Genomic DNA, 72089 nt, shown 5'->3' with positions numbered 1-72089 from the left:
ACAAAGGATCATAAGAGACTACTATCAGTAATTACATGCCAATAAAATGGACAACCTGGAAGAAATGGACAAATTCTTAGAAAAGGACAACTTTCCAAAACTGAACAAGGAAGAAATAGAAAACCTTAACAGACCCATTACAAGCACGGAAATTGAAACTGTAATCAGATATCTTCTGGCAAACAAAAGCCCAGGTCCAGATGGCTTCACAGCTGAATTCTACCAAAAATGTAGAGAAGAGCTAACACCTATCCTACTCAAACTCTTCCAGAAAATTGCAGAGGAAGGTAAACTTCCAAACTCATTCTATGAGGCCACCATCACCCTAATACCAAAACCTGACAAAGATGCCACAAAAAAAGAAAACTACAGGTCAATATCACTGATGAACATAGATGCAAATATCGTTAACAAAATTTTAGCAATCAGAAACTAACAGCACATTAAAAAGATCATACACCATGACCAAGTGGGCTTTATACCAGGGATGCAAGAATTCTTCAATATCCTCAAATCAATCAATGTAATACACCACATTAACAAATTGAAAAATAAAAGCCATATGATTGTCTCAATAGATGCAGAGAAAGCCTTTGACAAAATTCAACATCCATTTATGATAAGAACTCTCCAGAAAGCAGGAATAGAAGGAACATACCTCAACATAATAAAAGCTATAAATGACAAACCCACAGCAAACATTATCCTCAAAGGTGAAAAATTGAAAGCATTTCCCCTAAAGTCAGGAACAAGACAAGGGTGCCCACTTTCACCATTACTATTCAACATAGTTTTGGAAGTTTTGGCCACAGCAATCAGAGCAGAAAAAGAAATAAAAGGAATACAAATTGGAAAAGAAGAAGTAAATCTCTCACTGTTTGCAGATGACATGATCCTCTACATAGAAAACCCTAAAGACCCCACCAGAAAATTACTAAAGGTATTCAATGACTATAGTAAAGTTGCAGGATATAAAATCAACACACAGAAATCCCTTGCATTCCTATACACTAATAATGAGAAAATAGAAAAAGCAATTAAGGAAACAATTCCATTCACCATTGCAACGAAAAGAATAAAATACTTAGGAATATATCTACCTAAAGAAACTAAAGACCTATATATAGAAAACTATAAAACACTGGTGAAAGAAATCAAAAAGCACACTAGTAAATGGAGAAATATACCATGTTCATGGATAGGAAGAATCAATATAGTGAAAATGAGTATACTACCCAAAGCAATTCATAGATTCAGTTCAATCCCTATCAAGCTACCAATGGTATTTTTCACAGAGCTAGAACAAATAATTTCACAACTTGTATGGGAATACAAAAAAACTCAAATAGCCAAAGCAATCTTGAGAAGAAGAATGGAACTGGAGGAATCAACCTGTCTGACTTCAGACTCTACTACAAAGCCACAGTCATGAAGACAGTCTGGTTCTGGCACAAAGACAGAAGTATAGATCAATGGAACTAAATAGAAAGCCCAGATATAAATCCACGCACCTATGGACACCTTATCTTTGACAAAGGAGGCAAGAATATACAATGGATTAAAGATAATCTCTTTAACAAGTGGTTCTGGGAAAATTGATTAACCACTTGTAAAAGAATGAAACTACAACACTTTCTAACACCATACACAAAAATAAACTCAAAAAGGATTAAAGATCTAAACATAAGACCAGAAACTAAAAAACCCCTAGAGGAGAACATAGGCAAAATACTCTCCAACATACATCACAGCAGGATGCTCTATGACCCACCTCTCAGAATATTGGAAATATAAGCAAAAATAAACAAATTGGACCTAATTAAACTTAAAAGCTTCTGAACCACAAGGTAAGCTTTAAGCAAGGTGAAAAGACAGCCTTCAGAATGGGAAAAATAATAGCAAATGAAGCAACTGACAACAAATTAATCTCAAATATATACATGCAACTCCTGCAGCTCAATTCCAAAAAAATAAACGATCCAGTCAAAAAATGCGTCAAAGAACTAAACAGACATTTCTCCAAAGAAGACATACAGATGGCTAACAAACTCACGAAAAGATGCTCAACACCACTCATTCTCAGAGAAATGCAAATCAAAACCACAATGAGGTACCATTTCATGCCAGTCGGAATGACTGCTATCAAAAGTCTACAAGCCATAAATGCTGGACAGGGTGTGGAGAAAAGGGAACCCTCTTATCCTGTCGGTGGGAATGAAAACTAGTACAGCCACTATGGAGAAGAGTGTGGAAATTCCTTTAAAAAACTGGAAATAGAACTGCCTTTTGACCCAGCAATCCCACTTCTGGGCATACACACCAAGAAAACCAGAATTGAAAGAGACATGTGTACCCCAATGTTCATCACAGCACTGTTTATAATAGCCAGGACATGGAAGCACCTAGATGTCCATCAGCAGATGAATGGATAAGAAAGCTGTGGTACATATACACAATGGAGTATTACACAGCCATTAAAAAGAATACATTTGAATCAGTTCTTAGAAAGCTGGTAATGATAACCCAGTATGCAAGACAGCAAAAGAGACACAGATGTATAGAACAGTCTTTTGGACTCTGTGGGAGAGGGAGAGGGTGGGATGATTTGGGAGAATGGCATTGAAACTTGTATAATATCATATATGATACAAATCACCAGTCCAGGTTCGATGCATGATACTACTGGATACTTGGGGCTGGTGCACTGAGACAACCCAGTGGGATGGTACGGGGAGGGAGGAGTGAGGGGGTTCAGGATGGGGAACATGTGTATACCTGTGGTGGATTCATGTTGATGTATGGCAAAACCAATACAATATTGTAATGTAATTAACCTCCAATTAAAATAAATAAATTTATATTAAAAAATATAAACACAATAAAGGTTGGAAACAGTAAATACATAATAGGAGAAGAAGAGATATAGAAGAGATGGAAAGATTACACAGAAGAACTGTACGAAAAAAGGTCTTCATGACCCATATAACCACAATGGTGTCGTCACTCACCCAGAGCCAGACATTCTGGAGTGTGAAGTCAAGTGAGCCTTAGGAAGTACTACTGTCAATAAAGCTAGTGGAGGCCATGGAATTCCAGCAGAATTATTTAAAACCCTAAAAGATGATGCTATCAAAGTGCTGTACTCAATATGTCATCAAATTTGGAAAACCCAGCAGTGGTCACAGGACTGGAAAAGGCCAATCCTCATCCAAATTCCCAAGAAGGGCAGTACTAAAAAATGTTCAAACCACAGGACAATTGCACTCATCTCCCATGCTCATAATGTTATGTTCAAAATCATCCATGGTAGGCTTCAGCATTACATGAACTGAGAAACTCCGGATGTCCAAGCTCAGTTTAGAAAAAGGCAGAAGAACCAGAGATCAAATTGACAACATGCATTGGATCATAGAGAAAATATAGGAATTCCAGAGAAACATCTACCTCTGTTTTATTGAGTACACTAAAACCTTTGACTGTATGTATCATAACCAACTCTTAAAGAGATGGGAATACAAGACCATCTTACCTATCTCCTGAGAAACCTGCATGCAGCTCAAGAAGCAACATTTAGAGCCTTGTATGGAACAACTGACTTGTATGGTTCCAACAACTTGTATGGTTCAGGGCTGAGAAAGGAGTTCGATAAGGCTGTTTATGTTCACCCTTTTTATTTAACTTATACGCAGAGCACATCATGAGAAATGTCAGGCTGGTTGAGTTACAAACTGAAATCGAGATTGATGGGAGAAATATCAACAACCTCAGGTATATGATACCATTCTAACAGCAGACAGTGAAGAGGAACTAAAGAATTATATTACATTGTATGAATATATCAAATTTATTTGGTCCATTCACTTGTTGAAAAACATTTATTTCCACTTTGGAGGCTATTATAAAGAAGTTGTTATTAATATTCTCATTGAAGTATTTTATGGATCAATTTAGTTCAGTTCAGCTCATTCATGTTTGATTCTTTGCAACCCCATGGACAGCAGCATACCACTCTTCCCTGTCCATCACCAACTCCCAGAGCTTGCTCAAACTCATGTCCATCGAGTCAATGATGCCATCCAACCATTACATCTTCTGTTGCCCCTTCTCCTCCTGCCTTCAGTCTTTCCCAGCATCAGTCAGTGAGTCACTTCTTCACATCAAGTGGCCAAAATGTTGGACCGTCAGCCTTAGCATCAGTCCTTCCAATGAATATTCAGGACTGATCTCCTTTAGGATTGACTGGTTTCATATCCTTGCTGTCCAAGGGACTTACAAGAGTCTTCTTCAACACCACAACACTTTTTGTGGATCTATGTTTTCATTTCTCTTAGATAAATACCTAGAGTACAACTGCTGGGGAATTTTATGCATATACTTTTATAAGAAACTGCCCTTCTGTACTTCTACCAGTCATATATGAAAGCTCACTTTACTGTATATCTTCACCAACATTTGATATTGTCAATCTCCTATGTATTATTCATTCTTTGGGGGTGAAATAATATCTCACCCTGTGTGCGTGTGTTTTTTTTTTTTTTTTAATAATTTTATTCATTTATTTATTTTTGGATGAGCTAGGTCTTCAGTCTTTGTATGGGCTTTCTCTAGTTGTGGCGAGTGGTGGTTACTATTTGTTGTGGTATGCAAGCTTCTCATTATGGTGGCTTTTCTGTTGCAGAGCACATTCTGTAGGTGTGCAGGCTTCAGTAGTTGCACCTCTTGGCTTGGTTGCTGCAGCTCACCAGATCCAGAGCATAGACTCAGTAGTTGTAGTGCACAGGCTTAGTTGCTCTGCAGCATGTGGAATCTTCCCAGATCAGGGATTGAACCCATGTCCCGGGCATTGGCAAGTGAATTCTTACCCACTGCACTATCAGGGAAATTCCCACTGTGATTTTAACTTGCATTTCCTAATGGCTAAGGATATTCCATATGCTTCCATATGCTTTTTGACTGTACCTTTTGGGAAGTGTCTGTCCAAATTTTTTGCCCACTTGCCAATTGGGCGATTAGCATTTTAATTGTTGATTTGTAGGAGTCCTTTACACATTCTGGTTTGAGGCCTTTGTCTGATATATCTATAATAAACATTCTTATTTAAAAGTGGTATATATATATATATATATACACACACACACAATAGAATATTACTCAGTCTTAACAAGGATAAAATAACACCAGTTGCAGCTACAAAGATGGAAGAAGAGATTATCATAATAAGCAAAATAAATATGAAAAAGAAAGACAAACACCATATGATATCACTTATATGTGGACTCTAACATATGACTCAAATGAACTCATCTACAAAATAGAAATAGCCTCACAAGCATAGAGAACATATTTGTGGTTGTTAAGGGGTGAGGGTAGGAGAGTTGGATTGAGAGTTTGGGACTAGAAAAATGCAAGCTATTATATTTGACTATATGGACCTTTGGGGAAAACTGAGTGTTGTTCTGATGGGTGGGGCCATGCTCAGTAAATCTTTAATCCAATTTTCTGTTGATGAGTTCCTTCCCTGTTGTTTGGCCTGAGGCCAAACTATGGTAGGGGTAATGAAGATAATGGTGACCTCCTTCAAACGGATTTGTGTATTCAGTGCCCTGACCCTGCAGCAGGCCACTGTCAACCTACACCTCTGCTGAAGACTACTGGACACTCACAGGTAAGTCTGGCTCAGTCTCTTGTAGGGACTCTGTTTCTCTCTCCTGGCTCTTGGTGCATGCAGGGGTTTGTTTCTGCCATCAAAGAGTCTCTTTACCCAGTCCTGTGTAAGTTCTGTAACCAAATCCCACTGGCCTCCAAAGTCAAATTTCCTTGGGGTTCTCCATTCCTTTGTCAGATCCCCAGGTTGGGAAATCCGTTGTGGGTCCTAGAACTTTCTTAACAGTGTGAGAATTTCTTTGGTATAATTGTTCTCCAGTTTGTGGGTCATCTGCTTGGTGGCTCTGTGGTGGGACTAATGGTAACATCCTCCAAGAGGGCTTATGCCACATGCTACATGATCCAGGTCTGATGCAATCAGAGCCCCTGACCCCACGACAGGCCACTGCTGACCTGTGTTAGTGTCTCCATAGGAGACATTCAAACACTCAAAAGCAAGTCTGGCTCTGTCTTTGTGGGGTCTCTGGGTCCTAGTGTGCAAAAGGTTTTGACCAACCTAGACAGCATATTAAAAAACAGAGCCATTACTTTGCCAACAAAGGTCTATCTAGTCAAAACTATGTTTTTTCCTGGAGTCATGTATGGATGTGAGAGTTGGACTGTGAAGAAAGCTGAGTGCCGAAGAATTGATGCTTTTGAACTGTGATGCTGCAGAAGACTCTTGAGAGTTATTATTGGCCTATAATTTATTTTTGGTGATATCTTTGTCTGGGTTTGGTATCAGTGTTATGGTGGCCTAAAGAATGAGTTTGGGAGTTTTCCTTCCTCTGCAATTTTTTGAACGAGCTTGAGCAGGATAGATGTTAACTCTTCTGTAAACTTTTGGTAAAACTCACCTGTGAAGCCATCTGGCCCTGGGTTTTTCTTTGTTGGAAAATTATTTGATCACATTTTTTATTTCAGTCATTGTGGTTAGCTTATATTTTCTATTTCTTCCTTGCTCAGTATTGGAAGGTTGTGTTTTCCTAAAAACTTGTCCATTTCTTCCAGATTGTCCATTTGATTGGCAAAGAGTTGCCCATAGGAGTCTAATATGATCCTTTGTATTTCTACACTGTCTATTGTAACTTCCCCTTTCTGATTTCATCAAGAGTGGAAAAGAAGGAGTAAAACGCTTATTGTTTGCAGATGACACAATAGTATACATGCAAAATCCTAAAGTTGCCACCAGAAAAATTACCAGAGATAATCAATGAATATAAATAAGTTTCAGTATATAAATGTAATACACGGAAATCACATGCATTCCTATACATTAACAATGAAAAATCAGAAAGAGAAATTAAAGAAACAATCCCATTCACCATTGCAACAAAAATAATAAAATACTTAGGAATAAACCTATCTAAAGATGCAAAAGACTTGTATATAGAAAACTATAAGACACTGATGAAAGAAATCAAAGATTACACAAACAGATTGAGAGATATACCATGTTCTTGGATTGGAATAATCAATATAGTGAAAATGACTATACTACCCAAAGCAATCTACAGATTTGGTTCAATCTCTATCAAACTACCAATGGTATTTTTCACAGAATGGAAACAAAAAATTTCACAATTTGTAGAGAAACACAAAAGACCCAGAAAAGCCAAAACAATCTTAAGAAAGAAAAACGGAACTGGAGGAATCAATCTTCCTAACTTTAGACTATACTACAAAGCTACAGTAATCAAGACTGTATGGTACTGGCATAAATACAGAAACGTAGGCCAGAAGGCAATGGCAACCCACTCTGGTACTCTTGCCTCGAAAATCCCATGGACAGAGGAGCCTGGTAGGCTGCAGTCCATGGGGTCGCCAAGAGTCAGGCATGACTGAGTGACTTCACTTTCACTTTTCACTTTCATGCATTGGAGAAGGAAACGGCATCCCACTCCAGTGTTCTTGCCTGGAGAATCCCAGGGACAGGGGAGCCTGGCGGGCTACTGTCTATGGGGTCGCACAGAGTCGGATATGACTGAAGTGACTTAGCAGCAGCAGCAGACCAATGGAAAATGTAGAAATCACAGATAAAAATCCGTGTACTTATGGGCAATTGATCACAGACAAAGGAATCAAGAATATACAATGGAGTAATGAAAGTCTCTTCAATAAGTAATGCTTGGAAAATTGGGCAACTACATGTAAAAAAATGAAACTAGAACACTTCTAAACACCACACACCAAAAAAAAAATCTCAAAATGGATTAAAGACTTAAATGTAAAATCAGAAACTATAAAGCTCTTAGAGGAAAACATAGGTAGAACACTCTTAGATGGAAATCACATCAAAATACCCTTTGACCAACCTCCTCGAGTAATTAAAAAACAAAAATTTAAATGGGACCTATTTAAATTTAAAACTTTTACATAACAAAGGAAAGAATAAAAAAGATTAAAAGATAACCCTTAGAATGGGAGAAGATAATTGCAAATGAAGCAATGTTAAAAGATTAGTTTATATATATCACCATATTAGAGCTCAATACCAGAAAAACAAAGAGCCCAATTAAAAATTGAGGAGAAGACCTAAACAGACGTTCTCTAGAAAAGACACACAGGTGGCCAATAAACACATGGAAAGATGCTCAGTATCAGTAACTATCAGAGATATGCAAATCAAAACTACAATAAAGTATCAGCTCATACCATTAAGAATGGCCATCTTCTAAATAATCTACAGGGAACCAAGTTTTAGTTTTATTGATCTTTGCTATAGTCTCCTTCATTTCTTTTTCATTTATCTCTGCTGCTTTTTTAATGATTTCTTTCCTTCTACTAACTTTGGGGTTTTTTTAATCTTCTTTTTCCAGTTGCATTAGGTGTAAAGTTAAGTTGCTTATTTGATGCTTCTCTTGTTTCTTGAGGCAGGTTTGCATTACTATGAACTTCCCCTCTTAGCTCTACTTTTACAGAGTCCCAAAGGTTTTGTATTGTCGTGTTTTCATTGTCATTTGTTTATTTTCATATTTGGATTTCTCTTTTTATTTCTTCAGTCATCTGATTGTTATTCCAAAGCCCTCATATGTTTGGGTTCTTTATAGTTTCCCCCCCTGTGGTTGATATCTAATCTTATAGCATTGTGGTCAGAAAAGATGCTTGAAATGATTTAAATTTTTTAAAATTTACCAAGGCTAGATTTGTGGCCCAGGATGTGATCTACCCTGGAGACTGCTCCATGTGCTTTTGAGAAAAAAAGGTAAAATCGTTGTTTTGGGGTGATATGCCTTTAGATATCAATTTGATCTAACTGGTTCAATGTATTGTTTAAAGCTTATGTTTCTTTGCTAATTTTCTGTCTGGATGATTTGTCCACTGTGTGAATGGGGTATTAAAGTCCCCCACTAATATTGTGTTATTGTCAATTTCCCCTTTGATAGTTTTTAATATTTCCCTTATGTATTCAGGTGCTACTAGGTTGGGTGCACATATATTTTACAGTTGTTATATTCTCTTCTCTGATTGTTCTCTTGATCATTATGCAGTGTCCCTCTTCATGTCTTCTAATAGTTTTGTTTTGAAACCTAACAATCTATTATCCAGAATCATCAAGCAAAACAGGGAGAAGTCTCAAATCAAAAAAAAAAAAAAAAAAATTAAAATTAAAATGGAGAAATTACAGCAAACAACACAGAAATACAAATGATCATAAAAGACTACTATAAGAAACTATACGACAATAAAACAGAAAACTTGGAAGAAATGGACCAATTTTTAGAAAAGTATAACCTTCCAAAACTGAATCACAAAGAAATAGAAAATCTTAAGGACAAAATGCACAGCCCATCTCGGTCTGTGCCCCTGCAGAGCATCCGAGAACCTGAACGACTTAGACCTGAAATGTGCATGAAATGCAGGATTCACTGGGGATAGTGCCCTTGCAGAGCACCCTGGAGCCTGAACAGTGTGGACCAAGGAAGTACACACAGCCTTGGGTGGTGGCAAACTGTGTGATTCATCCACTGTTAGCACTCTTCACACAAGCCAGTGGTATTTGTTTGCAATGTCCCTCCCTCCCCACAACACAACTGAACAAATGAGCCTAAATCAGTGGCCACCTTCATCCCCTTGTGTCAGGGTGGAAATTAGACACTGAAGAGACTTGCAAACAGAGGAAACCAAAATAAACAAAGAGGGAACTGCTCTGGAAGTGAAAGATGCAAAAGATTAAAACCTTGCAGTGATTTCTGAGACTGTGCATTTGAGGGGCACTGATAGAGCTTGAGAAAATTACAAGCTGGAACAAGGGACTATGTGACACTGAATTCACCCCACACTGCCCACGACAGTTCTAGGGAAGTTCCTAGATATATTTTTACTATTATCACTTTATAATTTTTTTAAAAAAATTAGTTCCTTATTACTCCTTTAGCTTTTATTTTTATAGCTTACTGTTACCTTTCAAAAAAATCTATTTCTAAAACAAATACCAGGGGGCAGTACTAAGATGGTGGAGGAATATGACTGGGAGACCACTTTCTCCCACAAAAATTAATTGAAAAACCACTAGAATGCTGAGCAAATTCCGCAAAACAACTTCTGAACACTGGCAGAGGAGACCAGGCACCCAGAAAGGCAGCCCATTGTCTTCAAAAGGAGGTAGGACAAAATATAAAAGATAAAATGAGAGACAAAAGAGTTAGGGATGGAGACCCATCCTGGGGAGGGAGTCATGAAAGAGGAGAAGTTTCCAAACACCAGGAAACCCTCTCTCCAGTGGGTCTCTAGGGAGTTTTGGGATCACATAGGGCAACATAACCTGGAGGAAAAATAAATAAATAAAACCCACAAATTACGTGCCCAACCGGAACTCCCAATGGAGAAGTAGCCCAGAAGTTCTTGTTGGCCACCTGCAATCAGGGGCTGAACAGGCAGGCATGGACTGCATTGCTTAGGGTACGGACCAGGCCTGAATGCCCTGAGGACAATCTGAGGGATCTAACATGAGATAGCAACCCAAACTGTGGGATAGCCAGAGAGAGAGAGAAGAAAAAGAAAGAGAGCTTTCCCACAAAAAGCTCTAATCTAAGGCTCTTCCAGGCCCACTCACAGAACAAGGGACTGAGCAAATACCAGAGGAGAGCTAGCTGGCTGCAGACTGGCCCATCCCATGCTAGAGGCAGAGAGGCAGGCAGGCGATAGCCAGAGCCGGAAAGGGGCAATCTCGGCCCCAGAGACAGCATTCACTACCAAACTGAGAGCAGGCTCCCAGTTACTAACCAAGTCTTCCTGAGATCCTGGATCGTTGACATCCACCAGGAGGGTCACAGCCAGAGATCAGCTCCCCAAAGGAGACACACAGCACACCTGAGATGGCACTCTTGCTGCCCACCCAGGAAACCAAGCGACTGGGACCGAGGAGGTGATAAGATGCACCACCCATTCTCTGGGGAGAATGTGCCTGCTAAGCACCTGGTTGCCTGAGTGGCTCAAACATGGGAAGGGCACAAAACACAGGCCCAACAGAGTTTGTGCCTTTGTGGAGTACCCGAGAACCTGAAACTTAGCGGCTTAGACCTGGGAAGTGCACGCAACCCAGGTCCTGCTTTAGACAGTTCCCCTGAAGTGAAACCTGGACCCTGAGCAGTGTAGAATGGGAAAGCATATGCACTGTGAGCAGGGGAAAGCCTAGTGTGGCCCAGATACTGCAAGCACTCCCCACATGCTCCAATGATATTTGTTTGCTGTGTTTTCCCTCCCCAAAGCACAACTAAACAAGTGAGCCTAAATAAGCGACCACTTTCACCCACTTGTGTCAGGGTGGAAATTAGACACTGAAGAGACATGCAAACAGAAAAAGCCAAAATAAACAGAGGGAACTGCTTTGGAAGTGACAGATGCAACAAATTAAAACCCTGTAGTTAGCAGGGCCTATAGACCTTGAGAAGAAGTATAAGGTGGAACAAGGAACTATCTGAAACTGAACTGATCCCACACTGCCAGCAAAAGCTCCAGAGATATTCCTAGATATACTTCACTATTATCACTTTTTATATTTTTTTAAAATATTTTTAACTCTTTTATTATTCCTTTAATTTTCCTTTTATAATGTACTATTACCTTGCCAAAAAAAACCCTAATTTTAAAGTAAATTTCATATATATTTGTTATAATTTTTGTGATTATGTTTTGTTTTTTTAATATAGTATTTCTGAGAGTCTAATCTCTAGATTTTTAATCTCTGCTTTTTCACATTTGTTGTCAATTTTGTACCTTTAAGAATCCAATCTTCAGTACCCATTTTTACTTAGGAGTGTGATTACTGGTTTGATTGCCCTCTCCCCCTTTTGACTTTCCTCTTTCTTCCTCATGTCACCTCTATCTCTTCCCTCCCCCTTCTCTTCTTTACCCAACTCTGTGAATCTCTTTGGGCATTCTGGGCTGTGGAAAACACTTTGGGAACTGCTTACTGGCTAGATTGCTCTCTCCCCTTTTGATTTCCCCTCTTCTCCTCCTGGTAACCTCTATCTCCCTCCTCCCTCTTCTCTTCTCCATGTAACTCTGCAAACCTCTCTGGATGCCCCTCACTGTGGAAAATCTTTTCTCCATTAACCTAGATGTTTTATCATCGGTGCAGTATGGATGGAGAAGTCTTGAGGCTACTGTAAGAATAAGACTGAAAACCAGAGGCAGGAGGCTTAAATCCAAAACTCAAGAACACTAGAAAATTCATGACTCCAGGGAACATTAATCAACAAGAGCTCATCCAAAAGCCTCCATACCTACACTGAAACCAAGCTCCACCCAAGAGTGAACAAGTTCCAGGGCAAAACATATCGTGCTAATTCTCCAGCAATCCAGGAACATAGCCCTGAGCATTAACATACAGGCTGCTCAAAGTTACACCAAACCCATAGACATCTCAAAACTCACTACTGGACACTTCATTATACTCCAGAGAGAAGAGATCCAGCTCCACCCACCAGAACACTGACACAAGCCCCCCTAACCAGGAAACCTTGACAAGCCACTTGTCCAACCCCACACACAGGGAGGAACCTCCACAAAAAGAGGAACCACAAACTTCCAGCATTCAGAAAAGCCATGCCAAACACAGTAATCTAGACCAAGTTAAAAGGCAGAGAAATATTTAGCAGGTAAAGGAACATGATAAATGCCCACCAAACCAAACAAAAGAGGAGGAGATAAGGAGTCTACCTGAAAAAGAATTCAGAATAATGATACTAAAAGTGATCCAAAATCTTGAAAACAAAATGGAGTTACAGATAAATAGTCTAGAGACAAGGATGAAGAAGATGCAAGAAATGTTTAACAAGGAAAAAAAAAAAAAGAAATGTTTAACAAGGACTTAGAAGAAATAAAAAAGAGTCAATCAATAATGAATAATGCAGTAACTGAGATCAAAAATACTCTGGACAAAGCCAACAGTAGAATAACTGAGGCAGAAGATAAGATAAGTGAGGTGGACGATAGAATGGTGGAAATAAAAGAAGAGAGGTAAAAAGAAAAAAAAAAGAATTAAAAGAAATGAGAACAATCTCAGAAACCTCTGGGACAATTTCAAATGCCTCAATATTCAAATCATAAGAGAAGTCCCAGAAAAAGAAGACAAAAAGACAGGCCATTAGAAAATGCTTTAGGAGGTAATAGTGGAAAACTTCCCTAAAATGGGGAAAGAAATAGCCACCCAAGTCCAAGAAACCCAGAGAGTCCCAAACAGGATAAACCCAAGGCGAAACACCTCAAGACACATATTAATCAAATTAACAAAGATCAAACACAAAGAACAAATATTAAAAGCAGCAAGGGAAAAACAACAAATAACACACAAGGGGATTCCCTTAAGGATAACAGCTGATCTTTCAATATAAATTTTTCAAGCCATAAGAGAATGGCAGGATATACTTAAAGGGAAGAAAGAGAAAAACCTACAACCCAGATTACTGTACCCAGCAAGAATCTCATTCAAATATGAAGGAGAAATCAAAAGCTTTGCAGACAAGCAAAAGCTGAGAGAATTCAGCACCACCAAACCAGCTCTTCAACAAATGCTAAAGGATCTTCTCTAGACAGGAAACACAGAAAGGGTGTATAAACTTGAACTCAAAACAACAATGTAAGTGGCAACAGTATCATACTTATCAAGAATTACCTTAAATGTAAATGGATTGAATGCTCCAACCAAAAGACAAAGACTGGCTGAATGGATACAAAAACAAAACCCCTATATATGCTGTCTACAAGAGACCCACCTCAAAATAAGGGACACATACAGACTGAAAGTGAAAGGCTGGAAAAAAGATATTTCATGCAAATGAAGACCAAAAGAAAGCAGGAGAAGCAATACTAATATCAGATAAAATAGACTTTGAAATAAAGACTGTGAAAAGAGACAAAGAAGGATACTACATAATGATCAAAGGGTCAATCCAAGAAGAAGATATAACAATTATAAATATATATGCAACCAACATATGTAAGGCATCAAATTATGTAAGGCAAATGCTAACAAGTATGAAAAGGGAAATTAACAGTAACACAAAAATAGTGGGAGACTTTAATACCCTACTCACACCTATGGGTAGATCAACTAAACAGAAAATTAGCAAGGAAACATAAACTCTTAAAAACAAAATAGAGTTACAGATAAAGAGTCTGGAGACAAGGATTGAGAAGATGCAAGAAATATTTAACAAGGACCTAGAAGAAATGAAAGTCAATCAATGGCTAAGCAATGCAATAACTGAGATGAAAAGCACTCTGGAGGGAACCAACAATAGAATAATTGAGGCAGAGGAGAGGGTAAGTGAGGTGGAAGATAGAACGTTGGAAATAAATGAAGCACAGGGGAAATAAAGTAAAAAGAATGAAAAGAAATGAAGACAATCTCAGAGACCTCTGAGACACTGTTAAACACGCCAACAATAGAGGTGTCCCAGAAGAAGAAGACAAAATAAACGACATGAGAAAATGAGGAGATAATAGTTAAAAAAAAAAAAAAAAAGTTCCTAAAATGGGGAAGGAAATAGCTACCCAAGTCCATGAAAATCAAAGAGTCCCAAACAGGAGAAACCCAAGGCGAAACACCCAAGACACATATTAATCAAATTAGCAAAGATCAAACAAGAACAAATATTAAAAGCAGCAAGGAAAAAGCAACAAATAACACACAAAGTGATCCCCATAAGGATAACAACTGATCTTTCAATAGAAACTTTTCAGGCCAGAAGGGAATGGCAGGACATACTTAAAGTGATGAAAGAGAGAAACCTATACCCAAGATCACTCTACCCAGCAAGGATCTTATTCAGATTTGAAGGTGAAATCAAAAGCTGTACAGACAATCAAAAGCTGAGAGAATTCAGCACCACCAAACCAGCTCTTCAACAAATGCTAAAGGATCTTCTCTTGACAGGAAACAGAAAAAGTTTATAAAAACAAACCCCAAACAACAAAGTAAATGGTAATGGGATCATACTTATCAATACTTGCCTTAAATGTAAATGGGTTAAATGCTCCAACCAAAAGACAAGGACTGGATGAATGGATATAGAAACAAGATACTTATATATGCTGTCTAATAAAGACCCACCTCAAACCCAGAGACACATACAGACTGAAAGTGAAGGGCTGGAAAAAGATGTTTCATGCAAATGGAGACCAAAAAATAGCAGGAGTAGCAATACTCATATCACATAATATAGACTTTGAAATAAAGACCATGATAAGAGACAAAGAGATACTACATAATAATCAAAGGACAAATACAAGAAGAATATATAAAAATTATAAATAGATATTCACCCAACATAGGAGCACCTCAATATGTAAGGCAAATGCTAACAACTATGAAATGGGAAATTAACAGTAACACAATAATAGTGGAGGATTTTAATACCCCATTCACATCTATTGATAGATCAACCAAATAGGAAAGAGAAGATTTAAATGATACAATGGACCACTTAGACCTAATTCATATCTATAGGGCATTTCACCAAAAACAGTGGAATTCACCTTTTTCTCAAGTGCACATGGAAGATGCTCCAGGATAGAGCACATTCTGGGCCACAAATCTAGCCTTGGTAAATTTTTTAAAATTGAAATGATTCCAAGAATCTTTTCTGATAACAATGTGGTAAGATTAGATGTCAAGTACAAGAGAAAAAATTATATATTAAAAATACAAACATGGAGGCTAAACAACATGCTTCTGAATAATCAACAGATCACTGAAGAAGACAAAAAGGAAATCAAAATATGCATAGAAAAAAGTGAAAATGAAAACATGACAACCAAAAACCTATGGGATTCAGTAAAAGCAGCACTAAGAGGGAGGTTCATAGCAATTCAAGCCTAACTCAAGAAATAAGAGAAATATCAAATAAGCAACCTAACTTTACACCCAAAGCAACTAGAAAAAGAACCCCAAAGTTATTAGAAGGAAAGAAATTATAGCAGACAAATCAGACCAGAAATAAATGAAAGAGAAATGAAGGAGACTATAGAAAAAATCAACAAAACTAAAAGCTGGCTCTATAAGAAGATAAATAAAATAGACAAACTGTTAGCCAGACTCATCAAAGAAAAAAGGGAGAAGAATCACATCAATAAAATTAGAAATGAAAATGGAGACATGGAGACATCAGAGTAGACAACACAGATATACAAAAGATCATAAGAGACTACAATGAGTACTTATATGCCAATAAAATGGACAACTTGGAAGAAATGGACAAATTCTTAGAAAAGTACAACCTTCCAAAACTGAATCAGGAAGAAATAGTAAATCTTAACAGACCAACCACAAGCACGGAAATTGAAACTGTAATCAAAACTCTTCCAACAAATAAAAGCCCAGGACCAGATGGCTTCACAGATCAATTCTACCAAAAATTTAGAGAGGAGCTGGCATCTGTCCTACTCAAACTCTTCCAGAAAATTGCAGATGAAGGCAAACACCCAAACTCACTCTGTGATGCTATCATTTCCCTAACACCAAAACCAGACAAAGATGACACACACACACAAAAAAAGAAAACTACAGGCCAATATCACTGATGAACATAGATGCAAAAATACTAAAAAAAAAGAAAAGAAAGAAAGAAAGAAAAATCTAGCAAATAGAATCCAACAACATGTTAAAAACATCATCCATCATGACCAAGTGGGCTTTATCAGAAGGATGTCAGGATTCTTCAATATTTGAAAATCAGTCAATGTGATACATCACATTAAAATATTGAAAAATAAAAAAAATTTTGATTATCCATAGAGGCAGACAACACCTTTGACAAAATTCAACACCCATTTATGATAAAAATTCTCCAGAAAGCAGTGATAGAAGGAACATACCTCAACATAATAAATCCACATATGACAAACCCACAGCAAATATTATCCTCAATGGCCAAAAATTGAAAGCATTTCCTCTGAAATCAGGAACAAGACAAGGGTGCCCACTCTCACCACTACTATTTACCATAGTTTTGGAAGCCCTAGCCACAGCAATCAGAGAAGAAAAAACAAATAAATAGAATTTATATTGGAAAAGAAGTAAAACTCTCACTGTTTGAAGATGACATGACCTTCTACATAGAAAACAGTAAAGATGCCACCAGAAAATGACTAGAGCTAATCAATGAATACAATAAAGTTGTAGGATATAAAATTAACTCACAGAAATCACTTGCATTTCTATTCAATAACAATGAGAAAACAGAAAGAGAAGTTAAGGAAACAGTCACATTCACCATTGCAAAGAAAAGAATAAAATACTTAGGAATAAATTTATGTAAAGAAACAAAAGACCTATTGCCTGGGTCCAGCCTCAGCTGATCCAGGGAGTTCGAAGTGGGGACGGTGTCAGCGAGGATCAGGATACAATAGCTTCAATTAGATATTAATTAGAGATGTAAGGAGTAATAGGATGAGGATAGCTCAGTAGGAAAATTCAGTGGAGAAAAGAGGCTGAGTAGCTTGGTTTACGCAGGGAACCAATAAAACTTCAAGACAAGAAGCTTGCATCACTTACGTAGGCCGCAGGCGTCCTTCCATTCTCCCGAAGGAGAGGAGACACTGAGGCCTCCCCGGTCGGATCTTAGAAGCCCAGGCAAAATTAGTAACCTTGGTGGGTTCCGCGGTCCAGATGGAGACTCAGCCAGAGTGAGAGAGAGAGAGAGAGAGAGAGAGAGAGACATGGGGAGACCAGTATTTGGAGAAACTGATCCCAATTCTTTATTTTCCATGGTCTACTTTTATACACTGAGATGTTATGCAAAAGTCACGCGGGGTCAGCAGTCCTGACTTTGCTTCATACAAATGTATACAGAGGTCTTAGGGGTGTTACATCATCTTCTGGCCAGGGGGGGCTGCTGACAATTTATGACCCTCTCCTTGTGACAGCGGTCAGTCAACTGGGACACTTATTTCTCCAGGGGTGATTATTCTTAAAACAGACGCCACCCAAATAAAGTTACATTCCTATAGGGTGAGGGTATAGTGGGTTTTAGTTAAGGAAAGAATTTACTTAGCCTAAAGTCTAACGTGATTAATATCAAAGGTTAATACTTATTTCTTCTATATATTCATTAATGTGTGTAAGGGCAGGGGATGTGGAGACTTAGCAACAAACATTGGCTCAACAAATGAAAAACCCTTCACCAATACAATTTCTAATCAGCCCACTATACTTATAGTTTTCTAACTTCTCTAAAGAACCTGTTTTTAGAGGGTTTAAGCATCTCATGCCTCTCACGGTTGGGAGGCTGTGAGCAATCACATGTGGCCGGACAAGCCTGTCAGGCAGGCTAGAGAACCTTCAGAGGAGTTTGTAGGTTAAAACACTCTTGTCATGCCCAGGAGTTTTTATTAACTGGAGCTCTAGGTTAACTCCCTCTCCGAAAGAGGTGGTGGGGGACAGCCCCCCATAAAGTCAGAGGTGTAGGTGAGAGCACAAAGTAGTAAAGTAGGCAGGCTCTGGTTATGGGGGTAGATGCTCGAGGATTTCCAGGGGGACTCCTGAGGCTCGATCCCGCCTTTGCATATGTTGAGCCTCCTTCCTCATGACCTTTGCCACGGGCGGAGTACCTCACTCTGGCCCCCAACAACCTATATATAAAAAACTATTAAAAAAATTGACAAAAGAAATCAAGATGACACAAATAGATGGAGAAATAGCAAAGTAATGCTCAAAGTTCTCCAAGACAGGCTTCAGCAATATGTGAACCGTGAACTTCCTGATGTTCAAGCTGGTTTTAGAAAAGGCAGAGGAACCAGAGATCAAATTGCCAACATACACTGGATCATGGAAAAAGCAACAGAGTTCCAGAAAAACATCTATTTCTGCTTTATTGACTATGCCAAAGCCTTTGACTGTGTGGATCACAATAAACTGTGGGAAACTCTGAAAGAGATGGGAATGCCAGACCACCTGACCTGCCTCTTGAGAAATTTGTACGCAGGTCAGGAAGCAACAGTTAGAACTGGACATGGAACAACAGACTGGTTCCAAATAGGAAAAGGAGTTCATCAAGGTTGTATATTGTCACCCTGTTTATTTAACTTATATGCAGAGTACATCATAAGAAACACTGGACTGGAAGAAACACAAGCTGGAATCAAGATTGCTGGGAGAAATATCAATAACCCAGATATGCAGATGACACCACCTTTATGGCAGAAAATGAAGAGGAACTCAAAAGCCTCTTGATGAAAGTGAAAAAGGAGAGTGAAAAAGTTGGCTTAAAGCTCAACATTCAGAAAATGAAGATCATGGTATCCGGTCCCACCACTTCATGGGAAATAGACGGGGAAACAGTGGAAACTGTGTCAGACTTTATTTTTTTTTGGGGGGGGGCTCCAAAATCACTGCAGATGGTGACTGCAGCCATGAAATTAAAAGATGCTTACTCCTTGGAAGGAAAGCTTTGTCCAACCTAGATAGCATATTCAAAAGTGGAGACATTACTTTGCCAACAAAGGTCCGTCCAGTCAAGGCTATGGTTTTTCCTGTGGTCATGTATGGATGTGAGAGTTGGACTGTGAAGAAGGCTGAGCACCGAAGAATTGACGCTTTTGAACTGTGGTGTTGGAGAAGACTCTTGAGAGTCCCTTGGACTTCAAGGAGATCCAACCAGTCCATTCTGAAGGAGATCAGCCCTGGGATTTCTTTGGAAGGAATGATGCTAAAGCTGAAACTCCAGTACTTTGGCCACCTCATGTGAAGAGTTGACTCATTGGAAAAGACTCTGAGGCTGAGAGGGATTGGGGGCAGGAGGAGAAGGGGACGACAGAGGATGAGATGGGTGGATGGCATCACTGACTCGTTGGACGTGAGTCTGATTGAACTCCGGGAGTTGGTGGAGGACAGGGAGGCCTGGCGTGCTGGGATTCATGGGGTCGCAAAGAGTCAGACACGACTGAGTGACTGAACTGAACTGAACTATGTTCGTGGATTGGAAGAATCAATATAGTGAAAATGAGTATACTACCCAAAGCAATCTATCGATTCATCACAATCCGCATCAAGCTACCAAAGGTATTTTTCACACAACTAAAACAAATAATTTCAAAATTTGTATGGAAGCACAAAAGATCCCAAAGGGAAAGTCAATATTGAAAAAGAAAAATGAAACTGGAGGAATCAACCTTCCTGACTTCAGGCTATACTACAAATCTACAGTTATCAAGAGAGTGTGGTACTGGCACAAAGACAGAAGTATAGATTAATGGAACAAAATAGAAAGTACAGAGATAAATCCATGCACCTATGTTTACCTGATCTTTGACAAAGGAGGCAAAAATATACAATGGAGAAAGGCAGACTCTTCAAAAAGTGGTGCTGGGAAAACTGGTCAACTGCATGTAAAAGAATGAAACTAGAACACTTTCAAACACCATACACAAAAATAAACTCACAATGGATTAAAGACCTAAATGTAAGACCAGAAGCTATAAAACTCTTAGAGGAAAACATAAGAAGAACACTGTCCAACATAAATCAAAGCAAGGTCCTCTATGACCTACCTCCCAGAGTAAAGGAAACAAAACAAAAATTAAAAATTGGACCTACTTAAACTAAAAAACTTTTGCACAATAAAGGAAACTATAAGCAAGGTGCAAGGATAGCCCTCAGAATGGGAGAAAATAATAGCAAACAAAGACAACGGACAAAGAATTAACCTCCAAAATATACAAGCAGTTCATGCAACTCAATATCAGAAAAACAAATAACCCAATTTAAAAATGGGCAAAAGACCTAAACAGACATTTCTCCAAAGAAAACATAGAGATGGCTAATAAACACATGAAAAGATGCTCAACATTACTCATTATTAGAGAAATTAAAATCAAAACCACATGGAGAAGGAAATGGCAAGCCACTCCAGAATTCTTGCCTGGAGAATTCCATGGGCAGAGGAGCCTAGTGGGCTGAAGTCCATGCAGTCACAGGGAATTGGACATGACTGAGTGACTAACACATATATAACATAGATAACCAACAAGTAACTACTTTATAGCACAGTGAACTGTACTCAGAATCCTGTGATAACCTATATGAAAAAAGAACCAAAAAAGAAGGAATGTATGTATATGAGTAAACAAATTACTTTGCTATACACCTGAATCTAATGCAACACTGTAAGTCAACTATATGCCAGTGAAATTTTTTAAAATAAAAGAAAATCCAAACCATAAAGAGGTATCATCTCACATTGGTCAGAATGGCCCATCATCAAAAAGTATACAAACTCAAATAGGGGCTCTGTATCAACCTATATCGGTGGGATGGGGAGGGAGATGGCAGGCAGGTTCAAAAGGGAGGGCATATATGTATACCTATGGCTAATTCATGTTGAGGTTTGACAGAAAACAGCAAAATTCTGTAAAGCAATCATCCTTCAATAAAAAAATTAATTAAAATTTAAAAAACTGTCTAACAGCAATGCATGCTGGAAAGGGTGTAGAGAAAAGGGAATCCTCTTACACTGTTGCCACTATGGAGAAGGGTGTGAGATTATTTAAAAAACTGGAAATAGCACTGCCTTATGACTCAGCAATCCCACTGCTGGGTACACACCCTAAGAAAACTAGAATTGAAAAAGACACATGTACCCCAATGTTCATTTTTTGTGGTACTATTTCCAATATGTAGGACATGGAAACAACCTAGATGTCTATTGGCAGATGAATGGATAAGAAAGTTGTGGTATATATACACAATGAAATAATACTCGCCTTTAAAAAGTAACACAGTTAAGCCAGAGTGAAGTGGGAAAGAAAAAGATAAATATTGTATTAAAGTGTGTGTGTGTTTGTGTGTGTGTGTGTATATATGTACATATATGTATATGTGTGTGTGTGAAAAATGGTACCAATGATCCTACATACAGAACAGCAAAGGAGACACAGATGTAAACAACAGACTTTTCGACTTAGCAGCATAAGGAGAGGGTGCGATGATTTGTGAGAATAGCATTGAAACATGTACATTATCACACTTAAAATAGATGACCAGTGCAAGTTTGATGCATGAAGCATGTCACCCAAAGCCAGTGTTCTGGGACAACTCAGAGGGATAAGGTGTGGAGGGAGGTGGGAAGGGTTTCAAGATGTGGGGGACACATGTATACTGTGGCTGATTCATGTTGATCTATGGCAAAAACCGTCACAATATTGTAAAGTAATTATCCTCCAATTAAAAATAATCAATGAATAAAAAAGGATCTCAGTTCAGTTCAGTCATTCAGTCATGTCTGACTCTTTGTGACGCCATGAACCACAACACACCAGGCCTCCCTGTCCATCACCAACTCCTGGAGTCCACCCAAACCCATGTCCATTGAGTCAGTGGTGCCATCCAACCATCTCATCCTCTGGCGTCCCCTTCTCCTCCTGCCCTCAATCTTTCCCAGCATCAGGGTCTTTTCCAATGAGTCAGCTCTTCACATCAGGTGTCCAAAGTATGGGAGTTTCAGCTTCAACATCAGTCCTTCCAATGAACACCCAGGACTGATCTCTTTTAGGATGAACTGGTTGGATCTCCTTGCAGTCCAAGGGACTCTCAAGAGTCTTCTCCAAACACAGTTCAAAAGCATCAATTCTTCTGCACTCAGCTTTCTTTATAGTCCAATTCTCACATCCGTACATGACCACTGGCAAAACCATAGCCTGACTGTATGGACCTTTGTTGGCAAAGTCAAAAAAAAAAAAAAAAAAAGGATCTACAAACAATAAATTCTGTAGAGGATGTGGAAAAAAAATGAAACCTTGCTACATTTTTGGTGGGAATGTAAACTGTTAGAGCCATTATGGATAAAATCATGGAGATTCCTTAGGGGAAAACAAAACAAAACAAAACAAAACTACTAATAAATCTACCATATGACCCAGCAATCTCACTACTGCACATGTATCCTGAGTAAACCACAATTCTAAAGCAGCACATACCTCAGTATTCATTGCAGTACTATTTACCAGAACATGGAAGCTACTTAAATGTCCAGCAACAAATGAATGGATAAAGAAGATGTAGTTCGTATACATAATGGAATATTACTCAACCATAAAAGGACAATTTTTTAGTAAGTTCTGGTGAGTTGGATGAACCTAGATCCTCTTATACAGAGTGAAGTGACTCAGAAAGAGGAACAAATATTGTGTATTAGCACATATATATGGAATCTAGAAAAATAGTATGAAAGTGAAAGTAAAGTCGCTTGGTTGTGTCCAACTCTTTGCGACCCCATGGACTGTAGCCTACCAGGCTCTTCCATCCATGGGACTTTCCAGGCAAGAATACTGGAGTGGGTTGCCATTTCCTTCTCCAGGGGATCTTCCCAACCCAGGGATCGAACCCAGGTCTCCTGCATTATAGGCAGATGCTTTAGTGTCTGAGCCACCAGGGAAGACATAGAAAAATGGTATTGGTAGATCTATTTTCCAGGAAGGAATGGAGATTCAGATGTAGAGAATGGACTTGTGGGCACAGTGGGGGAAAGAGCGAGTGGGACAAATGGGAAAAGTAGCATTGACATATGTACACTATCATGTGTAAAATAGGTAGCTGGTGGGGAGTTGCTGTATTACACAGGGACCCCAGCTTGACACTCTTTAATGACCTAGAGGGGTACATTGGTGGAGGGGAGGAAGGCTCAAGAAAGAGGGAATATATGTATAATTATGGCTGATTTGCATTGCTGTGTGGCAGAAAGTAACATAAAACTGTAAAAAGTAATTTAAAAAATAAATGAAGCAAATAAAGAAAGAAAGGTCATTTTGTCCAGTCTAGCTGAAAATAGTAACATAACTCACAGGGCTGTCTAATTAATACTGGGCATTGATTTAGAAGCATAAGTAATTTAAGAAAATCTAATATTTTATATTCTTTCAACTTAGGGCTCCCCCTTTACACAGTGAATCACAGCCATCTTAATTACATCAGTCTAATTATTTCCAGCTCAGCATGTATGTGGTAAGTTCAGAATACATTATTATATCACTACCTGTAAGAATTTTATTTCTTGCACTAATGGCAATCTTATACAAAATAGTTATTTAAAATATGAATAAAACTAAAAATAGACTTTGTCATATGGATTAATAAACTTATACAACCTAAAACAACTGGAAAAAGAAGAACGAAAAATCCCAAAATTAGTAGAAGGAAAGAAATCATAAATATCAGAGCAGAAATAAGTGAAAAAGAAATGAAAGAAACAATAGTAAAGATTAATAAAACTAAAAGGTGGTTCTTTGAGAAGATAAACAAAATTGACAAACCTTTAGCCAGAATCATAAAGAAAAAAAGAGAGAAGAATCAAGTCAACAAAATTAGAAATGAAAAAGGAGAGGTTACAACAGACAGAAATACAAATGCAGAAATACAAAGGATTATAAGAGACTATTATGAACAACCATATGGCAATAAAATGGATAACCTGGAAGAAATGGACAGATGCTTAGTAAAGTTCAATCTTCCAAGACTGAACAAGGAAGAAACAGAAATTATGAAAAACCAAATTACAAGCACTGAAATTGAAGCTGTGATAAAAAATCTCCCAAAAAACAAAAGCCCAGGACCAGATGGCTTCACAGGAGAATTCTATCAAATATTTAAAGAGCTAGTGCTATCCTTCTAAAACTCTTTCAAAAATTGCAGAAAAAAAATAAATAAATAAACTTATACAATTTTTCATTAATATGTTCTACTTGAAGAAGCATTTTAAGTTTTCTCTTAAGTAAAATATCCAAGAACCTCATTAATTTAATATTTACTGAATTCCTACTATGTGATGTAGTGTTAGAGATATAAAGTTAAATTAAACATGGTCAGTGACCACAGGGATATCTGTTTTACAAATGAGACATTACTTACAAATTGTATTTGCAACAGTTAAATGAAATATCTTTATGGATATTTGTGTGTGTTGTCAAAAATAATTTGTGCATCACAATTTATACAATAATATTATTTAATCTAAAGTATCTGTCATGCCAATCTTTACAAAGTCATAGAATATACCATGTCGTTCTTCATTTACTAAAATACTGAAACACTTGGAGGAAATTAACTGGTAAAACTACACAACATTTCATTTTTAGATATGTCTCAATGATGTGTTTCAGCAAAAGGGAGTATTTAACAGCAATGCTATAGCAATCTGACTGACTTGAGTTTAGTTGAACTTTCTGTTAAATATCACTATATATGTAGTTCAGTTTTGTATTTTATTTATAAAAGAAAAAAGTGACATAAAAGGTCTATGTAAATCAAAGTATTAAATGTTGAAACGTTATATGTCATAGTGGTTTAAAAGTGAAACCATAGCTTAATGGAAGAAACTATAGGTTGATATTTATTTGACATTAGCATTGATAAGTACTTTCTAGCATAAAAGAACTGGGCATAGGCAGTAGATACATGAAGTCACAATGCCAAAAACTGGTAAGTTTAATACAAAATAAGTTTAAATACTATATATCAATATTTGCTATAAAATTGGGGGAAAAAACTGATGGTGAGGAATGTACAATGTATTCTACATACATGTGGTGAATACAGCAATAGGCAAATAGCTCTCTTAAATGTCATTCAATGAAGAAAGTAATATGGTGGCAGAGATTTCCATCTAGAAAATTGTTCTAGTTATGCAGCCAAGAAATGGTAACTTACTGTACCAAAATAGTAGAGATAGAAGTGTAAAGTCAGTAAGATTTGGTGTTTGATTGAGATGCAGGGCAGAAAGGGAAGGAGAAACCAAAGTACAGGTACTCACTGTTTACCTCTCAACCCATCACAATCTTTAGGTTCAATATATGTCTCCAATTGGACTATCGATATTCTCAAGAAATAGGGTATGTAATAATTTAAACAGAAAGAATTTTGTAAAGCACATCTAAGTCAATGTTGAATCATAAATAACCTATTCACAAGTGGCTTCTTTTATATGCACATCTAGCTAGATTAGACTTGATTTCCCAGTTAGCACTTGTGACTTTCCGCTTTTGTTACACCTCCGTTCTTTTCTCTACATTGTTTGGCAATAGGGGAATTCATGCTCTTTGTCTGTCCACCTAGTATTATCCTGTCCTCCTGTCCTCCACTGCTTTGGAGTTCCCTGGTGGTTCAGATGGTAAAGAATCTACATATAATACAGGAGACTTGGGTTTCATCCTTGGGTTGGGAAAATCCCAAGGAGAAGAGAATGGCTACCTACTCCATTATTCTTGCCTGGAGAATTCCATGGACAGAGGAGCCTGATGGGCTACAGTCCATGGGATCACAAATAGTCAGACATGACTGAGCAACTAACACTTCACTTCACCTCACCACTGCTCTACTGATTTGGAAATCAGAAGGCATTTTTCCTAGCAAAAAATGTCTTATTGGCTACTTCAATTTCTGCATTCCCCACTCCTTATCACATACACAGTGTTACTAAATTTTATGTCCACATATAACCCTCTTGAGGTCCTCTCTGGTGGCCCAGTGTTGAAGAATCCACCTGCAATGCAGGAGATGCACATTCAATCCCTGGATTGGGAGGATCCCCTGGAGAAGGAAATGGCAACACAGTCCAGTATTCCTTCCTGGAAAATCTCATGGACAGAAGATGTTGATGGGCTATATAGTCCATCGGGTCTCAAAAGAGTTGGACAAGACTTAGTGACTGAACAACAACAATGACCGTCTTGCCACCCATTTCATTTTCTTGGCTTTGATTTTATAAAGATTTTCTTGCTTATTTAATAAAACCAGTGTTCATCAGTGTAGGTAACTTTATTTGTTTATTTTTTTTTATTTCAGTAGGTTTTGTTGTTGTTCAGTCACTCAATCATGTCCGACTCTTTGTGACCTCATAAACTGCAACATCCCAGGCTTCCCTGTTCTTCACTATCTCCCAGAGTTTATTCAGACTCATGCCCATTGAATTGATGCCACCCAACCATCTCATCCTCTGTCACCCCCTTCTCCTCCTGCCTGAAATCTTTCCCTGTATCAGAGTCTTTTCCAATGAGTCAGCTTTTCACATCAGGTGACCAAAGTATTGGAGCTTCAGGTTCAGCACGAGTCCTTCTGGTGAATATTTAGGGTAGAGTTCCTTTAAATTTATACAATATATCCCACCAAGGCTTAATTCATATTAGGTATAATCGATGCTATTTGAATTATTCAAAATAGTCAGGCCAATATCTTTATTGATTTGGAAACATGTTAATAACAATTTTCTGAGTGGGAAAACAAAATTATAAAATTATGAAATATAATCCTAATTTCTGTTTTACATACATAAACACAAATATTCACAAAGCATATACAATAATATAATGGCAAAATAGTAAGAGAAATAAGTTTTTTTCTGTAGAAAGTCTTATGGATATTTTTTTTCTTTCTTTCTTTTCCTTTATTTTTCTTTGCTTTATCCTTATCGCAGTATCTAACTTTCAACCAAAAAAGGCATAGATTATATGTGTATTAAAACCTTAGAATTTAGAACTTTCAAGATGGAGGAGGAATTAGACAGGAAGATCACCCTCCCCCCCCCCCCAAACACACACAAATACATAAAAAACTCATCTTCATGTGGAACAATTTCTACAGAACACATTCTGAACACTGGGAGAAGACTCCAGACTCCCCCAAAAGCAAGCCAGTCTTCTCAGAATGAGGTAGGGCAAAAGATAAAGATAAAAAAGAGACAAAAGACTTTGGGTTGGGGATCTGCACCCTGGGAGGGAGTTGTGTAGGAAGAAAAATTTCCACACACTTGGAAACTCCCTCAAAGGTGAAGTCAGAGGGAACTTCAGAAGCTCAGAGGGAAATGCAGCAATAGGTACTTGGAAGGCAAAATGGAGAGAATTCACCACAGAGATCATTGCCAAACAGTGGCTTATACACTCACTATTGAAAGTGGGGGCTGGGTGCTGTGGGTCAAGCTTTGGGGGTCAGACCCCAAGGGGAGGACTGGGGTTGGCTGCCATGAAGGTACTCTGAGGGAGCTAGTGGGCCCACCAGAGAGGCAAGAGAGTATTGCCAAAGGAACACTCTTAATGGGAAAACTCATAGAATGTGGGACTCTGCGAGTGCTGTAAGTGGGATAAGTTGGCTGTGGTCTGCAACTTCAGAAGTAGAAATGCAGGTGTGAATGCCAAAAGTGGAATTAGATGCAATTGCAGTTTGTAATACCAGAGGGGAGAATACGGGCTGCTTGATTGCTGCCAGGGTTGGCGTGGGTGCCAGAGGCTGAGGACAGGAGGCCACTTTGGTCTCGACCCCAGGGATTGCAGCTGCCACCAAGCTGTGAGCAGGCCCAGGCCACTGCCCATACCTTCCTGGGATCCTGAGCAGCTTGACTCTGCTGAGGAACCAACAACTCTGGGCCAACTCCCTTGGGGAAGGACACGACCTGCTTCAGACTGTGGAGACTTCCCTCAAGTTTCAGTCCCAGCTGGTACTCCCCACACATCCAAGCTGTGTCTGCTATGCCCTTCCCTCTCCTTAGCCCAAATGAGCAAGTGAGCACTAATAAGCTGCTACTTTACCCCCCTCATGTCTGGGAGTGGAACAGACACCAGAGGGTAGCCTTAAAAGTAAAATGAAGTGAAAGTCACTCAGTCGTGTCTGAGTCTTTGCAACCCCATACAGTCCATGGAATTCTCCAGGCCAGAATACTGGCATGGGTAGCCGTTCCCTTCTCTAGGGGATCTTCCCAACTCAGGGATAGAAGCCAGGGCTCCCACATTTCAGGTGAATTATTTACCAGCTAAGCCACAAGGGAAGGCCAAGAATACTGGAGTGGGTAACCTATCCCTTCTCCAGTGGATCTTCCCAACCGAGGAATAGAACCAGGGTCTCCTGCAGTGCAGGCAGATTCTTTAACAACTGAGGTATCAGGGAAGCAGTCTTACAGCATATGATATAAACTGGTGAATGTCAATGGGTACTTGAATATAACATGTATTCTGCTGCTTTTGGATGACATATATTTGTATCAGATCAGTAGCTCAGTCCTGTCTGACTCTCTGCGACCCCATGAATCGCAGCACGCCAGGCCTCCCTGTCCATCACCAACTCCCGGAGTTCAATCAGACTCACATCCATCGAGTCAGTGATGCCATCCAGCCATCTCATCCTCTGGCGTCCACTTCTCCTCCTGCCCCCAATCCCTCCCAGCATCAGAGTCTTTTCCAATGAGTCAACTCTTCGCATGAGGTGGCCAAAGTACTGGAGTTTCAGCTTTAGCATCATTCCTTCCAAAGAAATCCCAGGGCTGATCTCCTTCAGAATGGACTGGTTGGATCTCCTTGAAGTCCAAGGGACTCTCAGGAGTCTTCTCCAACACCACAGTTCCAAAGCATTAATTCTTCAGTGCTCAGCCTTCTTCACAGTCCAACTCTCACATCCATACATGACCACAGGAAAAACCATAGCCTTGACTAGACAGACCTTTGTTGGCAAAGTAATGTCTCTGCTTTTGAATATGCTATCTAGGTTGGTCATAACTTTCCTTCCAAGGAGTAAGCATCTTTTAATTTCATGGTTGCAGTCACCATCTGCAGTGATTTTGGAGCCCTGAAAAATAAAGTCTGACACTGTTTCCACTGTTTCCCCATCTATTTCCCATGAAGTGGTGGGACCGGATACCATGATCTTCGTTTTCTGAATGTTGAGCCTTAAGCCAACTTTTTCACTCTCCACTTTCACTTTCATCAAGAGGCTTTTGAGTTCCTCTTCACTTTCTGCCATAAGGGTGGTGTCATCTGCATATCTGAGGTTATTGATATTTCTCCCGGCAATCTTGATTCCAGCTTGTGTTTCTTCCAGTCCAGTGTTTCTTATGATGTACTCTGCATATAAGTTAAATAAACAGGGTGACAATATACAGCCTTAATGAACTCCTTTTCCTATTTGGAACAAGTCTGTTGTTCCATGTCCAGTTCTAACTGTTGCTTCCTGACCTGCATACAAATTTCTCAAGAGGCAGATAAGGCGGTCTGGTATTCCCATCTCTTGAAGAATTTTCCACTGTTTATTTTGATCCACACAGTCAAAGGCTTTGGCATAGTCAATAAAGCAGAAATATATGTTTTTCTAGAACTCTCTTGCTTTTACTATACACACAAATATGCCATATATACATATGCAATACACACACACACATGCCATATATAGACATATATATATACGCACACAGATATATTCCAATACGTTTTAATATGTCTTTAAAGATCAGTGTTTTCTTGTTGGTATTCTTTCTGGATAATTTGCTCATGGATTTAATTGGTGTGTTAAAATTCCCTATTATTACTGTCTTACTGCAAACTTCTCCATTTATGTATGTTAGTACTTTCTCTCTAGGCAGGCCAAAACCAAAGGTGAGTACCAGGAGTAGTGAGAACAAAGAATCTCAAGAGAAGAAATTGGTCCTGCAGCCACAATTAAATCCCCAAAATTAGCCTGAGACTATGAACTTTAGGGGAAATTGTGGACTGGGAGCAAATACAAGCTGTAGTAAGGCAAGATCTGAGTATGAACTGACTGTACACTGCTCTAAACAGGTCCAGAAACCTTTCTGGAAATATTGGAGGACTTTCTGAATAGGTACATTGTCTGGAGCACACTGTGTGGAGTGAACAACGGAAGAATCATGAGGACATTTTTCTTACTACCACTCTATATATTTTTCTGTTTTTCCTTTTTCATATTGTTTTAATATTGTTTTTTCTTTGTTATTCCCTTAATTTTTACAACTTACTTTTTCCTTTTTTAAAAACACTTTAGTTTTAGATAAATTCACTTTATTTTCCTATTTTTACAGTTACTTTAGTTATACTGCATTTTCCCCCATGTTTTTTGTTTTGTATTTTTGTTAGTCTAGTTTTTAGTATTCATTTTCACCTATGGGTTTGTCTATTAGCTTGGTTGTTCTCTTCTTTTAGACTCATGTTTTTATCCTTTTCTAATTTTCTCTTTTTTTTCTCTTTTTTTCTGTTTATAAGTGTGTGAGTTTCTTTGGGTGTTCTAGGCTGTTGAGTGTTGCTTTCACCATTAGTCTTAAAGTTTATCTTCTGTGCTGTGTGGTCTCTCAAGTCTTGGTGCTAGAGTAAGGAGTCGAGCCTGAATTCCCAAGGTGAGAGACCTGAGTCCAGGACTTTGGACAACCAGAGATCTCCTAACACAATGAAATATTAATCAGCAAGAGCTTTCCCAAAAGCCCCCATCTCAACATTAAGACCAAGCCCTATTCATGTGCCAACAAGCTCCAGTGCCAGACACTTGATGTCAAACTTTCAGCAAAACAGAAACACAAACCTGCTCATTAGCAGATAGGCTTCCCAAAACCATATCAAGCTTACAGAACACCCAAAAACACACTATTGGACATGCCACTGACCTTCAGAAAGAAAGGATCAAGTTCCATCCAGAAGAACACAGACACAAATCCCACCAACCAGGAAATCTTCAGAAGGCACTGGTTCAACCCCACCCATCGTGGCAGACTCCACAACTGAGGGGGACTACAACCTTCCAAACTTCATAAAGGAGACTGAAAACGCAATAAATTAAACAAAATGAAAAGACAGAGAAACATGCTGCAGATGAAGGAACATGACAAAAACCTACAAGATCAAATTAAAAAGGAAATAGGCAGTTTACATGAAAACAACTCAGAGCAACAGGAGAAAAGATGATTCAAAATCTTGGAAATAAAAGAAAAGCATGATAAATAAACTAGAGGCATGGATAGAGAAGATACAAGAAAAGTTTAACCAAGACCTAGAGGAAATAAAGAATAGACAATCAGCAATGAACAATGCAATAATTGAGATTAAAAATACAATAGTGGAAACAATAGCAGAGCAACTGAGGCAGGAGAATGGATAAGTGTGTAGGAAGATAGAATGGTGGAAATAACTGATAAAGAGCAGAATTTAAAAAAAAAAAAAAAGAACAAAAAGAAAAGAAATGAGGACAGTCTCGGAAACTTCTGGGAGAACATTAAGCACACCAACATCTGAATTATAGGGGTTCAGAAGAAGAAGAGAAAAGGAAAGGATATGAGAAAATATTTGAGGAGATTATAGTTGAAATTTTCCCTAACATAGAAAAAAAAAACAATAGCCACTCAAATCTAGGAAGCCCAGAAAGTCTCAGATAAACCCAAGGAGAAACACACCATGATGCAAACTAACCAAGCTAATGAAAATTAGACACAATGAAAAAAAAAAATTAAAACCAACAAAGGAAAAGCAACAAATAACATACAAAGGGATTCCCATAAAGCTAACAGCTGATCTTTCAACAGAAACTGCAGGCCAGGAGGGAGTGCTAGGATATACTTAACATGATTAAAGGAAAACACCTACAACCAAGATTACTTTATCCAGTATGGATCTCATTCAGATTCAAAGGAGAAATCAAAAACTTGACAGACAAGCAAAAGTTAAGAGAATTTAGTGGCACCAAATCAGCTTTACAAAAAACATTAAAGAAACTTCTCTAGACAGGAAACATAAGAGAAAGAAAAGGTCTACATAACCAAATACAAAACAATAATGTAAATGATAAAAGGATCATATGTATCAATAATTTCCTTAAAAGTAAATGGCTAAATGCTCCAATCAAAGACACAGATTGTCTGAATGGATATAGAAAAAAAAAAAAAAAGACCTCTAAATATACATCCACAAGAGACCCATCTCAGACCTAGGGACACATACAAACTGAAAGTGAGGGGCTGGAAAAAGATATCTCATGCAAAAGGAAATCAAAAGAAAGTGGGAGCAATAATTTTCATATAACACAAAATAGACTTTAAAGACTGTCACAAGACAGAAGGAAGGACACTACTTAATGTTCAGGGGATCAATCCAAGAAGATATAACAATTTAATGCACCCAACAGAGGAATACCTCAATACAAAAAACAAATACATCTATTTAAGCAGAAATTAACAGTAACACAGTCACCCCACTCACATCAAAGGACAGACCATTCACACAGAAAATTAATAAGGAAACACAAGCTTTAAATGATAAATTGGACCAATTGGACCTGACTGATATCTGCAAGACATTTCATCCAAAAACAGTATATTCCACTTTTGTTTCCTCAAGTGTACATGGAATGTTGTTCAGAATAGATTGCATCTTAGGTCACAAATCAAGACTTTGTAAAGTTTTAAGCAATTGAAATAATTTCAAGCATCTTTTCTGATCATAGCACTATAAAATTAGGTATCAACTACAGGAAAAAAATAACTATAAAATATACAAACGTATGGAGTCTACACAATATGCTTGAGAATAACCAAGTCACTGAAGAATGAAGAAAAAGAAATCAAGAGTACCTAGAAGCAAATGACAATGAAAACATGATGACTCAAAATCTACAGCATGCAGTAAAAGCAGTGGTAAGAGGGAAATTTATAGCAATACAAGCCTACCTCAGGAAATAAGAGAAACATCAAATAAACAATCTAAGTCTACACTTACAGCAACTAGAAAAAGAAGAACAGCAACAACAACAAAAATCAAAGTTAGTAGAAGGGAATAAATGATAAAGATCAGAGCATAAATGAAAAAGAATTGAAGGAGACAACATCAAAGATCAATAAAACAAAAAGCTGATTCTTTGAGAGATAAACAAAACTGACAAACCATTAGCCAGACTCATCAAGAAAAAAAAGGAGAAAAATCAAATCAACAAAATTAGAAATGGAAAAGATCTTACAACAGAGAATACAGAAACACAAAGTATCATAAAAGACTACTATGAGCAATTATATGTCAATAAAATAGACAACCTTGAAGACATGGACAAATTCTGGGAAATGTATAACCTTCCAAAACTGAACCAGGAAGAAATAGTAAACACGAATAGACCAATCACAAGCATGGCAATTGAAACTGTAATAAGAAATCTTCCAACAAACAAAAGCACAGGGCCAGATGGTTTCACAGGTAAATTCTACCAAAAGCTCAGAGAAGAGCTAGTCCCTATCCTGCTCAAATTCTTCCAGAAAACTTCAGAGGAAAAACTATTCCCAAACTCATTCTGTGAAACCACCATTACCCTGATACTAAAACCATACAAAGATGCCACAAAAAAGAAAATTACAGGTAAATGTCACTGATGAACTTAGATGCAAAAATACTCAACAAAATTCCAGCAAACATATTCCAAAAATACATTAAAAATGTCATATATCATAAGCAAGTGGCCTTTATTGCAGTAATGCAAGATTGCTTCAAAGAATGCAAATCAATCAATGTGATAAACCTTATTAACAGACCAAAAGATAGAAACCATATGATCATTTCAATAGATTCAGAGAAAGCTTTTGAAAAAAATTAACATCCACTTATAATTTAAAAAAATACAGAAAGCAGGCACAGAAGGAACCTACCTCGACATAATAAATGCCATATGCAACAATCCCATGGTCAACATTATTATTAATGATGAAAAACTGAAAGTATTTCTCTAAGATCATGAACAAGACAAGTGTGCCCATTCTCACCATTATGCAACATAGTTTTGGAGGCCTAGCCATAGCAATCAGAGAAGAAAAAGAAGAATCTAGATTGGAAAAAAAAAAGTAAAACTCTACCTGTATGCAGATGAAATAATACTATACATAGATTACCCTAAAGATGCCACTAGAAAACTTCTGCTGCTGCTGCTAAGTCACTTCAGTCGTGTCCAACTATGTGCGACCCCATAGACGGCAGCCCACCAGCCTCCCCCATCCCTGGGATTCTCCAGTCAAGAACACTGGAGTGCGTTGCCATTTCCTTCTCCAATGCAGGAAAGTGAAAAGTGAAAGTGAAATCGCTCAGTTGTGTCCGACCCTCAGCAACCCTGTGGACTGTAGCCTTCCAGGCTCCTCCATCCATGGGATTTTCCAGGCAAGAGTATTGGAGTGGGTTGTCATTGCCTTCTCTGAGAAAACTTCTAGAACTAATAAATTAACATAGTGAAGTCATAGGATATAATATTAATACACAGAAATCCCTTGCATTCCTATACACTAACAATGAAAAATCAGAAAGGGGAAATTAAAGAAATAATCCCATTCACTATTGCAACAAAAAGAATAAAATGCCTATGAATAAACCTATCTAAAGAGACAAAAGGCCTGTATGTAGAAAACTATGAGACACTGATTAAAGAAAAGATGACACAAACAGATAGAGAGATATACCATGTTCTTGCATTGGAAAAATCAATACAATGAAAATGACTATACTACCCAAAGTAATCTACAGATTCAATGAAATCCCTGTCAATGGTATTTTTCACAGAACTAGAACAAAAAATTTCAGAATTTTATGGAAACACAAAAGAACATGAATAGCAAATGCAATTTTGACAAAGAAAAATGAAGCTGGAGGAATCAACCTTCCACAAAGCTACAGTCATCTTGAAGGTATGCTACTGGCACTAACAGAAATATAGCCCAATGGAACAAGATAGAAAGCCCAGAAGTAAGCACATGCACCTATGGGCACCTTAACTTTGACCAAGGAGGCAAAAATATACAATGGAGAAAAGACAGCCTCTTCAATAAGTGTTGCTGGGAAAACTATACAGCTACATACAAAAGAATGAAACTAGTACACAACACCATAGAGAAAATTATATTCAGAATGGATTAAAGACCTAAATGTAAGATCAGAAACTAAAAAACTCTTAGAAGAAAACATAGAACACTCTTTGACATAAATCACAGAAAGATCCTCTTTGACCCATCTTTTAGAGTAATGAAAGTAAAAACAAAAATAAACAAATGGAACCTAATTAAATTTAAAAGCTTTTGCACAGCAAAAGAAGCTTTAAACAAGGTGAAAGTACAACCCTCAGAATGGGAGAAAATATTAGAAAATGTTAACAACTAGGCTCCTCTGTCCATAGATTTCTCTGGGAAAGAATACTGGAGTGGGTTGCCATCCCCTTGTCCAGGAGATCTTCCCAAACCAGTGATCAAACTGAGGTCTCCCACATTGCAGGCAGATCCTTTACCATTTATGCGACCAGGGAAGCCCATATACCCTGAGGAAACCATAACTGAAGAAGACACATGTACTCCAATGTTCACTGCAGCACTCTTGAAAATAGCTAAAATATACAATAAAAATGAGAAAACGGAAAGAGAAATTAAGGAAACAATTCCATTCACCATTGCAACGAAAAGAATAAAATACATAGGAATGCTGCTGCTACTGCTGCTAAGTCACGTCAGTCGTGTCCGACTCTGTGTGACCCCATAGATGGCAGCCAACAGGCTCCCCCGTCCCTGGGATTCTCCAGGCAAGTACACTGGAGTGGGTTGCCATTTCCTTCTCCAATGCATGAAAGTGAAAAGTGAAAGTGAAGTCGCTCAGTCGTGTCTGACTCCTAGCGACCCCATGGACTGTAGCCCACAGGCTCCCCCGTCCCTGGGATTCTCCAGGCAAGTACACTGGAGTGGGTTGCCATTTCCTTCTCCAATGCATGAAAGTGAAAAGTGAAAGTGAAGTCGCTCAGTCGTGTCTGACTCCTAGCGACCCCATGGACTGCAGCCCACAGGCTCCCCCGTCCCTGGGATTCTCCAGGCAAGTACACTGGAGTGGGTTGCCATTTCCTTCTCCAATGCATGAAAGTGAAAAGTGAAAATGAAGTCTCTCAGTTGTGTCTGACTCCTAGCGAGCCCATGGACTGCAGCACACCAGGCTCCTCTGTCGATGGGATTTTCCAGGCAAGAATACTCGAGCGGGGTGCCATTGCCTTTTCCCTTGATTGTTCTAGGGACAGTTAATCTTCAGTTACAGGGTCCTTTGTTCTCATTGCTTTGAGGCCAGTTCTCAAAATCGTGGCAACTCATGTCCTGGGTACAGTCTGGTCTTCACGTACTCAACTTCTACCTAAAGAAACAAAAGACCTATATATAGAAAACTATAAAACACTGAGGAAAGAAATAAAAAATGACACAAATAGATGGAGAATATACCATGTTCATGGGTTGGAAGACTCAATATAGTGAAAATAACTATACTACTCAAAGCAATCTATAGATTCAATGCAATCCCTATCAAGCTATGAACGGTATTTTTGACATAACTAGAACAAATAATTTCACAATTTGTATGGAAATACAAAATACCTCGAATAGCCAAAGCAATCTTGAGAAAGGAGAATGGAACTGGAAGAATCAACCTGTCTGACTTCAGACTATACTACAAAGGTGCAGTCATCAAGACAGTACGGTACTGGCACAAAGATAGAAATATAGGTCAATGGAACAGAATAGAAAGCCCAGAGATAAATCCACGTACCCATGGATACCTTATCTTTGACAATGGAGGCAAGGATATACAATGGAGAAAAGAAAATCTCTTTAATAAGTGGTGCTGGGAAAACTGGTCAACCACTTGTAAAGAATGAAACTAAAACACTTTCTAACATCATACACAAAAATAAACTCAAAATGGATTAAAGATCTAAATATAAGACCCAAAACTATAAAACTCCTGGAGGAGAACATAGGCAAAACACTCTCTGACATAAATCACAGCAGGATCCTCTATGACCCACCTCCCAGAATATCGGAAATAAAAGCAAAAAAACAAACAAAGAAAAAAAAATGGGACCTAATTAAACTTAAAACCTTTTGCACAACAAAGGAAATTATAAGCAAGGTGAAAAGACAGCCTTCAGAATGGGAGAAAATAATAGCAAATGAAGCAACTGACAAAGAATTAATCTCAAAAATATACAAGCAACTCCTGCAGCTCAATTCCAAAAAAATAAATGACCCAATCAAAAAATGGGCCAAAGAACTAAACAGACATTTCTTCAAAGAAGACATACAGATGGCTAACAAACACATGAAAAGATGCTCAACACCACTCATTCTCAGAGAAATGCAAATCAAAACCACAATGAGGTACCATTTCATGCCAGTCGGAATGACTGTATCAAAATTCTACAAACAATAAATGCTGGAGAAGTTGTGGAGAAAAGGGAACCCTCTTGCACTGTTAGTGGGAATGCAAACTAGTACAGCCACTATGGAGAACAGTGTGGAGATTCCTTAAAAAACTGGAAATAGAATTGTCATACGACCCAGAAATCCCACTGCTGGGCATACACACTGAGGAAACCAGAATTGAAAGAGACATGTGTACCCTGATGTTCATCGCATCACTGTTTACAATAGCCAGGACATGGAAGGAACCTAGATGTCCATCAGCAGATGAATTGATAAGAAAGCTGTGGTACATATACACAATGGAATATTACTCAGCCATTAAAAAGAATGCATTTGAATCAGTTCTAATGAGGTGAATGAAACTGGAGCCTATTATACAGAGTGCAGTAAGTCAGAAAGAAAAACACCAATACAGTATGTGTGTGTGTGTGTGTGTGTGTATATATATATATAGAATTTAGAAAGATGGTAACAATTATCCTATATGCGAGATAGCAAAAGAGACACAGATATATAGAACAGTATTTTGGGCTCTGTGGGAGAAGGCAAGTGTGGAATGATTTGAAAGAATAGCATTGAAACATGTATATTATCATATATGAAACAGATTGCCAATCCAGGTTTGATGCATGAAATAGGGTGCTCAGGGCTGGTACACTGGGATGACCCTGAAGGATGGGATGGGGAGGGAGGTGGGACTGGGGTTCAGGATAGGGAACACATGTACATCCATGGCTGATTCATGTCACTGTATGGCAAAAACCACTACAATATTGTAAGTGGCCTCCATTTAAAATAAGTAAATTAATAAAAAATAGCTAGGACACTGAAGCAACCTGAAAGTCCATTGATAGATGAAATGATAAAGAAGCTGTGGTACACATATACAGTGGAATACTCAGCCATAAAATAGAATGCATTTGTCAGCTCTAATGATGTGAATGAAGCTACAGACTATTATAGAATAAAATAAGTCAGAAAGAGAAAAATAATGTATTTTAACACACATATATATACAGAATGTGGAGAAAGAAATGGCAACCCCTTTGAGTATTCTTGCCTGGAAAATACTGTGGACAGAGGAGCCTGGAAGACTACAGTCCATAGGGTTAAAAAGAGTTGGACCTGTCTGAGCATACATACATGCATAGAATTTAGACAGATGGTACTGAAGAACCTATTTGCAGGGCAGCAAAGGAGACAAAGACAGAGAACAGACTTGAGGACACTGTGGCTAGGAAATGGAGGGATGAATAGAGATTAGCATTGAAACATATACATCACCATATGTAAAATGGATAGCTGTTGGGAAAATGTTATATGATACAGGGAGCTCAAAACTGGTGCTCTGTGACTACCTAGAGGTGTGAGGTGCGATGGAAGATGAGAGGAAGGTTCAAGAGGGAGGGGACATATGTATACGTAGGACTAATTTATGTTGATGTATGACAGACACCAGCACAATATTGTAAAGCAAGGATACTCCAATTAAAAATAAATTTTTAAAAAACTTAAAATTAAAAAAAAATCAAATTAAAAAATAAAATAATTTTAAAAGTATAATAAAAATAATATGTGATAGTTTAGAAACAAGTTTACTGGCATGGGAAAAGACTGTTCTTATTTTTATATTTTTTAATCCAATTATTTATCACAAATTTCCCTACTGACAAATAGGTCTAGGGTAATACTGAAAACCTCAGCTACTCTAGACTTGATAGATTTATAAGTTGCTTAAGAGGAGTGACTTTCTCTTTCCTTCTGATGTATTTTAAATGTGAGTGTGTCAACAGTATCAACATTTAAACATATTTACATTTATCCCTTATACAGTGCATAGTTTCCTTTCCTCTCCCTTCTCAGGTGTAATACAACATATCTGATTTTTACAAATGTGCTGTTGAATAAAAAAAAGTCTGGGTATCCTGGAATACCAACTGTGTTTTATCAACATGTCTGTAGATAAATTTCATAGAAGTGATTCAAAAGTCTACTGAAACTCTAAACTTTGTCTAAACTTTTCTATCTATAGAGTTCATTATGAAGTAAGTCAGAAAGAAAAACACCAATACAGTATATTAACACGTATATATAGAATTTAGAAAGATGGTAATGATGACCCTATATACGAGACAGCAAAAGAGACACAGATATAAAGAACAGACATTTGGACTCTGTGGGAGAAGGCGAGGGTGGGATGATTTGAGACAGTAGCATTGAAACACGTTTTTTACCATATGTGAAATAGATCACCAGACCAAGTTCAATGCATGAAACAGGGCACTCAAAGCCAATGCACTGGGACAACCCTGAGGAATGGAATGGGGAGGGAGTTGAGAAGGAGGTTCAGGATAGGGGACACATGTACACCCACGGCTGATTCATATCAATGTATGGCAAAAACCACTACAATATTGTAAAGTAAATAGCCTCCAATTAAAATAAAGAAAATAATTAAAAAATAAAATTTTGCAAGAATGAAGACCATTCTTAGCAACCAGACTGCCGACATCCCAGAAAATGTTGACATTAACGTGAAGGGACGGACAGTTATTGTGAAGGGCCCCAGAGGCACCCTGCGGAGGGACTTCAATCACATCAATGTAGAACTCAGTCTCCTTGGAAAGAAAAAGAAGAGGCTCCGAGTTGACAAATGGTGGGGAAACAGAAAGGAACTGGCCACTGTTCGCACAATCTGTAGTCATGTACAGAACATGATCAAGGGTGTTACACTGGGTTTCCGTTACAAGATGAGGTCGGTGTATGCCCACTTCCCCATCAACGTTGTTATTCAGGAGAATGGTTCTCTTGTGGAAATCCAAAATTTTTTGGGTGAAAAATACATATGCAGGGTTCGAATGAGGCCAGGGGTTGCCTGTTCAGTATCTCAAGCCCAGAAAGATGAGTTGATTCTTGAAGGAAATGACATTGAACTTGTGTCAAATTCAGCTGTTTTGATTCAGCAAGCCACCACAGTCAAAAACAAGGATATCAGGAAATTTTTGGATGGTATCTATGTTTCTGAAAAAGGAACAGTTCAGCAGGCTGATGAATAAGATCTCAGTGATCCTGCTGCAGAAACAAGATAGCAGATGGTTCTATGGACTCAGTTGTGATGTTTTAAAGAGACAATAAAAACTGTTGATTTGAAAAAAAATAATAAATAAAATTTAAAAAAAGAAAAGAAATTGGTGTGACTCGACCCTCAGTTTGTAAAGGCTTTGAGTGATTAACTGTTTAATCTACCTTTAACTATCTGATGACTTTCCAGGGAATGAACTCAGGCTAACAAACTTGCCATTTCCAAGGCCTCATTTTTTTTTTTTTTTTCTATTGGATTTGTATTTCATTTTCTCCAGAAAATCTGTATTTACTGTTTACTAGTTTGGGGAGTCTCCAACCATACTTCTTTGTTATTTAAAGGTAAATTATTTGTTCATTGTAATGGGGAAAATTGAGAGCTTTAAAAATGAAAATTCTGAAATAATTTTAAGGTGTACATCAAATAATTTATTAGAACTATTCATAAGTACAAATATGTTCCATTTGAAAGGCTGTGTGCATTTTCACTTAGATGCCACATTGGTATTTGGAAATATTCCTATGGTTAACCTATTTTTTATTAATATCAATGAATTGAAACTTACTGCCATGTGAACAGTTACGCTTTTCTTCTTTCCCATGCTTGTTATATTCTGGAGGTGGTAAAGATTTTGAATACTGACCAATAATTAGAGGAAAGATAACTAAACATAAACCCAAATAGCTTCATTAATTCCAAGTGTCAAACGTTGTTTCCTTTAAACTTTATTTCTATTTGGTGATGGAAAAGGGCTTCCCAGGTGGTGCAGTGGTAAAGAATCTGCCTGACAATGCAGAAGACAGGAGACATGAGTTCAATCCCTCAGTTGGAAAGAACCCCTGGAGGAGAAAATGGCAACCCAATTCTTGCCTGGGAAATTGCAAGGACAGAGGAGCCTAGTGGGCTACAGTGCATGGAGTTGCAAAGGGTCAGACACGACTGAGCATGCATGCACACATAGGACGGAAATGTATCCATATTTAATCCAAAATTTCAATACCAACTGTGACTTCTTTATTTGTACCCCAGCCCTGACTTCACTCAGACACACTTACATTAATCTATCACTATGAACAAAGCTAGTGGAGGTGATGGAATTACAGTGGAGCTATTTCAAATCCTAAAAGATGATGCTGTGAAAGTGCTGCACTCAATACGCCAGCAAATTTGGAAAACCCAGCAGTGGCCACAGGACTGGGAAAGGTCAGTTTTCATTCCAATCCCAAAGAAAGGCAATGCCAAAGAATGCTCAAACTACCGCACAATTGCACTCATCTCACACGCTAGTAAAGTAATGCTCAAAATTCTCCAAGCCAGGCTTCAGCAATATGTGAACAGTGAACTTCGTGATGTTCAAGCTGGTTTTAGAAAAGGCAGAGGAACCAGAGATCAAATTGCCAACATCACTGGATCATGGAAAAAGCAAGAAAGTTCCAGAAAAACATCTATTTCTGCTTTATTGACTATGCCAAAGCCTTTGACTGTGTGGATCACAATAAAGTGTGGAAAATTCTGAAAGAGATGGGAATACCGGACCACCTGATCTGCCTCTTGAGAAATTTGTATGCAAGTCAGGAAGCAACAGTTAGAACTCGGCATGGAACAACAGACTGGTTCCAAATAGGAAAAGGAGTTCGTCAAGGCTGTATATTGTCACCCTGCTTATTTAACTTATATGCAGAGTACACTATGAGAAACGCTGGACTGGAAGAAACACAAGCTGGAATCAAGATTGCCAGGTGAAATATCAATAACCTCAGATATGCAGATGACACCATCCTTATGGCAGAAAGTGAAGAGGAACTCAAAAGCCTCTTGATGGAAGTGAAAGTGGAGAGTGAAAAAGTTGGCTTAAAGCTCAACATCCAGAAAACAAAGATCATGGCATCTGGTCCCATCACTTCATGGGAAATAGATGGGGAAACAGTGGAAACAGTGTCAGACTTTATTTTTTGGGGCTCCAAAATCACTTCAGATGGTGATTGCAGCCATGAAATTAAAAAACGCTTACTCCTTGGAAGGAAAGTTATGACCAACCTACATAGCATATTCAAAAGCAGAGACATTACTTTGCCAACAAAGATTCATCTAGTCAAGGCTATGGTTTTTCCTGTGGTCATGTATGGATGTGAGAGTTGGACTGTGAAGAAGGCTGAGCGCCAAAGAACTGATGCTTTTGAACTGTGGTGTTGGAGAAGACTCTTGAGAGTCCCTTGGACTGCAAGGAGATCCAACCTGTCCATTCTGAAGGAGATCAGCCCTGGGATTTCTTTGGAAGGAATGATGCTAAAGCTGAAACTCCAGTACTTTGGCCACCTCATGCGAAGAGTTGACTCATTGGAAAAGACTCTGATGCTGGGAGGGATTGCAGGCAGGAGGAGAAGGGGATGACAGAGAATGAGATGGCTGGATGGCATCACTGACTTGATGGACGTGAGTCTGGGTGAACTCCAGGAGTTGGTGATGGACAGGGAGGTCTGGCGTGCTGCGATTCATGGGGTCGCAAATGTCAGACATGACTGAGCGACTGAACTGAACTGAACTAATAAGATATTATTTGGTCTGTCTGTCCCACATGTTAACAATTGATATAAAGAGATATTTCCCATTAACACCCTCAGATTCCTCATTCTACTGTCAGTATAATTCAATCTGAGTCCAAAGGCCTGAGAAAAGCCTAAGGTATAAATTTCAACCTAAGAGCAAGATACGATAAGATGAGATGTACCAACTCAAGCAAAAAGGCAGGAAAAATGGGGCAAATTACTCTTTTCTCAGCAAAGCTTTCCCCGCTCTTATAGTGCCATTTTCTTCCCTTTTCTCTATGGCCATACTTCTCCCCACCTCAAGGGTTTGAAACACTCTGTTCCCCTCTGTGATGTCCTTAATCTCCACTTCCACCTCCACTACTGCCTAGATCTTTATCATTCTTCAGATATTAAAGACCGCTGGTATGAGTTGTGAAGGATGCCAGGATTCTTGGCCTCAGGAGGAGAGGTATTCAAATCCAGGACCAATAAAGAGGCTTGATGGCTCAGAGCTTTTTATGTAATAAAGTTTCATTAAAGTATAAAAGATACAGAGAAAGCTTCTGACATAGACACCAGAAAGGGACAGAAAGAGTCCCCCCATTGCTGGTTTTTAGCAAAAGTTATACACCTATTAGCAAGCTGCTAATTAGAGAAAGGAAACACTTCAAAAGTGAGAGAGATGCACCAGGCCCCTTACCCACAACGTGCATTTTGAGATAGCACTGGCATAAGGTGAGTCATCCTGGGTCATAAAACAATTGACATGAATCTTGAAGAAAGGCAGATTTCCAAGGAAATACATAGTTCCTTAACATAGCTTAAGGAAGATATTTCCATGAGAAAAACCACATTGCTTAGCTCAAGATTTGAGATAATTCAGGTGGAACCAGGTGTCACCATGACAACACAGGATTGGAAGAGAAAAGAAAAAAAAAAAAGTCTGCCACTTGCAGTTTTATTTCCTCCTGCTGCTTAAGAACCTCTGGCCTCCCTACCGAGGCTATTAACACTTTCATTATGATTTTAAATGTCATTTCTTCAGAGAGGACTTTCCTGATTATCCCTTCCAAAGTAGCTCCCTCTCCAACACAAAAGTCTTTCTCACGAGAATTTATTCATTTTTAAAAATAATGCTACAATTTTAAATTTAAATATTTATTTTTAGATTTTGAAAATCTCTTTCTTCCCCAATAAACTGTAAGAGTAAGGCTCATCATTTGTTGACTGTATTATCACCCTCAGAACACCACCTGGCTTGAAGTAAATGCTCAAAAATATGTATTCAATAATAAATATAAGCTTGACTGAACAAATGAATGAAAGCAACTCTAGTCTCATGACCAGTGATTTGTAGGTGTTAACTTAATCTACTAAACATGTCAAAATACTTTAGAATTTTTTATGTCTAAGGAAATGTCACAATCACAAGTTAGTAAGTTGGCACTTCTTTGTCTTGGATTCTTATCAATTCGTTTTCTTCAGGTACATCTGAGAAAGCCTGCAAAAGAAACTGGGTAATGAAATGTGAATAAGGCTTGAGTACTAAACTTTAAAAAGACCATTTTTTTTTTTTCTGAAGTAATGAATAGAGGTGCTAAAGAACATAAAAGAAATGATGTGGGTCATCTGAGAAAAAGGAACAGAGCATCAATAAAGATAACTGGAAGGTAAGATTTCTCAAAAAACCGTGTCACAGAGTAGAAGGGATGCAGGTGCATAGCGCTGACTCAGTACTGTCCCAGGGATAGGCTAAACAAAATAATCATTTTAGGGAGGAGAAGGGATACCTTCAAAATAAACCACCCTGGCTTCATGTTCTAACATAAGAATATCAGTCATGCAAACACTTCTTCATAGACATCAATGATCAGCTTAAAGTTTGCTCATATTTATCCCTTCTCAAATGGCAAAATAATCCACTTCATGACAATCTTTAGTTTGCATAGAAGCTCAGTGTCCCTGAACACTTCTTGCAGAGACATAGCAAGACCCACCCAGTTTCATCCTGCATTAGATGTCATTGTACATTAATATTTCAGCATTAATTTTTAGTTTTCTACTTTCCATTCTCTATTTGAAGCCATATTGACAATTACAGTTAATCTTACCAAACAAATTGGTGAGAGAGTTGGCTCCAGTAAAAAATGCAACCAGGAGATGGCTCTTTCAGCAAATACAAACAGCTTTCAAGAAATGGAAAAAATACTCTTCTACAGTGACTTTAATACTTGATTTTATTGAATGTTTTGATATAATTAATGTGTAGTCAAAAGTACTAGCTGCTTTATGTGAATTTTAAAACTGACCAGCGAAGACTGACTGCTAGGGTGTGGAAATGGGACCCATCTAATTGAGGTGATCAGAAAGCTAGTTACCTAAGCTAATTGAGTCTTTTGTTTAACTGAGGAGTTTCAATTCCCTGTCTGATATAGATTTCAACACTAGATGACCCAACAGGAAGAGAACTTGGAGCTTTAAGAATGATACTGAGTCCAGTCCTTTGAGAAACTTTCAAACATGTAAGTATATTTTTTTATTTCTAAAGTTTAAGAGCCAATGGAAGGACAAATCAGAATTCAAACATACTAGAAATCAGAAAATGGAGAATATCATGTGACTATTAAAGTGAATTTAAACTTTTTGTCAGAACCATAGTTTATGGAGTCAGTCTCACTATATTATAGTATAATGGAATTACTATAGTGTGATTCCAGATATAGGGACTGGGAAGAGAGAAAGGGACATGTAAAGTGGAACATTCAAAAAAGATTTCTTTTAGCAAATAAAATTTGTGATGCGCCTCAAAATTTGGGGGATATCAGTTGCTTGGATGACTATCAGGAAAAGAAGGGGTCATTTTCTTAGAAAGATCACTTTAACAACATTTGTAAGGGATAAGAGACCCGGATTTGATCCCTGGGTCAGGAAGATCCCCTGGAGAAGGAAATTGCAACCCACTCCAGTACTCTTGCCTGGAGAATCCCATGGATGGAGGAGCCTGGTAGGCTACAGTCCATGGGGTCACAAAGAGTCAGATACGACTGAGGGACTTCACTTTCACTTTTCAAGGGATAAGAAAGGAAATGAGCTTGAGTGCATAATGTGGAGTAAGATAAAACATTGAAAGTTTTCAAAAAGAGTATCTATCTCTGAGTAGAGACTCTTAAATTAATTTTAAAGTGCAGAGTAGAAGTTGTTCAGAACAGTCCATCTTGCTTCTCTGCACTAAGGCGCACAGTTAATGGCATGAAGTTTGAATTTTAACTCAGTAGTTATCTTTTGTAATTCATTTAGATATTTTAGCATAATATTTTCACTTCTTTTCCTAAGATTTTCTTACACAGGCATGTTGCTTGAGTGAAATTGCTATCACATTTCAAATTTCAGTATTATTTTTTCTCTGGAACAATTCTCAAATTTCAAAACTGAAACCTGGAAGAATTTGTTAAGTATACACCATGGAGCTGTAGTCAGATTTCTTTCATAGAACCTGTGTCAGATACGAATTTTTACATATTTTTTATAGAAACAAAAGCTTTGACTCACCCTATTGAGTGAAGAGTCAGAAGAGGGCACCACAGGCTTTAGGAGCACTTCTGTCAAGCCAGTGCTGGCCCTTTAAGAAAGAAGATGGTTAGAATAATGAAACCGCATTATTATGGTTTTCAAATAATTATCAAGTGTCACTGCATAGGCAGTTACAGGAAACATTTCCTCAGAAGATAGAAATAATCATGCTTGAAACTTATTTCATTAACTTTTGAAATTAGTGAAAAAAAAATCTCTTTTGTTCTCAGTTTCTTAATGTAGTTTAGAAATGAGTTTCTAATCCTCTTTTATCTTATACCTCTCTAATGGGGGAATAACAAAATATAGGTTCTCAAGCTTAATCATTTTTGCTATTTAAATCCAGAATCTACGAGATTAATGGGATCTTAGATATTATAAGTAACTCTTCATATGACAAAAGGAGAAGCTGAGGTCCAAAGGGATGACAGAATTGGATACTGACTGAGTTGGAATAAGATTCCAGCATTCTCAGTCTTCTGTGGGGACTTTTGTAATACAGGAAACTAACAATCCCAGTAAAAAAAGAGTTGTGTGTATGGTAACAATGTAAAAAAAAAAAATGTTCTTACAAGTTTGAAATGTTTACTTAACCATCCATGGATAAAATGACATTGCATTTGGCATTTGTTTTAGAATTCTTCAGTAAAATTTGTAAAGGAAGGCAAATAAATACAAGATTTGCAACATGTTCTTAACTATTAAAACTGTTATTTGTATATTAAGGTTCACCACATAATTCTATTTATTTTGTTTATGTTTGAACATTTCTATAGTAAAGAGTATTTCACAAAGTACTATGTTGGTGGGCAGCTACGTAACTGGAAATTACACCATTATGTATAATCTATAGATTTTAATGATCTATGATCATGACCTGGATTAAAAATTTCTTATAAAGGCTGTCTTAATGCCAGTCAACATTTTATAAATAAGTCCCTGCTAATGAAATTGTGCCTATTTGACAGAGTACACTACAATGTGCTAAAATGGAGGCTTTTGCTTTAAAGAGAATATAATTAGGTTCACAGTTGTGGAGACTATAAGTTTATTATTTGCACTATATTTCTGTTTATTTCTTTAAATTTATCCAGAAAAATAAACTAATCTACAGGGTGTGTATGTTTGTGAATATGAGTGAGGAGGAGAGCAGGATATTTCTTAATATAATTTGATTCTGCAACAATTATTTTGAAAGAATATTTCCAAAGCCATTTGATAATCTATGTATTAAAACTTTAATTCTCAAGGACAGCAAATCAATTAAAAAAAAGCAATTCCTCTGTCATCAACCACTCAATATATAGGTACAGAGAATGCTGACAGATGATCAGTAGGGTAATAGAACCAGGGAAGTGTCAGTAAAATAGATCAAGGGTAGGGAAATTGAGACTCTGGCTATATATATATGTATTGGATTTTCCTGAAAGAGAATATATCTTTTAAACACCTCAAACAGGAACAATGTGTGCCTTCTGATTGCACAGCACAGATGACAACTACAAGTTTCTGTAACAAAAAGCTAACTTAATAAACAGAAACCCCTCCCTACAAAACTTAAGTAAAGGAATAAATAAGCAAAAACCCTTGTTATTTAGTAAGTTAAATAAGCTAGTAAGCACAAAAACATCAAAGATGAAATTTAGAGGTGGGAGAAGATCATACTTTCCAAATAATTTTTGCAACTATTTTTCTGCTCCAGAAGACAACCAGATAGAAAAGTGACCAATAATGGCTTTCACTTCATGAAATCCAATGTATTTCTCACCTTTGATCTACTAAGGTAAATGGGTCATTTGACTTTTCTCCAAAGGCTTCTGTTATTTACCTTGAATTTTTATTTCAACTTTCATACTTTGTCATTTTTTATTTGTTTTTCTAACTATAAGGGACAATTTGCCAAGAAAGGCACTAGCTCAGTAGTATAATTAGCATTTGCAAAAAACAGTTCTTTCTATAAAGGCTTGTTTTATCTCCTTAAAGAAAATTTCTGAGCAAACGATTGACACTTTGAAAACCTTTTAGGAAAAAAACATACAAATATGGGGAAATAAAGGTTGAGGGGAACAGGGGGTCTTTAGAAAATCTAATTTGTGCAGACAGTGCAAATATGTTGAAAAGTACAAAGTATAAATGAAGCCAGGTGCATGAAAAAAGAGATCTAGGTTAGAGTTAAATTATCCATTTGGGAGTTGGTTTAGAGTCAAGTTGGTATGAGGCAATAGGGCAAAAATATTAAGTCCTGGCTGGGAAAAAGCTAGAGTTTGATGAACTTGGAATTGAGTTTGATTTTGAATAAAAATTCACCTTCTTAAATGGGACACTGTCATTTTAGTTTTCAAAGAGAATATTCTCTCAAAAAATACCCTGTACTTGCAAAAGCAGAAACCTCCTAAACCAAGACTGGAAAGTGAGAGAAAGAGAGAGGAAAGCTGATGACCAAATACAATATGATATTAAGAAATAGGATTATATTGGCAATTGGGACATCTGGATTCTAGCAGCAGTTCTGATGCTAATTTGCTATGTTACTATATACTAGTCCCATATCTCTTTGGGTTTTAATTTCTCCACCTGATTATTAAATATGGTTATATTAAATTATCTTCTGAGGTCTTTATCGGAGAAGGCAATGGCACCCCACTCCAGTACTCTTGCCTGGAAAATCCCATGGATGGAGGAGCCTGGTAGGCTGTAGTCCATGGCGTCGCTAAGAGTCGGACACGACTGAGCGACTTCTCTTTCGCTTTTCACTTTCATGCATTGGAGAAGGAAATGGCAACCCACTCCAGTGTTCTTGCCTGGAGAATCCCAAGGACGGGGGAGCCTGGTGGGCTGCCGACTATGGGGTCGCACAGAGTCGGAAACGACTGAAGTGACTTAGCAGCAGCAGCAGCAGAGGTCTTTATAATTTTTCATTTCTAGTTAAAGTCATTTGAAAACATTTAGTGTAATTTAGCTAGGTTTTGGCTAATGTTCATTTACAGCTAATAGCAAGTAGTAAAGCTACTTAAGCTAATAAACTAATGTTAAGTTTTATTTGGAGACTTCTGCTATTACTGTAATCCTGTTTATGCTAAATTGGGGTTGGACTTGTTTTTGAAGCATTATACTCAACACCAATTCTCACTGCCTATGTCTGGAGATAAAAATGGAGAAACTATAGGGAATTGGGCTGTTTGTTAAAACCAGGAAAACATATCCTGAAAATTGCTGATTTGGAGATATCTCTGATGCTAGCTTCTGCTTCTTTCTTTCCTATACTCTGAACTCTTTCTTAATCACTAACTTTTTCAGTTAAACCGGGTGTTGTGTTCATAGTTGGCTGCTTGGCTGTCTTTTTCATGGGTCCACAAGATTTATGCAGCTGTTAGGAGATGTGATCAGTGTCTAATTTCCTGTTCCGTCTGTGGAGATTGAGGCTTTGCACATGTGAATACATCTATATCAAGATTTTTCCCTCACCAACTCTGGTGATGTCCTGTCCCATATTTTACTTCCTTTTTTTAATTTTTTGACTGTTACATCAGCACCCTTCATAACTGGTGGTGAAGTTCTAAGTTTGCCAGTGAATTTAGGAAGGGAAAAGTTATGTGACAACTTATTAGGCCTCAAAAGTAGCTCTCTTTTCAAAGGACCTTTAGTGTACAATGTGTCTCCATGGAGAATACAGAAAAGAAGTTATTGTTCTCAGTAAGTGAAACATTTTGGTAACCAAATCAGTCATTCTTATCTTTGCCATGGCCTTGCTGTGTGACCTAAGACAGGAACTAGGCTTTTGGGGAAACAAGCTATTTTCTACATACCCTATTGATACAAAGCAGATGTAGACCTGAACTCGTTTGTCACAAGTGGCATTCAATATAATTTGGGGAGATGTATGGGCAAACATTTTATTTTTAATAGCTATTTATATAATTAGTACTTATTTTTTGTAATTATCATCTCTTTATGTCAGATGTCACTTGATTTCTGAACATATGGTAGTTAATATTTCATTTTAAAAGAAGTTGAATAACTTTAAATAAAATTACATTTGAATAGAATATATTTGAATATGCATACTCTCTGGCTGGTGGCTCAGATGGTAAAGAATCTGCTTGCAATGTAGGGGACCCAGCTTCAATCACTGGTTCAAGAAGATGCCCTGGAGAAGGGAATGGTTACCCACTCCAGTATTCTTGCCTAGAGAATTTCATGCACAGAGGAGCCTGGTGGGCTATAGTTCATGGGATCACAAAAAAGTCAGACAGGACTGAGTGACTAACACTTTCACTTTTCACTCAATATATATTTCAATAATGCTTTTCACTCAATACTTATTGAGTAGTGATAAATAGATATGGAAAAATCATACAGGAGGTAAAAGAATGATTAAAATGTGGGAAATATTGGTTCATATAACCTCCAAGTTGTTGTTAATCCTAGATTCTGTTGTTTCATGAACGGTCACTACAAAAAAGGAATTAAACCATGAAATTACTTTCTATCTACCTCCCTATTCTCCCTGCATTCAGTACTATTTTTTTTTTTTAACAGTAGCTGTTGGCTCAGTGCTCATTCATTCCCAAAGCATTAGAACTACTTAGGTCATCTACAGAAAGAGCAACTTGCCTACTGAAATGGGAATCTGAGTTCCCGTCTGTGGAGCCAAAGAATAGAATCCAGGAAGAATGGAAAACACTTATGGTAGCAAGCAAACAGGATTTATTAAAGAGGAGCAAAGTACAAAGCTCTCAGGATAGACACTGAGAGGGGGTAAAGAGTCCCTGCAAGTACCCTCAAGGTGGGACCTACAGCAGTTTTTATAACCTTAATCTGTACATTTTTGGTTGGCTCCTGTTCTTAAATCACCTTATTTCTAACCAATGAGTTTAAAGGTCAAGATACTTCACATCTTTATGGCTTCTCTTGATCCTACGATTAAGTCACAATCCTTTTCATGGTCCCTGGCCAATTTACAATGGACCAGATATATGAGTTTAAGATTAATGACCACTAGTTTTATTTCCTTCAGGCATATGGTTGTTGTTCAGACCAACTCTTTGCCACCCTATGGACTGCAGCATACCAGGCTTCCCTGTCCTTCATCATCTTCTGGAGCTTGCTCAAACTCATGTCCATCTAGTTGGTGATGCCATCCAACCATCTCATCCTCTGTCATCTCCTTCTCCTCCTGCCCTCAATCTTTCCCAGCATCAGGGTCTTTTCCAATGAGTCAGTTCTTTGCATCAAGTGGCCAAAATATTGGGGCTTCAGCTTCAGAATCAGTCCTTCCAATGAACATTCAGAACTGATCTCTTTTAGGATTGACTGATTGGATCTCTCTCTGCAGTCCAAGGGACTCTCAAGAGTCTTCACCAACACCACAGTTCAAAAATATCAAGTCTTCAATGCTCAGCCTTCTTTATGGTCCAACTCTCACATCCATACATGACTACTGGAAAAACCATAGCTTTGACTATACGGACCTTTGTTGGCAAAATGATGTCTCTGCTTTTTAATAAGCTCTCTAGGTATTTCATATCTTTTCCTCCAAGGAATAAGCATCTTTTAATTTCACGGATGCAGTCACTATTTGCAGTGATTTTGGAGCCCAAGAAAAGAAAGTCTGTTACTGTTTCCATTTTTTCCCCATCTATTTGCCATGAAGTGATGGAACAGGATGCCATGATCTTAGTTTTTTGAATGTTGAGTTTTTAGCCAGCTTTTTCACTGTCTTCTTTCACCTTCATCAAAAGGCTCTTTAGTTCCTCTTTGCTTTCTGCCATTAGAGTGGTATCATCTGCATATCTGATGTTATTGATATTTCTCCTGACAAACTCAATTCCATCTTGTGCTTCATCTAGCCTGACATTTCACATAATGTGCTCTGCATAAAAATTGAATAAGTAGGGTGACCGTGTAAAACCTTAAAGTACTCCATTCCCAATTTTGAACCACTTTTGTTGTTCCATGTCTGCTTACACCTGTTGCTTCTAGGCCTGCATACAGGTTTCTTAGGAGACAGGCAAGGCAGTTTATTACCTTCTCTTTAAAAATTTTCCACAGTTTGTTGTGACCCACACAGTCAAAGACTTTAGTGTAGTCAATGAAGCAGAAGTAGGTGTTTTTTTGTAATTCCCTTTCTTTTACTATGTTCCAATGAATGATGGTAAAGAATCTGCCTGCAGTGCAGGAGACCTGGGTTCTATCCCTTGGTAGAGAAGATCCCCTGGAAAAGGAAATGGCAACCCACCCCAGTATTCTTGTCTGGAGAATTTCACGGACAGAGGAATATGGTGGGTATAGTCCACTGATCACAAAGAGTCGTACACAACTGAATGAATAGCACTTTAACTTTTCACTTTTCTACCATGTGAAATGAATGCAATTGTGAGGCAGTTTAACATTCTTTGGCATTTCCCGTCTTTGATATTTGAATGAAAACTGACCTTTTCCAGTCCTGTGGCCACTGTTGAGTATTCCAAATTTGCTACCATGTTTAGTGCAGCACTTTGACAGCATCATCTTTTAGGATTTGAAATAGCTCAGCTGGAATTCTATCACCTCCACTATCTTTGCTCATAGTAATGCTTCTTAAGGTGCACTTGGCTTCACACTCCAGGATGTCTGGCATGTCTGAGTGATCACATCATCATGATTATCTGGGTCATTAAGACCTTTTTTGTACAGTTCTGTGTATGGCCACCTCTTCTTAATCTCTTTTGCTTCTGTTAGGTCCATACCATTTCTGCCCTTTATTGTGCCCATCTTTGCATGAAATATTCCCTTGGTATCTCTAATTTTCTTGAATATAACTACCCGGTCTTGTAATACAACTGAATAGATCATTACACACAGTTTTCCTTTTGTCTTCAGGTGAATAAACTTCTGATTTTTACTTTCAAATAACATCTAACATAGTAATAAATTATCTCTAAGGACTAATAAAGACAGAAAAGCTAAGAATAATGTTTTCAGATATCTTTTTATCTCTGAAAAAAGACAGATCTCAGAATACCATTGAAACCAAAAGGGAGAGAGCACAAGGCTAGAGATTTAGGAGTCATCAATGTAGAAGTTGTTTATACCATAAAACTAAATAATAACAAACAAAATGGGATTACATCAAACTAAAAGCTTTTGCACAAAAAATAACCATTTTGTGAGGATCCTTATATGTGGAATCTAAATAGAAATGGTTCAAATTAAATTACAAAACAGAAACAGACTCAGTACAAACTTTGAGAACAAGCTTATGGTTGCATGGTGGCAGGGAGGGAAGGATGGGGAGAAGGGATAGTTAGTGAGTTTGGGATGGGCATGTGGACACAGTTATATTTAAAGTGAATAACCAGCAAGGATCTATTGTATAGCACATGGAACTCTGCTCACTGTTATATGGCAGCCTTGATGGTAGGGGGATTTGGGGGAGAATCGATACATGTATCTATATGACTGAGTCTCTTTGCTTTTTACCTGAAACTATCACAATGTTGTTTGTTAATTGGCTATACACCAATATAAAATAAAAAGGTTTTTAAAAAGGTAGAAAAACTGAATAGACATTTTTGCAAAGAAAATATATGGATGGCCAACAGACATATGAAAATGTGCTCAACATCACTAATCATCAGGGTATTGCAAATTAAAACCATAAAGAGACAATATTCCATACCTGTCATAATAGCTATTATCAAAATAAAACGAATGACAAGTATTGGCAAAGATGTGGAGAAAAATATCTCATGCACTATTATTGATGGGACTGTAAATTGGTGCAGCCACTGTGGAAAACAATATAGACATTCCTCAAAATAGTAAAAATAGAATAACTATACAATCCAGCAATTACAATTCTAGGTATTTATCCAAAGAAAATAAGAAATAATAAAAGCTAATTAATAAAGACATGTGCTCTCAGATGTTCATTGCAGCATTATTTACAATAGCCAAGATATACAAGCAACCTAAATGCCCATTGATAGATGGATAAAGAAAATGTGGTACTAAAATGGAAGAAAAAAAGATGAAAGAAAATAGATGTGCTTGCACAGTGTGAACAGGCAGTACTAGGAAAAGAGCAATAGGCCTTTAATATAACTTGGAGAAGAAAAACATTTAAGGGTTAGGCAGGGGGAGGCTTGTACCAAAAGGGGAAAAAAAAAAAAGAAAAGAAATACGGGTAGAAAGAAAATCAGGATAGCTATTGGCTTAAGAAAACTAAGAGAAAAAAGTTTCAAAAAGTGGTGGTGAACAGTGTCAAACACTTTATAAAGGCCAAAGGCAGTGAGGACTTGAGAAGAGATTACATACTGATCAGGGAAGTGACTAGTGACCTTCAGGAGAGTATTTTTTTTTTTTTATTAGAAAATGAGAATCTAAGTTTTAACAGAGATTGGGAGATACCGATATGGATGCAGTGGGTAAAAGACATTTTTAGCAAAAGTTTAAATGTGTGTGTAAAAACAGAATTGCAACTTTGGTGAAAAATAATTCTATGTTTAATGATATTTAAAGAGTTCTCTATTTTTAGTTGTTTTTTTAAAGGAAATTCCATGCTATTCTCCATAGTGGCTGTACCAGTTTGCATTTCCACCAACAATGTAAGGAGGGTTCCCTTTTCTTCACACTCTCTTCAGCATTTATTGTTTGTAGATTTTTTGATGATGGCCATTCTGACTGGTGTGAGATGATAACCTCATTGCAGTTTGGATTTGCATTTCTCTGGTAATTAGTGATGTTGAGTTATCATATGATCCAGCAATCCCACTGCTGGACATATATCTGGAGAAAACCATAATTTGAAAAGATACATGCACTATAATGTTCACTGTAGCACTATTTACAATATCCAAGACATGGAAGCAACCTAAATGTCTCCCAAGAGTGGAACAGATAAGAAAGATGTGCTACATATATGCAATGGAATATTACTCCTCATTAAAAATAGTGAAATAGTGCCATTTGCAGCAACATGAATGGACCTAGTGATTGTCATACTGAGTGAAGTAAGTCAGAGAAAGACAAATATCGTATGATATTGTTTATATGTGGAATCTAAAAAGAATAATACAAATGAATTTATTTACAAAACATAAATAGAGTTACAGGTGTAGAAAACATACTCTGGTTATTGGGGGTGACAGGGAAAGGGATAAAGTGGAAGATTACGATTGACATATACACAGTACTATTCATGATAGATAACTAATAAGGACCTATTGTATAGCACAGTGAACTTTACTTCATATTCTGTAATGTCCTATAATGGGAAAATAATCTAATTTGTAATGGGAAAAGAATCTAAAAAAAATGAGTATATATGCACCAACATTGTAAATCAACTATATTCCAATAATTTAAAAAATGATGTATGAATAATTCTTATCTTAAAAATAAAAACAGAATTTTTATTAGATGAGGCAGTGAGGTTAATGTAGCTTATATCTATCTTTAAATTAATAAAAATAAACTACATGGGTCCCTTTTTTGCATTTAATCATAACACAGGGGAAAGATTCCCTGGTGTCTAAGATGGTAAAGAACCTGCCTGCAATCTGGGAGACTGGGGTTTAATCCCTCGGTCAGGAAGGTCCCCTGGAAAAGGGAATGGCAACCCACTCCAATATTCTTGCCTGGGGAATTTCATGGACAGAGAAGCCTGTCAGGCTACAGTCCATGGGGTTGCAAAGAGTCAGATATGACTGAGTGACTACTATAACACAGGGGAAAAGAGAATTGAGCTCATTGGCACTTTAGGGTATAGGTGTGTACCCCAATGTTTATCCCCTTATTTTCCACTGAGACGAAATAACTCCACCCACACTGTTTCGTGACTCTGGGGAAAAAATAAAATCTTTTCAAATTCCAATGGTACCATTAAAAAAAGGAAAACAACTTTAGGATTGGTCTGTCTATTTCTGTCCCTCTTAAAGATTCTCTTTTTGCCTATATTTTCAAGTTTTAGTGAAAATACGTGGCCCAGGGAAAGAAACAGGTAAATGATGATGTTACTAATGAATAGTACAGAGACAAAAGTAGTCATTTCCAACTGGGCTCAAATATTTTAAATTGCTTTAAAACTCCATGAATTTTCATGTCTGTACATATACAGTATATTTCCTTTATTTTTTTTTTTTTTACAATATTTCAATAGCAACTTCTCTCTGCAGTTCTCAATGGTAAGGATCTCAACATAGTAACTTGTTCATTTAAACCTAGGGAAAATCTAACACTGTTAGCAAGGTCTCAAATTCCCTTATCTTACACCTTCTCTTCTCCTTCTTGTAGTTCCATGACTCTTTTTCAGGAGTAATCCCCAAGTTGAATCATAGTCTTTCAATGTCTGCCAGTTTCTATTCCTTTCCTAATTGTAACTGAAATGTGAATACATGGACTCCCCCAGCCTGGTGTGAAACATTTCCATAGCCTGAGCAGTTGATCAGGTCATATTTCAACACTTTAAAAATGTGCAAAATTCATAAAGAGGGTAACTTCAGTTCAGCTTAAGTTTTATAAGTAGAGCCTCCAGGGACTTCACGGCTTTTCTTCATCAGAAAAGTTTATGTGTTTCACATAACTACTAATCTTCAAATGCAACTTATTGGTACCCATTTGTTGAAATTCATTTATTACCCAACCACCTCAATAATTTCACGTAATCGTCAAACTTCTAAAGAACCAGTCCTAAGTTTTAATGTTTGCAATAATTCTGCCTCACATCTAGATAGTTGTTGATATATTTTATATGATGATATTATATTTAAAAGAATTTTACGATTGTTGCTTAAATAACATTAACCTTATTTTATTAATTACCACTAAAGGAGCTCATGTGGGGATTATCTTTTATAAGAAATAGTCTAAGCACTTTATTTGGGAAATATTAAATTGTTTAATAAATACCTCGTATCCACTTTCATGTATTTTTTATCCTGAAGTCAAATCTTTTTGATAATTGCCAGGCTTTTAAATGTGCTCAACCAGGATCATGAATCACTTATTTCCTTCTCTCCTATAAGCAGGCCTGGGACTGTACCCAGGAAAAATGATGGAAAGACTTTGCCTTAATACCAGAGATGTTCCTTTGCCCCTTATATTGAAGCCATGATTCAACTCTATTGACTTGGACGTGCCTATTACTGAGCTCTTTTGTTTAACCAACAGTTCGATCATACTACCTCTAAAATTTTTGCTCTGTCCTTCTCTTTTAGGCTCCAAATCAAATTTCATGATTATTCAAAAACTAGCCATGCTGAAACAGTTTCTCGGTTGTCTCTACTCCTTGCAATAAAATAAAATAATATAAACAAAGAATAATAATAGTATACTTGCCCTTAGACAAAGCCAGCAGTCTATCTGTGCAAAGCATCTGTAATTAACATGAGTGAGAGGATTATTAGAACTGCCTATATTTGGAGCCTTGTATAACACTTTCACTTTCATATGGTTTATTTGTCTAATCCATGATTTTACTGTATTTGTACAGGCGGGTATTGAAATGAAAACATTGGCATCCTAGTTTACACATTTCAAATAGCCCAGTTTCTACTCAGTGAGATTAAATTTCTCTGAAAGATGAATCTGAAGAAAGATGACAAACCTTTGCTTGTTAAAAGTTTTATTTACAAGTGAAAAGATATTTTAGTCTGTAAAGCTGGGAAGATATGTGAGTCTGTAAAGCTGAGAAATGCTTCCTTGAGCACAGAAGAATAAACCACACACTAGCTAAAGAGTGCTTTAAAGATTAAAGCAATCTTTATATGAACTATTTACTATAATGTTTATATAGTTCACTCATGAATATGAATATTATAGCAACTCAGTTCCATTCAAGTTGCAACAGAAGATGCTGGATGACCAAGTTGTTTATTTTCTTGAACCACAAAATAATAGACAAGGGTAAGAGAACCTTGAAGACCCAGTTGAATTATTGTCACCACCTAATCATTCTGAACATGACTTTTTTTTTTTTAAAGAAATGTAATATAGGGCAAGATCCAGATGATGCACTATTTTAACAGTACTCTTACTGTCGCTAAGGGAGAACAAGAATCTCTGCTGTGTCCATTTTCCATCAAATAAAAACTACTTTTAAAGCAGCACATCTCTCCCTGTCTAAAATATCTTTACCACTTAAAATCCCACCCATTCACCCACTGATATAGACAGTAACTCACAGAATGTTCTAGATGCTTAGAGACAGAGTGGAGGTTGGTCAGCATTCACTTTTTCCTACTGGATTCTGAATACTTCTTTCCACTTGCTGACTACAAAGGTTAAGAGTAGATTTTGGTACCAGACTGCCTGAGGTTAAATCCTTGCTGAACCTCACAATAGTAAAATAATTTTTGGCATGTCACTTAATACTTTTGTGCTTCAGTTTCTTCATTCATATAATGTATCAATAGAGTCTATATCATAGGGTTTTTTTGTGATAATTATGTGAGTTGAAATCGCTTTCTATCACTATTTTATTTTTTTAATTTAAATTTATTTATCTTAATTGGAGGCTAATTACTTTACAATATTGTATTGGTATCACTATTTTAAGACTTAGAATTCCTCATCATGCCCTCTTTGTGACTAGGTTTCATCTAAGTACAGAATGTTTGTCTGATTGGTTACATTGAACTTCAAAGCACTCCTCAATGTGAGGCATGTTTGATATATGTTATATTAAAATAAGATATGCACAAGCAAACAAGCTTTGTGTACTATGTGTACACAAAGGCTTCATATAAGAATGTATGTGTGTTTGTGTGTATATGCATGCACACTCTTTCAGCGTGTCTGTTCCAAAAGTTTCTAGGCCAATTGATAAGTTTGCTATCTATCTTTTTCACACATGTACATTTTAAAGATAATTCTTACGTATTTTCTCTCTATGGAAACTTCTATTAATAATACAATGTTACTTTCCCCAGTTTATCAGAAAGTAAATGCTTTTAAACAATTTAATTTGATTATTTTCTTTAATTATCATTAGCACAAGTTCAAAATAAACACAGCCAAGTGGCCTGTGAATAGTATTAGCTTATTATTCAAGTACTTTTCAGTGCCCACAGTGATTTCCACACCCCACCACCTTCCTCTATGGGTCCCCAGGGACCCACCACTTTGTTTCAGACATAGGAGAAAGGCATGTGTTTTCAATTTTGCATTTGTGAAATAGTTTAGTACCAGTCACTATTGCCCCACCCCTGTCCCCAAAAGCCAAGGACAGATAAAAGTTTCTCCTCCTTTCTTTCTGATTTTTTTCTTCTTTCATATAGATCAAAATATGTTTCTTCAGTTTTGGAATTTCTAAGAGTTGTTCAGAAAAATTTTTATTACTGTTTGCTGAAACCCCCTGTTGTCCTGTTGCACACGTAGAGGAAAGTAGATAAGCCGTGCCTGTTAGACACATGGTAAAACAGTTCACAGCTGTTGCAACCAAAGCCTGCATTCTTGTTTGAATGTGGTTAAGCTGGGAAACTGATGTGTGGGTGTCTATGGAAACAGCCGCTCAAGTGAGACATAGAGAAACCAACTTGTAAAGGGGATGCGCTAACTCCAGCCTCCTCCAGCAATAGCAAATGATAATTTTCTGTGTTTGTCAAGTTGTATTTGGAACTTCAAATTTTCTCTCCTACAGACTCATTTGTTGGACTACCACCTTTCCCTTGGCTAAAAAGGGTACTCAGGGTTATAAGTAAATTTTGCAGGCTACAGTTCCAGCTATCTATGTATTTTCATAAAGACATAATTCCTTTGACCATGACCCTTTAAAATGTAGCCCTTCAGTTTCTTTGATGGTGCAAAGAAAGTAGGTCTTTAGTAGGTCAGAAGAGAATGACAAGAATATTAGCATTGCAGGTAGGAACTTGTTTTCAAGTCATGATTATTCAATTATTAGCAGCAACTAAGGAAGCTCTTGGAGAAGGCGATGGCACCCCACTCCAATACTCTTGCCTGGAAAATCCCATGGACTGAGGAGCCTGGAAGGCTGCAATCCATGGGGTCGCCAAGAGTTGGACACGACTGAGCGACTTCACTTTCACTTTTCACTTTCATGCATTGGAGAAGGAAAGGGAAACCCACTCCAGTGTTCTTGCCTGGAGAATACCAGGGACAGGGGAGCCTGGTGGGCTGCCGTCTATGGGTTCTCACAGAGTCGGACACGACTGAAGCAACTTAGCAGCAGCAGCAGCAGCAGCAAGGAGGCTCTACACCTTGTGGGAGTCAGACTGCCTGAGATCTTAATTCCAACTTTGCAATTTAATAGTTGTGTAACCTTGAGAAAACTATTTAACCCTTTTTTAACCTCGATTTTCTCATATATGAAATGGTCATAGTAATAGGTCCTATATTTCACAGGGTCTTGTGATGATTTAATGAAATTATATATATATATATATAATATAAGGAAATATATTAATAAATATATACCATCATCATCATATCTATATTACCATCCAGGAAAACCCAAATAAACTTGCTTCTCCTTAGTGAACTTATCTATAAATTGGCAACCATGACCTAGGAGTGTTGAGAGAAATTCCAAATTTTACTAATTCTAAGCAAACATAGTAATCTCTGAAGTGTGTGTGAACTGAAGGGTATTTATTGATAATGAGAAAATGTAAAAGTTATCAAGTGACTACACGCCTCATTCAAGGCCTCTTTTCTGGGGTGAAGCTAACTCTAAGAGTGAGAATATGTGCTTATTTCCCAGTTTTTTCTGAGTAAATTAATCTTTGTTCTCTCCTACACTGACATTTCTTCAATGATTAATGCATAGTCACATACTAGATTCCAGAAACAGTGATGCCATCAGAGTCTCAGCTCTGATACTCTAGATGTTCTAGATGTCCTAGAGAATATAGGACTTGGATAACAGATATTTTGTTCTCAACATGATATGTTATCACAGAGAAATCTGGGATGGAATGTTTTTTAATATTCATTGATAAGACAAGCCCTGCACTTTCAGTGGAATATCAAAAGAATTAGAAAAATTTTGGTGCTTTTCTTGGTTGCCTTTTAATACCATTTTAACTTTTCTCTGTAGTATTTATATATCAGCATTGTTAGGTAACAGTTTCAAAGACCCTAAAATTAAACTCTAATATCATAGCTTTCTGTAGTCTGGGGGGTGAGGCTTGAAGACTTCAGCTTTTTATTGTGTTTGTTTGTATTGAATCATATACCTTTATCCAAGCCAGAATTAACTAGATATATATGGGATTATGTATCAATATTTAACTTAAATGGGTCTTCAGTTGCTTAAAGCTCCTGAAAACGCCATATATCTTCCTTATGATTATTCACAGAGCCTTACACAAGTTTAGCTGCCAACTCTCTAGAGCTAGGCTTCACTTGCCACTATTTCTTATGTTGAATAATGCTGCAATTTCTTCACCAATTCTTTGCAGTTCACCAGCAGAGGGAGTCAGTAGCTGTATTCTGTGGTTTTTCAGAAATTCCAGGGTCCACAGTGGGGGTGGGGGAGGGGGTTTAATTTGTTTTTGTTTAAAATATCTGTTGTGTTATGCTCATGGAGTGATTATCTGAGAAACTACAAAGTTGGCAATGCTTCTGAGGATGGGATTGTTTTCCAGTCCCCCAAATAATATTTTATTTGCCCCTAGAAAATATTTCCAGCTCAGAGAAAAGTTTTTTTTTTTCATTTTCAAGGGAGAAAACGTCTGGAATGTTAGTAATGAATAACTGACTAACGACTGAGTTAAGTCTATTCTCTTATCCCCACTACAATTAAACATGCACCTGTGGAGGACTTCCCATGGGGGCGGGGGGGGGGGGAACAAACTTATTTAAACTGCTAAAACTCATGTTTAAGAGAGTTAGCTCATTAATAATACCTTGCCTTGGTTGCTGATTTTGATGTCTTTCTTACATATACACATGCACCTACACACACGTGCATATTCTCTCAACAACAAAGAAATACAAGTTTTATTTAAATTATTTTACACTGGGCAGAAACTAAAATCCAAACAGTTTGGAAAATTGCTTCAAACCATACAATTAACAGTTAAAGAAATAGAACTAGATCAATTAGGGTGAGAATAATCTCCCTGTCAAGTCTCAGTGTCTAATATACTCTTGATGTTTACAGACTAAAGCCCCTTGTGACTTAAGGCATAAACTAGATGAGGGAATCAAATGAATAGAAAAAGAAAACAAACATAAAACTAAAAAGAGGCATAGACATTAGAGGGTTAGAAAGCCAATGGCCACAGCCTCGTGGCTCTCTTGCCAGCATTTAGATGCATATTTCACTTTAGTTATAAGCTAGCCTATTAAACGGAGAAGGTGATGGCACCTCACTCCAGTACTCTTGCCTGGAAAATCCCATGGACGGAGGAGCCTGGTGGGCTGCAGTCCATGGGGTCATGAAGAGTCGGACGCGACTGAGTGACTTCCCTTTCACTTTTCACTTCCATACATTGGAGAAGGAAATGGCAACCCACTCCAGTGTTCTTGCCTGGAGAATCCCAGGGTCGGGGGAGCCTGGTGGGCTGCCGTCTATGGGGTCACACAGAGTTGGACATGACTGAGGTGACTTAGCAGCAGTAGCAGCCTATTAAATAAAATTTTCACAACATTAAATAAAATGTTTCACAACATTCCAATTATAGATATATACATTTTTTTTTAGCAAGAAACTTCTTCAGCATATTTTCTACCTCATAAATAAAAGTCAATCTCAGTTGAATCCTTTTCAGTAATGTGGAACTTATACTTTCATAAACAACCTGTTTAAGAACTGCTCATATGTTCTATATTATAAATGGAAGTCCATCTCCACCTAACTTCCATTTATTGGTCATATTTCTTTCATCTGTTACATGAAAGGATTAGCTTCCTGCACTCTTATACATGACAACCATTATTCTATGTACAGACAGCAAGAAGTCTCTTTCCTCCCCTTGTCCAGCATCCCCAGGATGTTCATCATTAGTTTCACCATATATATACTTCCTTAGTCAAGCTTTCAACCTCTCAATATATTAGTCACCTTCCTCTGATTATTTGAATTCATTTAAGTATGTCATAAAATGTGACAAAAATCTCATCTGACCAATGTGGACTAGAATGAGAATGGCACCATCTTAATTGTGAGAAATGAATATTTCTTAATATATTAAAGCACTTTTCTTTCTTATAGATAAACAAATTATACAGTGGAGTTTTCACACTCAATTAAATCTGTGTCTTAAATATGAATTATCATGTCAGATCTTTTCATATTGTTGAGTCTAAATGCTATATGTAAATTAGTTAGAATTTATGTTTTTGTTTTACCCAGAATTTTGCAATATTTAAATAATTTTAAACTACTGATTATTATTTTATAAATACTTATAGCAAGCATTATTATTACAAAATATTAGAAGCATTAAATTAGAATAGGGAAATGAGAGTCAATACTAACACAGGATTAAGAAATTACAGCTGACAAAAAGAGAAGGGACAGAAACACTCTAAAAATATACAAGAATTAAAGAAGCAATGTTAGTTCAGAGGCACTCAGTATTGGAGCAAACAGCTCTGCATACCTCATGAAAATTTCACTGTATATGTAAACTACACAGTGAAGTACCTGAGCAATTAGGATAGACTTATGTTAACTATCTTCTACTTAATAAGGCAGATAAATAACTATCTTTAGAAACAACCCTGCTTAAAATGTTTTTGGTGTTTGTAGCAGGTTGACTGGTGCCCCCTCAAAATATGTCTATGTCCTAATTCTTAGAACCAGGGAATGTTACCTCTTTGGGAAAACAAGGTATTTCACAAGTTAAGGATTTTGAGATGAGGAGGTCATCCTTAATTATCTGGAAGGGCCTTAAATCCGTTGACAAATATCCTCATAAGACAAGAAAGGATAAGATATAGACAGAGGAGAAGGCAATATGAAGATGGAGACAGATTCGAGTACTGTGGAGAAAGGCAAGGAAGGTCAAGAATTACGACCAGCCACCAGAAGCTAGGAGAGAGACATGAAATGGATTCTACCCAGATCCTTGAGGAAAAAAGTACAAGAGCTCTGCCAATGCTGATTTGGGGCTTGTGAGCTGCAGAACTATAAGAAAACAAATTTCTGTTTTTTTAAGCTATGTAGTTTGTGGTAATCTGTACTCCAAACATAGAAAACTAATACAGTACTTAAAGTGCTAAGTATACTACATAGAAACTTTATTTACATGGAAACTGTTAAAAACTGGATAAATGAAGTATTTATGGGTAAAATAATACAAAATACTGTGAATCATAGGACCCGAGCAACATAATATTATTAATGTTTTAAACATTAAATAGCATTTACACAAATAGTACTGAAATGAAATTTCTTCATCCATTCACTTATATATCCATCCTTCCATCTATTCATCCATCCATTTAGCCTTTCAGCAGCCCAACATTTACCTAACAATTATCGAATTCAATCTTAATCAACATCACAGCATGATTTCATTCATCAATGTTGTTAACCATGGACACATTTTATAGACTGATAATTTCAATCACCCAGATACTTGTAGTCATCCATACATTGAGAATCATGAAGTTAAATCAACTGAGTAATGAGCTAAAGTGTTTTCTTTCTTACAAATATCTTTTTTAAATAATTGGAGTGTAATTGCTATACAATGTTGTGATAGTTTCTGCTGTACGACAATGTGGATCAACTATAAGCATACATATATCCCTTCCCTTTTGTGCCTCCCTCCCACCCCACCCCCATCCCCCCTCACCCCCATCCTCCCCTCAAGGTGATCACAAAGCACCAAGCTGAGCTCTTTGTGCTATACAGCAGCTTCCCACTAGCTATTTTATACATGGTAGTGTGTATATGTCAATGCTATTCTCTCTCAATTTGCCCCAATCTCTCCCTCTCCCTTGTGTCCACAAGTCCATTCTTTATGTCCGTGTCTCTATTTCTGCCATGCAAATAAGTTTATCAGTACCATTTTTCTAGATTTCAAATATATGTGTTAACATATAATATTTGTTTTTCTCTTTCTGGCTTGATATCTTGTAAATGTAATCATAATCTAAAATGGCCCAAAATGCAGTTAAGAAGGAAGCAAAAGTAATTATGTTTTATATATAGCACACAAGATAATCATATGCTTTGAATATTCTGAAATATTCTGAAACCCCCAGGAAGTGGGAGGAAGAATACTTTGTGCTTTTATTCTTTTAGTTTATATGTTTTGTATATTATGTTTGCTTCACTTAAAATATGCTTTTTTACTTACAAACAAGAATAATCATGTTTGGCCAAATCAAGATAAGTAAATTGGAGAATATGTGAACATTATTGCTACCCGAGTTCAAGATGATATTGGCAATAAAGGAACTTAATTCATTATTCTATCAATGAAATACATAGAAAGTTTTCCTCAAACATGAAACTAGCTATCTTCCAGAAGTAGTTGGCCAGTGACTGCCCATGAGGAAGACTTCATCAATCTAAAGTAAAATGAGAAATTTGGGAGAATGTGACAAGTATTTTATAAATTTAAAGCATTTAACTTAAAGACTTCTCCTATCTTCTCTGTTTATTTTCTTCCTAATTTTTGGTGGCTATTATTTATTTTTACTTACTAATCTATTGACAAAATAAAATATCAGCAATCCCATGGCAATATCCATTTTTCCATGCACTAATTTATGAAATTGGAAAAAAAAAAGTTACTGGTATAGAGAAAAGAATGATGATTTTGGAATCAGAAAACCTGGATTGTAGTGCTAATTCTGCTTCTAGCAAGTAAAGTGATAACTTTAGCTCAATATCTTAGCTTCTAAGGACCTTGGTTTCATTATGCAAATGGAATTATCATTGTTATGGTGACTAGATAGAGGTTTTTTATTTGGGGTCCTTACATGAGAAAACATCTGAGAAAGCATTTCATGAACTGTAGTGTTAAACAAAAGGAGTTTCATTTCATGTAACAAAATTGAGAGAAACTCTTTGTTGTAGTCAAGTGCTTTTATAAAGGTACAGGAAGATGTTTTGAATGCTAGGTGAGCCTGTACTCTGTAAACTGTCTTCCTGTAGATGTCTTAGTCAGGAAAATTTGTGGCTTATCATACCAAAAATCAGCCTATCAGATAAAATCCTGTCAATAAGCAGTAACCATTGCAGAGCATTATAGAGATTAGCCAACTAGAGTCAGCACTGTCAAGATCTAGTATACTGTCAGACATTTAGCAGATGCTCACAACAACATCAACAAATATTTGTGAAAAAAAAAATTTGGGCTTCTCTTGTGGCTCAGCTGGTAAAGAATCCGCCTGCAATGCAGGAGACCTGGATTCAGTCCTTGGGTTGGGAAGATCCCTTGGAGAAGGGAAAGGCTACCCACTCCAGTATTCTTGCCTGGAGAAGTCCATGGAGTCATAAAGAGTCAGACACTACTGAGCAACTTTCATTTTCACAAAATATTTAAGCATGGAGTGAATGTGAGGGAGGGTCAAACAGATTTTAATTATTTTGATTAAAAATAATTATTTTACAAATAACACTGCAGTTTATAATTTCACATTTAAGTTTTAGTAGTTGTTAGTTGTTAGTTCTGCCAAAATTGTGCAAAAATCACCACTAATTCCAGTAAATTTTCATTATTCCAAAAAGAAACTCCATATCCATTAGTACTCATTCCCTATTTCCTCATATCCCCAGGCCCACGAATGTGCCTTTTGTCTCAATGAATTTTCCTATGGTTGATATTTCATGCAACTAGATTCATATAATACATGCCACTTTTAGTCTGGCTTTTTTCACTGATTTTGAGGTTCATCTATGTCTCATAGAATGCATCATGTTTCATTATTATTTTTATGGTCAAATAGTATTCCATTATATGAATATAGCATTTGGGTTGTTTCCACTTTATGACTATTATGAAAAATGTTGAAATGAACATTCATGCACAAATATTTGCATAGATGTATCTTTTTAATTCTCTTTAGTAGAGATCTAGGAGTAGAATGCCTTGTTTGTATGATAACTCTATGTGTAACTCCTGGAGGAAACATCAAATTGTTTTCCAAAGTGGATGCAGAATTTTACATTCTACCAGTAATATATGAAGGTTCTGATACTTTCACTGCCTTTCAAACATTTGCTATTATCTCATTTATTATAGTTATCTTAGTGGGTATTAACTAGTATTCTGTGATTTTAATTTACATTTTCAAATAACTAGTGATATTTAGCTTATTTTCATATGCTGGCTTTTGTATATCAACTTTGAATAAAAGTCTATTCAAATAATTTCCCATTTTAAATGAGTTATTGGATGTTTTATTCTTGAGTTGTAAGAGTTAAACAGTGAAATCTATTATTTTTGGATGAAATGCCCTGTAGATATAAATTATTTAAAATTTGCATTTCCTTATTAATTTTCTGTCTGGATGATCTGTCCACTGGTGCGAGTGGCATTAAAGTTCCCCACTGTCACTGTATCACTGTCAATTTCTCCTCTAATAGTTGTTAGCATTTTCTTATGTATTGAGGTGCTACTATGTTGGGTGCATATATATTAATAATCGTTATGTCTTCTTCTTTTTGCCTTTTCATACTGTTAAGATAAAATTGCCAACATACATTGCATCATAGAAAAAGCAAGAGAGTTTCAGAAAAACATCTACTTCTGCTTCATTGACTACACTAAAGTCTTTGACAGTGTGAAGCACAGCAAACTGCGGAAAATTCTTAAAGAGGTGTTAATACCAGGCCGCCTTACCTGCCTCCTGAGAAACCTGAATGTAGGTCAAGAAGCAACAGTTAGAACTGGGCATGGAACAATGGACTGGTTCCAAATTGGGAAAGGAGTACATCTAGGCTGTATATTGTCACGCTGCTTATTTAATGTGAAATGCTGGGTTGAAAAGCTGGAATCAGAATTGCTGGGAGAAATATCAATAACCTCAGATATGCCGATTACACCACCCTAATGGTAAAAAGTGAAGAGGAACTAAAGAGCCTCTTATGAAGGTGAAAGAGGAGAGTGGAAAAGCTGGCTTAAAATTCAGCATTCAAAAAATGAAGATCATGGCATCCAATCCCATCAGTTCATGGCAAATAGATGGGGAAAAAATGGAAACAGTGACAGAATTTATTTTCTTGGGCTCCAAATCAGTGCTTCACATGCAGCCATGAAATTAAAAGACCCTTGCTCCCTAGAAGAAAAGCTATAACTAACCAGAGACATTACTCTGTTGACAAAAGTTTGTATAGTGTTTCCTGCAGTACATTAATGTGAATCAGTCATAGTAATAAATATATAACTCCTCTCTCTGGAGCCTCCCTCACTCCCCCTACATTCCACCCCTCTAGGTCATCATAGAGCACCAGGCTGTTCTCAGTGTGTTATACAGCAACTTCCTGCTAATTATCTTTTACACATGATACTTTATAAGTTTAAATGCTACTTTCTCAGTCTATCTTACCCTCTCCTTCCTCCACTGTGTCCACCAGACCATTCTCTATGTTTTTGTGCCCATTTCTTCTCTGTAAATACTTTCATCAGCATTATTTTTCTAGATTCAACATATATGCCTTAATATATGATATTTCTTTTCTTCTTTCTCACTTACTTCACTCTGTATAACAGGCTCTACATTCATCACCTCACTAGAACTGAATCAAACTCATTCTTTTTAATGGTAGAACAATATTCTATGGTTATATGTGTATATACCACAACTTCTTTATCCATTCATCTGTTGATGAATATTTAGATTGCTTTCATTTCCTGGCTATTGTAAATAGTGCTATAATGATCATTGGGGTTCATGTGTCTTCTTTAATTGTGGTTTCCTTAGGGTATATGTCCAGTAGTGGGATTGCTGGGTCATGAGGTAGTTTTATTCCTGATTTATTAAGGAATGCCCGTACTGTTCTCCATAGTGGTTGCACCAATTTACATTCCTGCCAACAATTCAATAGGGTTCCCTTTTGTCCACATCCTCTCCAGCATTTACTGTTTGTAGTTTTTTTTTTTTTTTTTTTTTTAATGATGGCCATTCTGATTGGTGTGAGGTAATTGTAATTTTGACTTGCATTTCTCTGCTAATAAACTTTGTTAATCATCTTTTCATGTATTTATTGGCCATCTGTATGCTATATTTGAAGAAATGTTCATTTAGATCTTCGGCTCATTTTGTGAATGGGCTTTTTGTTTTTCTGATATTGACCTGTATGTGTCCTTTATGTATTTTGGAGACTAATCCTTTGTCAGTTGCTTCATTTGCATTCTTTTCTCCAATTCTGAAGCTGGTCTTTTAATCTCATTTATTGTTTCCTTTGCTGTGCAAAAGTTTTCAAGCTTAATTAGGTCCACTTTGCTTATTTTTATTTTTATTTCTATTATTCTAGGAGATGGGTAAAAGAGGATCTTGCTGCCATTTATGTCAAAGTGTATACTGCCTATGTTCTCCTCTACAAGCTTTATATTTTCTGGATTTGCTTTTAAGTCTTTAATCCATTTTGAGTTTATTTTTGTGTAAAGTGTTAGGAAATGCTCTAGTCATTCTTTTACATGTAGCTGTTTAGTTTTCCTATCACCACTTATTGAAGAGGCTGTCTTTCTCCATTGTATATTCTTGCCTCCTTTGTCAAAGTTAAGGTGTCCACAGATGCATGGCTTTAACTTTTGGCTTTCTATCTTGTTCCATTAATCTATATTTTTGTTTTTGTGCTAGTTCCATTCTTTCTTGATGATTGTAGCTTTCTAGTATTTTTTGGAGTCAGGAAGGTTGATTCTTCCAGCTTTATTCTTCTTTCTCATGATTGCTTTGGCTATTCAAAGTCTTTTGTGTTACCATAGAAACTGTGAAATATTTTGTTCTAGCTGCTGCTGCTGCTAAGTTGCTTCAGTCGTGTCCGACTCTGTGCGACCCCATAGACGGCAGCCCACCAGGCTCCCCCATCCTGGGGATTCTCCAGGCAAGAACACTGGAGTCGTTTGCCATTTCCTTCTCCAATGCATGAAAGTGAAAAGTGAAAGTGAAGCCGTTCAGTCGTGTCTGTCTCGCGGCAACCCCATGGACTGCAGCCTACCACTATGAAAAATAACATTGGTAGTTTGATAAGGATTGCATTGAACCTGTAGATTGCTTTGGATAGTTAGTAATTTTCATAATATTGATTATTAAAATCCAATAGCATGTTATATCTCTCTATCAGTTTAAGTAGTCTTTGATTTCTTTCATCAGTGTATATCTTTCTGCATATAGATATTTTGCCTTTTTAGATAGATTTTTTTCCTAGACATTTGATTATTTTTATTGCACTGGTAAATGGGATTGTTTCCTTAATTTCTCTCTCTGATTTTTTTTAGTTACTCTATGGCATGTGGGATCTTCCTGTACCAGAGACTGAACCTGTCCCCTGCATTGACAGTTGGATTATTTACCAGTGAGCCACCAGGGAAGCCCTATATCCATTTTTGGTGTATCTGTGCAGAGGAAGGTGAACTCCACCTCTTACTCTGCCATCTTGAGAGTCTCTCCTTGAGTATATTCTTTAAAATTAAATGTAATTGAAATAGAGGTAATAGTTTCCCTAATTCGTTGGTGATTTGCTTTAATGTGCTTGGTAAAACACAACCTTTGTTAGTCTCATTTAATTTTTACATTATGGAATATTTTCTGAACTACAAAATCCAAATCTTGGACAGCTTTGCTGTGATGATCTATGAAAATTTGCCTGAATACTTTCTAGGGATTTGAGAACACTTAGAAGGAAATCAAAGGCAAATGTAGTAGCTCTTTGCATTATTCCTCCCTAAACTGATGGAGGTAGATACCCATTTT

The 72089-nt window shown here is 37.2% G+C and overlaps 1 long non-coding RNA gene and 1 pseudogene across 2 annotated transcripts; both read left to right on the top strand.

The window, feature by feature from the left end:
- The first annotated feature begins 40559 nt into the window (after positions 1–40559).
- On the top strand, positions 40560–41275 carry LOC147340689 (large ribosomal subunit protein uL6 pseudogene; annotated as a pseudogene). The gene has a single exon (XR_015159086.1). The product of XR_015159086.1 is annotated as a large ribosomal subunit protein uL6 pseudogene (transcript).
- Positions 41276–45873: 4598 nt separating this feature from the next.
- LOC147340688 (uncharacterized) lies at positions 45874–71825 on the top strand. Its single transcript, XR_015159085.1, has 3 exons — positions 45874–46219; positions 48970–49050; positions 71615–71825. It is a non-coding gene; the product is annotated as an uncharacterized LOC147340688 (long non-coding RNA).
- Positions 71826–72089: the final 264 nt, after the last annotated feature.

The sequence above is a fragment of the Bos grunniens genome, chromosome X (assembly GCF_055505025.1).
Source record: "Bos grunniens cultivar Pamir isolate PY7600 chromosome X, Bosgru_T2T1.0, whole genome shotgun sequence".
NCBI lineage: Eukaryota > Metazoa > Chordata > Mammalia > Artiodactyla > Bovidae > Bos > Bos grunniens.
Note: the sequence above shows the minus strand (reverse complement) of the source record. Positions and strands in the feature narration are given on the sequence as shown.